Consider the following 72,089-nt stretch of genomic DNA (forward strand, 5'->3'; position numbering starts at 1 on the left):
CAATAGAAGGTTACTGACTCTAAGTCTCTTCGAATATTATCTTTCTCGAGCCATCAACATCAAAATACCCATTCACAACTACCATTACTACACAACCACTTACTCTTCTTGAGTTGAAACTCATTGACAGACATGAGAATTTAATTTGCCCAAAATTTAATAACGTGAAAGATCCTTCAAAACATTCACACTCGAGACCGTACATCACATCAAAACGAAAATGAAGCACCCAACAGCCTTCTTTTACATTTGAAGAAAACACTCCTCGTCACATTCACATCGTCTTAACACCTCCGGCAGTTACGTCATACTCACCACAAAGCCATTCCACTGCTCATCGAGCCGCAAATTCTACCCGTAGGGACATTATCGGACATATGAGTCCAAATATATAGGTTACAACTGAAGCTACCGAGCCTAAGTTGGGGTCTAACCATGGCCTCAAGTCCTCCAGACTAGCCCACCACCACAAACACAGAATACACATCTCAACCTTGTTCATAAAATCACAAGCCGGCGATGCACAACCGATACCGAGCGCGCATACGAATGCATGGAAGGAATACAAGGAGTTATGTTCCAAGCTGAATCAATTTCGCACGATAGAATACAAGAAAGTGAAATTTTCCTAAGGGTTCTGCAGCCTCTCGAAGATAAGTACAGACGTCTCCATACCGATCCGCAAGACTCTACTAAACCCGCTCATGACACGTGAGACCTATGTAACCTAGGCTCTGATACCAATCTGTCACGACCCAAACTAACCCCTTTCGTGATGGCGCCTATCGTGGAACTAGGCAAGCCGACCCATTTCCAACACAAACCGATATTTTCATTTCAAGGATAGTTTCAAGTCCATTTAGCGTAAAAAACTTCATAAAGGAGTTCAAATCAAAAACAAAAATGCGAAAAAGAAAAGTCCGACATCGGGGTGTCACTAGTCATGAGCATGTACTACCATTTGTCTGACAATATCAAGACTAACATAGTCTGAAAAATAGCTAAATACAACTAAAGAAAGATAAGAGGGAGAAGAGTAGGGGCTGCGATCGCCAAGTAGCTACCTTGCTATCCTCGAGAAAATCTGCAACCAGAATAATCAACAACCGCTACCATGTCCAGCTACACCTGGATTTGCACACAAGGTGCAGGGAGTAACATGAGTATGCCAACGCAGTAAGTAACGACAATAAATAAAGACTGAGCAGTAGTGACGAGCAATAGAGTTTAAAAAGTTCATATCATGAAATCTCAATAGAATACCAAATGCTTTTAAAATCAGGATTTGAATCAAAACATCTCGTTTAAACCCAGTTCCAATAAAATCATTTAAAGATGTTTTTCAATGGTTTTCAAAAAGAGGATAAATGCAAAGGTGAGAAAAAAAATGATGAAATCATAAACAACCCCTCGGGCAAAATATCACTCATATATAGTCCCTCGGGCAAACCTCACAGTCACTCATGCCTCTTGGGCATACCTCACAGTCACTCATGCCACTCGGGAATACCTCACAATCACTCATGTCTCCCAGTCACTCAGCACTCGGCACTTGTACTTAGTAGGTACCTGCACTCACTGGGGTGTGTACAGACTCTGGAGGGGCTCCTTCAGCCCAAGCGCTATATAAAGCCAAATCATGGCATAAATCACTTAGGCCCTCGGCCCATATCGAACATGCTGCGGCGTACAACCCGATCACATAAATATCCTCACAAATCAGGCCCTCGGCCTCACTCAGTCATAAACCTCTCAAGCCACTCGGGCATTTCAATAAAAACAGGGCATTCAACACAAAACAACATTTATATGTATCAAAATAGAATAATAAAACTGAGTTATGCAGTAAACAAGTATAACCATGACTGAGTATAGATTTTCAATCGAAAATAGTGAGAGGCTAGTAAGAAAAGGCCCCCAAGGGTCCAAACAGCACTGGCACAAGGCCCAAACATGGCATTCGGCCGAATTTACAGAAACTCTTTCTAAAACACATAAGTATCATATAGTTTCAACAAAATATACAAATTTACACTTGCAACGGGACAGACCAAGTCCCAATCCCCAAAGGTGCATGCCAACACGCTCGTCACCTAGCATGTGCGTCACCTCAAAATTGTAAAATGATACGAATTTCGGGGTTTCATACCCTCAGGACTAGATTTACTATCGTTACTTAACTCAAACCGATCAAGTCCCTACTCCGCGATGCTCTTGCCACTCGATTCGGCCTCCAAATGCTCCGAATCTATTCACAATCAGTACAATACCATCAATATATGCTAATGGAATGAATTCCATAAGAAAACTATCAAATTAGCCAAAACCCGAAATTGGCTTAAAACCCGGCCCCCAGGCCCATGTCTCAAAATCCGACAAAATTTACAAAACTAGGAAGCTCATCCACTCATGAGTCCATACATACGAAATTTATCAAAATCCGACATCGTTTGTTCCCTCAAATCCTTAAATTAAACTCTCCAAATTCCCAAGCCCTAACCCCTCATTTTCACTAATTACATCCGCATGTGCGATTATGACAGCTGAGTTCAAGCTTCAGCAATCCTGCAATATCCAAACTTGTTCCGTTAATCACCCGAAATCACCCCGAGGCCCTTGGGACCTCAACCAAAAATACCAACAAGCCATATATCAACATACAAACTTAGTCGAATCTTTGAATCACTCAAAACAACATCAAAACATCAAATTACTCTCGGATTCAAGCATAAGAACTTCTAAACTTACAAATTCGACAACTGATGCCGAAACCAACCAAACCACGTCCGAATGACCTCACATTTTGTACACACATCACAAATGACACTATGAACCTATTTCACATTCCGAAATTCTATTTCAACCCCGATATCAAATTTTCCACTGCCGACCGAAATCGCAGAAATTCTAACTTTCGCTAAATCAAGCCTAATTCCACTACGGACCTCTAAATCACATTCCGGACGCGCTCCTAAGTCCAAAATCACCTAATAAAGCTAATGGAACCATCAGAAATTCCAATCCGAGGTCAAATGCTAAAAAGTCAAATTTGGTCAACTCTCCCAATTTAAAGCTTCAATAATGAAATTCTTTCTTCCAATTCTATTCCGAAATACCTGCAAACTAAAACCGACGATTCACACAATTCAACGTACATCATGCGCTACTCATGCCCTCAAACATCTGAGCTAAGTGCATATTTTCAAAATGACCGGCCGGGTTGTTATAGTATGGTTGTGTGTGTGTACTATCATAGTCCAATTGAATAAGTAATATCAAGGACATCGAGTAGCTCACTGAATGCAACGCAACAAGTCGCATAAGGTGCATGATGTACCCAAGGAAAATCACACCATCACACGAATATCATCAACATAATGCCCCTAGGCTATCACATATCATCCCTGACATAGCCACCTTTATTTCTCTGTATTGATAACATCATAATAGCCACCCTTATCACTCCGCCCGGACATATAACATAATATCCACTTGTATCACTCTGATAGACACACATATCAATCTGATAGCAACCCGTATCACTCCACTCTGACATAATACAATAGTCACCTGTATCGCTCCGTATAATCATCAATAGTGAGATGCCACCCTTATGCTCTGCATGACCACAATTAGTCCACAGAACAAATTCACATGTGCTAACATCATAAAAACATGACATATCAACTCATACCACTAAGTTCCCATAGGCCACCACCTCTTAACAACAATAATACCAATATCACCATGACCTATAACCCATGTCTCAAAGATGAGGTGTACAAAATCTCTATAGCAACAAAATGAACGGGGAAAGTAAATCAACGAATGAACAATATCCCATTAAACAACAACTTCAACTAAAATAGGTAAATGACTTTCAATAAATTCAGCTTTAATTAATTGCTTACGAATAAACTCAATAATGGAGGTATTTCGATGAAATGACAACTTCGAATCCTAGTATATGACATAGGCTAACAATGAAATAGATCGTATGAACTAGCAACTACGCCTATATGCATGAGAGTAACCCAGCAATGAGAGGATATCATGTAACAACAATTTCAATTAATAATAACTCAGCAATATAGGAAGTCACATAATAATAAAAGAGGTAACAACTTCAAATAAAGCATATAAGAGTAAACTTGACAAGTAAAAGATATGACATGTGTTCACAACTTCAAGTAAAGCATGTTAGAGCAAACTTGACAAATAAAAGATATAACATGTGCTAACAACTTCAAATAAATACGTGGAAGAAGCCTAAGAATCTAAACTGGTCAATTTCCACATATAAGTCTGAGTACGCACTCGTCACCTTGCGTATACGTCTTTCACACAATTCAAGTAATAAAATAAATCCTAAATCCTAGGGGGTAGTTCTCCGACACAATGTTAGGCAAGATACTTACCTTAAAGATGCTAAATCAATACCCTAAAATGACCCTCTAGTGTGGAACAACATCCAAACGGCTCGAATCTAGCCAAAATAACTTAATATCATAAATAAAAGGCATAGGAAATAATTCTCAATAATAAAGGTTCGATCTTTAAAGAAAACCAAAAGTCAACCCTAGGCTCGCACCTCAAAACCCGTCAAAAATCACAAAATCCGAATACCCATTCCGATACAAGTTCAACCATATAAATATTATCCAATTCTGATACCACATCGGCCTCCGCATCATAATATTTCATTTTAGAAAGTTTTTTCAAAAATTATATTTTTTTCCAATTCAAATCACCAATTAAATGATAAAAACAAAGATGAAATCATGAAATATAACAAAATCCGAGTCAAGAAAACTGACCCCAATCCAAATGGTTAAAATCCCCTCCAAAATCACCCTAATCCGAGCTCTTTAACTCAAAAAGTGATAAATAACTAAACCCTCAAAATACAATAGTTTTATATTCGACCCAGGGATTTACGCATCGCAATCGCGGAAAACACTTCGTGATCGTGAAGAACAAAACATGAACTACCAATATTACCTCTATGCTAGCAAGACAATGCGGTCGCAAACACGGTGACCACTTACCCAGCAACATGGCGAACGCAGTCGTGCACACACGAACGCGATGAACAGGCCATTGATGTCCCCCTTCCAGCTTCCCTTATATGCGATCATGAAACCCAAGACGCGAAAGCGAAGAGAAATAGTTTAAAATTCCATGAACGCGTAGCCGCTGTCACGTCCGCATTGACCAAAACACCAAGCTTCAAAAAGAGAACTACAGTCACGGCCCAAACCTGGGGAGGCATAGTCGGTACCCGGAGCCATACTCGGCCCTAGCGTACCACTCTATAACTGTGAACGCTTGAGGGGTAACCCTAAACTTAAGCCGACGAGGCCTACCTGCAAACTGATATTAACAATCAAGGCTGATGAGCCTATATTCTTAATCATCTACAAATAACGTCTCTCTCATTTGAGGGGTAAACATACCCAAAAGCTCCTATACATAAATGTGCAGGCCGACGAGGCTGCCATGAATTTCTCCGATCAGCAATGCCAAATTGAACATACACACAGGGTTTGAAAGGCCAAAATACTGATAAACCAAATACACAAGACTCGTCTACAAGCCTCTAGAGATAACTAAACTGTGTCATGGTCGGGAAAGGGCCTTGACCTACCCATCAAACCTGTATATATAAAATGGACTTCAAAGTCTAGACCTAGTAACTCCGAGAAAGTGGAGCTTACCAACCAAGCTAATATTTGACTCTATCTACTAGGAAGGTCTATCCAGCTGTCTATAAAGACCTGCACGCATGAAATGCAGCATCTCTAACAAAAGGGACGTCAGTACGAAATAATGTACCTCGTATGTAAGGGAATAGAATAACTGAAAGTTGAAACTGAACTGATAATATAATGACTAAAAGTAACTGAGACTTAAAGATGATATGAAGATATGCTTACCTGCTGATACTGACTCAACTCTCTCGATATAGTAAGCAAGATACCTGTCCGGCCCTATAGGCACTTGACTATACTGGGATTTGTATCTCGACTGTTCTGGACTCGCTCATAGGCGCTCGACCATAGTAGGCTCAAGCCTGCCAGTTTATGGCCAATCCCGTCACTGTTCATGATTAGTGTCTTAAACGTACCATCTGATTGGAGGTTTACCAATAGGGTCATGCCTACCTATTATAGCTTGATGGTGGTGAAAATACTGTAATACTGCCCAATAGGGGTCTGCCCAGCGATTATAGCTCGATGGTAGCGAAAATACTGTAATACTACCCAATAGGGGGCAGCCCAGTGATTATAGCTCGATGGTGGTGAAAATACTGTAATACTCGTGCGTGTGTGTGTGTGTGTATATATATATATATATATATATATATATATATATATATATATATATATAGAAGAAGACAATACTTAACTGAATATAAAGTCCCGATAAGGGAGAATACGGTAACTTATGAGACTAGGATAATGCACATAAATTCAGGAGTACGAACTTCTCTTTATGTCTCGTTATTAAACGCATGTAGTTACGATATCATGCCAAAATGAAGGAAGAGTTTATACTTAACGTACCTTATCACAATCTATCCAATAACCATGTTGAACTCATCTCGTTGCACTATAATCTACAACAACGATAATAACGATATCGTTAAGCTACGAAAGATATAACTACCATACATCAAACGACAAGCTTATTTTATATTAAAACGGGCAGCATCTCCCCTATAATCTTTGCTTCCTCTCAATTTGATATAACACCAACAACAAGAACACAACAATGTTAAATAACCCAAAAAGGTAATGACGAATGACCAGCCCACCACCTCATAATTATGTGGTGTTTCTCCACACCCTTCCTCCTCCCAAACTCCATAAAAACAATAGCAAAATGAAAGATCCCACAAAACAGTCCACAACAAGTTGAACAACTCGAACTCTCGGCTTCCAATCACCGTCCTGCGAGTTCCTACTATTATGGAATGAATATCTTTAGCTTTCCATAAGAAAAAGGGATGAAAAAGGGAAGTATACTTACCTTATTTGGTGAAGATATCAGCTCCTAACTTGGTTCTTCAACTCTTAGGTTTTTGTCTAACTAGAACTTGAAAATAAGAGAAAATCATTTAGTGTTTTGTGTTGAATGTTTGGGAGAGGTTTGCTGGGGTGTATCTCTAATTTTTGGCTCTATAATGAGTGGAATATATGAAGGAATTCGGACCTTAAAAGGTCCCTTTGGCAGACAACAACTAGCCCATTTATGTGCACTTATTAGGTCCTTTCATTTAAGCAAGTAGGCGACACACATACTTCTCACCTATGTAGACTGCGCAGTCTCGCGAAAATGCAAATATCTCTCTACTTTGATGTCGTATTGACAAACGGTTTAATGGGTTAGAAAATAAATTTGTATATCCAAAATTTTTTAAGTGGATCATCCTGTAATTCCAAGTATATTGGGAGAAGAGCTCAGCTACATTTGACCTAATTTTCAACACATTTACGAATGTAACTTGTGATGACCTTTACCAACTTTTGTTCCACAACTCGCTTGACTTTAAACATAACACACGACTATCATACGACTAAAATAACTCAAAACATAACCTCATTGCCATGTTAAACACCTTATTCTCACCCCAAAAGTATATGTTATAACATTCCCAACTTGTCGACTTTCGACGAAATTTATTTTTTCAATTAATTTAGCTTCTAAGCCTTCCAACTCTCTTGGTACTTATTATTCATGATCTTAAATATTTGTAACCTCTACGGTATCATGATTAACTTACTTTACATACTTTCAAAGATGATAACATTTTAGAGCTTACATCAATTGACTTATGACGCACTCTCACGTACGAATACATGGGGTGTAACATCATTTACCCCTTTGGAACATTCGTTCTCGAATGTTGGCTGATGCTCTTATCAGTCTCATAACTTATAGCTCTTATGAATACCTTAATACTGTCCTTGCCATCAAGGCAACTGTTCTGTGAATAAATCCAAAGGCCAAGGCATTCCCCCCTTTAGGCCTCTTTCTCACACTGCGACATGTGGTCGAAATTCTTTCAAATCTCGTAACTGTTGCTACCTTCTGTCATGCAGCTTGTACGACTCTATCCTTGTACGTGCGCCTATGTGTCTCTTCTCTCCTATTTCCTGTGGATTTTAGCCAATCTTCAGGCCTCACTCTGTGAATATATACAGAACTATGCATCTATAGATGTACTGATGTTCTGCACTTGGTACTTTGTCGAAGTTACGATTATCGCTATATTTTAATTCATAGCCTCGGTTATTTATCCATATGTATTTACTGCATCTAGGTAGGTCATACTATACTATAACACTTACTTCGATTTTATTATTACCTAGGTCTGCTACCCAACTCCAGGTTACTCTCTCGCTCTTATCTTATATGTATAAATCTAAGTCCTTTAATGCTTCCTCATTACTGTTCATATTAAGAATGACAACCTAATCTCATCTCATACTTTAGAACATATATTCATCTATTGCTGATTCACCTTACTATTGATCTATAATCTATCATTTATAACTTGAAACCTCTAACATAACACATTGTCAGTAGGCTCACGTCTCATCGTGGAACATCTGAAGTGATCTGCCTGATCCACCTAGGGACGATTCTATTATTCAATAACTATATTTGATTCCATCCCAACGTGGTTCATCTTGTAGGGATATTCAAATCACGTGCAATTCATGAAATCACTTTTCTTTAAATCATTACTACATCAAAGGCCTAAATATCATTCTCTTATCAATTGTCACAATTACACTCGCATTCTACTGCCAGGGAAGCATTCCATCTCTTCTAAATGCCCATAGTCTTAATATCCTCTGAGTTCATTCAGGCTATACTGAGCTTTCTATAACTTACGAAAACCATCAAGTCTTTTGTTTTGAGGTGCTTAATCCTAAGGCCTTACCAATTATTGTCACCTTCTCACCCATCTTTTCTTATCGTTACTCCTATCTACCCAAAACCTTGTCGCTCTACCATACTTTAGTTTGCGACCAACACATATCTATTTATACTACTCGCAACCTTCCTTTAATTTGCTAGCACCATAGATTTCCTTATGTTATCCTAGAACCTCAAGCGAGACATCACACTGTCTCTAACTCTTCTTTACTCGCTTAACTAGACCTCTTGGTACCCGGAAACCATAGGGTGGATTATATGCGACTGACGACACCACTATCATTTTTGGATACTGAATTATAGCGCTTCTAGTCCTCTATCTGAAGTATGGACTATTCACAACCTTCTGCCGTTGAGTATCTCGTACCTTCTTCACCTTTACCTTACTTACCATTAAATCTCACATCGTATCTTCAATTTATTTCATAACCTCCCTTCCACATAGGTGGAATTCACATCCACACCTTAAAGCTCTACTATAATACTTGCACCTCAGGTGCATACACAATCCGGCGGGAGCTTCATACTGACTCCTTATGAGGATGGTATTCCTCTAACTAGCTTTATCTTAAAGTTGTTATATAATATGGCTATTGTACTATTTCTCTTGCACCTCTTCTATTAAGAGTTATTCTGTAATGTTCTGAGTCACGATTTATATAATCATTTGGGTCTAATAATCAGACTCCTGATTTACTCAGCTATTGCAATTCTCGAGATTCCTCTTCTCTCCCAGCCTTTATGTAGGCTTATGATATCTTCTAATATGCGGCTGAGGGTATTAGTTATTACTTTAGCATTTCATGGACACTATGGAACATCCATGTTATAATCTTCTAACAATTTAGGTCTCTATCTATCACATGGACTCAATTCTTTCTTTTAACTTATACCAGAGTCTCCTATAACTTTAAGAATTTCAACATATATATTGCATAGATAATACTCTGAAATCTTAAGTTCGGTCATAACTTAACTAACTCTAGGCCATGGATCAATTAATTCCTTACATGCCTTCTCAGTTGTCTTTGAATGTACGCAATTACTTTTCCTGGTCATTCTTCCACTTGTTGCATGAATACTTGGCTTATATCAGTGCCCACACATACTAGAATATCGTGTAACTCATACGATCTCTAATATTACTATTGATTTATTTCCCGTTACTTAGTCACGATAGTTGCCAATTTCTTAAGGAGTGCAAATGATGTTGTACCGAGACTGTTGTTACAAGATCATCTCTTCATTAGGTTACTATGCTTACGTTGAAGCCTTCTTCCTTGTTTCCTCAATGAGTCTTTCAATGTAGTACTTAGTGGAGACCCTCTGATTCCTGTAAAGTTTCGAGCTTATCACATTGTATACCCGACAAAATTTTTGATGTTCTTACTTGCCTATAATTATACTTAGTTACTTACATCTGCGCCCTTGTGCTTGTAGGGTTGCTTCTGAACTGAAATATTTATTGTCTCCCTAGTAGTAGTCTCTTTTATTTCTATAACACTTATATAACCTTTAACTACCCTAACTCCTATATGAATATTTCTCAAGGATCACGATGTAATCATATATGCGATACTGCATTTCCTATATTGGATTTCACTACATTTATCTTACCAGTGTCACGCCCCGAACCTGGGGACAAGACCGGCACTCGGTGCCTCACCTATCCTCGCGTACCAACTTGCGACTAAGGGACTCTGAACATATAATGTCATACTTTGGCCATGGGACACATTGCAAGACAATTGCAAATACTGACTAAATATCAATAAAAAGTTGGGCCGACAAGGCCGTCATAACTATTACAGCTGACAGTCTAATAAAATGTACATAAAAGGTCTACAAGCCCAACATACTGTATTAACTGACAGGATATGTCTACAAACCTCTACTTATGGATATACTGTTATCGGAACAAGGCTCCGACCTACTCATAACATATATATATATATATATACACACACACAAAGATGTACGTAAAGCTCTAGACCCGGCAACTCCGAAGGGTATGGAGCTTACCGATCAAGCTGAACTTGGGGAACGCCTAATAAGGAAGTCTACATGTCTGTCTGTCTGAATCTGCATGCACAACGCCCCCAGAAAAGGGACGTCGGTACGAAATAATGTACCGAGTATGTAAGGCACTATACTGAAAGATGAAACTGAACTGGTAATATAATAACTAAAAGCAATTGGAAGTCTGCACCATACCTGGAGTAGGAAAAAATTTGTATGATGTTCTTGGAAAAGGCTGCACCATACTCCTTTAGAATTGCCAATGTTTATGTTGCTACAGTCCTAAAAATTTTCGTTGGATTGGTTGAAGAATCACGTTGCTTAATGTGTAAAAATTCTCGATGGAATTGTTGAAACTTGTAGGAATTCTTAGCGTTTTGATTGTAAGGATTAGTTGAAGATTTTGTAAGAAATCTCTTTGAGCTAATATCTGATTGTAGTATTTTTGCATTGAAAATGTTAGCATGAGGTGTATTGTAATTAACACCTTAAATTGCCACCTACCCAACATGACTAAGGAGTCATTTGGTTTGGGTGGTGGCTTGCTTCCACTTAGGGTGGGGGAGGGTTTTTTAATCTTATCCTATAATTAATAGTTAATTAGGTATTATCCCGCTATCCGATAATTAATCAATTACCCACATAATTAAGAATTATCCCAAATTACTTAAAATATTGCTTATTTTTAGCATAACTTACACCTCACTATCATGGCCATGTGGTACCTTGTATGGTACTAGTCCATAAATACCGGGTATTTTAGCTCGGGCCATATTTTATCCCAAAATATCAAATTTCAACGAAATTTATTTTCTTCTATTTGCTTACTCTCTCACCTTCACCAATTTACTCATCACTTGTTTAAAATAGCATAATGCTTATAATCACGAAATTATTTCATTCCTGAACTTCCGTCGATTAACTTACGATGAAACTTTATTGTACAAAAATGCGGGATGTAACATCATTCCCCCCTTTAGAACATTCATCCTCGAATGTTGACTGATATACTTATCATTTTCATAACTTATGTCCTCTGAATACTTTAGTACTTTCCTTGCCATCTAAGCAAGTGTTCTGTGAATAATTCTAAGGGCTAGGGCATTCCCCCCTTTAAGCTTCTTTCTCACACCACGACTTGTAGTCGAAATCCTTCTAATCTCGTAACTGTTGCTACCTTCTGTCATAGATCCATTTATCCATCCGTATGACTTTAAAGCCCTAACTCTTACTTTGATTTATCGTTATTGAAGGCTGCTATCGAACTCCAGGTTACTTTCGTTGCTTATCCTATATGCAATAAGCTATGTCCTCTAATGCCCCCCATTACTATTCGTCTTAATAATGACGGCCTAATCTCATCTCATACTTTGTGACCTTTGTCCATCCATTGTTGATTCATCTTAAAATAGATAACTTGGCCTCTTATATAACAATACAGCTAGGGCTCACGTCTCATCGGGGAACATTTGAAGTGACTTTCTTAATCCACTTAGGAGTGATACTCTGTCACGACCCAATTTCCTCTTCGTGTAATGTCGTGACGGCACCTAGTCTCTACAACTAGGTAAGCCTAACATTTTGCGGAATAATGAAATAAAAATATAAATTTAACCAATTATTCAAAAATACACAACAAATCTCAAAACCCGGAACATCGTGAATCACAAACTACAGAAGGAGAATCTAGTGTCTCTATACATCAGAGTCTAACAAGGAAAAATACAGAACGTAATGGGCATGAGAAAGAGTAGAAGGGGACTCCGAGGTCTGCGGATGTGGCAGATATACCTTGAAATCTCCATAGCTGTCCCGGCTCACTGACAGTGTGGCTGATAAGGTACACCTGGATCTGCACAGGACAAACATGTGCAGAGAGTAGCTTGAGTACACCACAATCGGTACCCAGTAAGTGCCAAGCCTAACCTCGGTCGAGTAGTGACGAAGTCAGGTCAAGGCCCTACTGGTAAATATATAATAAAATAATATAAAGTGTAATACCGCAATAAAATAAAGGCTGAAATTTAACAACAATGAAATCATAGAAGGTAACAGCTTAGTACACAGAAACACAACAGGGGATCTCCCGAGATACCGTCTCTTAGTCCCAAACGTAAATGTGCAGAGGGATCTCCTGCAATACAATTCCGTAGTTCCAAAGTAAATGTGCAGGGGTATCTCCGAGAATACCATTCCGTAGTCCCAAAGTAAATGTGCAGGGGCATCTCCCGGAATATCGTTCCGTAGTCCCAAAGTAAATGTGCAGGGTGATCTCCCGGAATACCGTTCCGTAGTCCCAAAGTAAATATACAAGACAGACGGATCTCCTAGAATACCGTTCTATAGTCCCAAAGTAAATATGCAGTACAGGGGGATCTTCCGGAATACCATTCCGTAGTCCCAAAGTAAATATGCAGCGCGAATGATAGAAATACAACTACATCACGAAGTTCTTACAATTTAGACTAAGTACCAGTCAGAGAAGAAGCAGGAAATTCATAAAGCATGCTGCGCATAATTCACATAAACAATTAAGACACGTAAACATGTTATATTAAACAATTAACTCAATTAAGAATGAAAATAGATTAGTACTCATTAAAATTGTATAACTCAAAATAACAGGAAAAACATGTTGTTGCTTAGTAAGAAAATCGGGTTTTCCACAACTAGCCCGTGTACGTACTCATCACCTACCGTACACGGCGCTTACATATCACAATAGTTCCAAATCTTAAGGGGATTTCTCCCACGCAAAGTTAGGCAAGCCATTTACCTCGAGTCAAGCTCAATTAATCGGTCATAATGCCTTTTCCACAAATATCCGTCTCTGAATGGCCCAAATCTAGCCAAAAGAAATTACGTATCATAAATACAACAATAATAGACTCATCTAATTAACGAAATCAACATTTAACAAAAATTTCAAAATTTAATTCAAATATTGCCCGTGGGGCCCACTTCTCAGAATCGGATAAAAGTCATAAAATACGAAAGCTCATTCACTCACGAGTCTAACCATATCAAATTTACTAAAATTCGACACCAATATCTCGATCAAAACCCTAAAATTCGGCCTAAGAACTTTTCTCAATTTTTCACCCCAAATCCGAATTTAAACGATGAATTCAAGCATAGATTAGTGGAATATAACCACAAGGGAGTTAAGAATCATTACCCAAAACTTCCTCCAAAAATCTCTCCAAATTCCGCCTTCTACCGAGCTCTCAATCAAATTTGTGAAGTGAACTTCAAAACATCGAATCTGCCCCTTTTCTGCCCAGTTATTCCGCATCTGCGGACCTTGGGTCGCACCTGCGACGCCGCACATGCGGAATTTCCTTCGCAGGTGCGGAAACGACTTACGAGGGCTGGGTCCACTTCTGTGGAAAATGGGCCGCACCTGCGAGTGCGCGCCTGCGGACTATTGTCCGCTTCTGCGATCTCCTCCGCGCCTGCGGGTCCTTTAGCAGGTGCGAAAATGACAGATGCCTGAAAACTTCAGCAGCAACACAAATCCAACTTTTGATCCGTTAAGCACTCGACACTCACCCGATCCCCCCGGGACCTCAACCAAACATACCAACCAATCCTAAAATACCATACAAACTTAGTCGAGCCCTCATATCGCATCAACTAACGCTAAAATCACGAATCACCCTCCAGTTCAAGCTTAAAGAACTTGAAACTTCAAATTCCTACAACCGATGCCGAAACTATCAAACCACGTCTTAATGACCTCAAATTTTGCACACACGTCATTTTCAACATTACGGACCTACTCCAACATCTGAAATCAGAGTCCGACCCCGATATCAAAATTTTCACTACCGGTCCAAATCTCCAAAAATTTGATTTTCGCCATTTCAACGGGGCCCCAAAACACATTCCGGACACGCTCCTAAGTCCAAAATACCTAACGGAGCTAACGGAACCGACGAAATCCCTTTCCGGAACTGTCTTCACACAGTTCTGACTACGGTCCAAATTCTAAGGCTTAAGCTCTCATTTAGGTACTGAGTGTCCCAAAACACTCTGAAACTCAAAACCAATCATCCCGGCAAGTCACAATAGCAGAAATAGGTATGGGGAAAGCAGTTAATAGGGGTTCGGGGCTCTAACTCTCAAAACGACCGACCGGGTCGTTACATCCTCCCCATATTAAAATAATCGTTCATCCTCGAACGAGCATAGAGACATACCTGAAGTGGTGAAAAGATGAGAATAACGGCTGCGCATATCCTGCTCGGTCTCCCAAGTCGTCTCCTCAACCGGCTATCCCCTCCAGTGAACCTTCATGGAAGCAATGATCTTTGATATTAGCTTTCTGACCTGCCTGTCTAAAATAGCCACTGGCTCCTCAACATAAGATAGATCGTTGTCCAATTGAACTGAGCTGAAATCCAACACATGGGACGAATTGCCGTGATACTTCCGGATCATAGAAACATGGAATACCGGATGACCTCCTGCTAGACTGGGAGGCAGGGCAAGCTCATAAGCAACCTCCCCAACTCAACGCAACACCTCAAATGAACCAATGAACCTTGGGCTCAGCTTGCCCTTCTTTCCAAACCTCATAACGCCTTTCATAGGAGAAACCCGAAGCAAGACTCGCTCTCCAACCATGAATGCCACATCGCGAACCTTCCGATCCGTATAAATCTTCTGCCTGGACTGGGCTATGTGAAGTCTATCCTGAATCACCTTCACTTTTTCCAAGGCATCCTTAACCAAGTCCGTACCCAATAATCTGGCCTCACCGGGTTCGAACCAAACCATTGGGGACTGACACCGCCTACCGTACAAAGCCTCATACGGTGCCATCTCAATGGTGGACTGATAACTGTTATTGTAAGCAAACTCCGCAAGTGGCAAGAACTGGTCCCAAGCACCCCCAAAATCTATCACACACGCACGGAGCATATCCTCAAATATCTGAATAGTGCGCTCGGACTGCCCGTCCGTCTGAGGGTGAAATGCTGTGCTCAACCCAACCCTAGTACCTAACTCATGCTGTACAGCTCTCCAGAACCGTGATGTAAACTGTGTACCCCGGTTAGAGATAATAGATACCGGTGCGCCATGAAGCCTGACGATCTCATAGATGTAGATTCGATCTAGCTGCTCGGAAGAATAGGTAGTCATCATAGGAATGAAATGAGCCGACTTGGTCAACCTATCCACAATCACCCAAACTGCATCAAACCTCCGCTGAGTACGTGGGAGTCCAACAACGAAATCCATAGTGATCCGCTCCCATTTCCACTCCGGAATCTCTAACTTCTGAAGCAATCCACCTAGTCGTTGATGCTCATATTTTACCTGCTGGCAATTTAGACATCGAGCCACATACTCTACTATGTTCTTCTTCATTCTCCTCCACTAGTAATGTTGTTTCAAGTCTTGATACTCTTTGCGATACCCGGATGAATAGAGTACCGCAAACTGTGAGCCTCCTAGAGAATCAACTCATGCAAACCATCCACATTGGGCACACATAGCCTGCCCTGCATTCTCAATGCACCACCATCTCTAATAGTGACCTCCTTAGCATCATCATGTTAGACTGTGCCCTTAAGGACAAGCAAATAGGGGTCATCATATTGATGCTCCCTGATACGATCATAAAGAGAAGACCGAGAGACCACACAAGCCAATACTCGATTCAGCTCAGAAATATCGAATCTCACAAACTGGTTGGCTAAAGCATGAACATTCAACGCCAATGGCCTCTCTACTGCTGGTAGATATGCTAAACTCACCAAACTCTCTGCCCGGCGACTCAAAGCATCGGCCACCATATTGGCCTTCCCAGGGTTGTACAAAATAGTGATATCATAATCCTTAAGTTGCTCCAACCACCTCCACTGACGTAAGTTAAGATCTTTCTGCTTAAACAGATTTTGCAAACTCCGATGATCGTTGTAAATATCACAAGGAACACCGTACAAATAATGCTGCCATATCTTCAAGGCATGAACAATAGATGCTAACTCAAGGTCGTGGACAGGATAGTTCTTTTCTTGCACCTTCAGCTGTCTGGACGCGTAGGCAATCACCCTACCGTCCTGCATCAACACCACATCGAGACCAATCCGCGATGCATCATAATATACAGTATAAGACCCCGAACCTGTAGGTAATACCAATACTGGGGCTGTAGGCAAAGCTGTCTTAAGCTTCTAAAAGCTCTCCTCACATTCCTCTGTCCACATGAACGGAGCACCCTTCTAGGTCGGCCTGGTCATAGGTGCTGCAATAGATGAGAATCCCTCTACAAAGCAACGGTAATACCCCGCCAAACCAAGAAAACTTCGGATCTCTATAGCTGAGGACGGTCTGGGCTAACTCTGCACTGCTTCAATCTTCTTCGGATCCACTTGGATCCCCTCACTAGATACTATATGACCCAAGAATTCCATTGAGTCTAGACAAAACTCACACTTTGAAAATTTTGCATATAACTTCTTTTCTCTCAAGGTCTAAAGTGCAGTTCTCAGGTGCTACTCATGATCTTCACGAGACCGGGAATATACCAAGATGTCATCAATAAATACAATGACGAAGGAATCAAGATAAGGCCGGAACACACTATGCATCAAATGCATAAAGGCTACTGGGGCATTGGTCAGCCCAAATGACATGACAAGAAATTCATAGTGACCAAATCTGGTCCTGAAAGCAGTCTTCGGGATATCCGGCTCCCGAATCTTCAACTGATGATAACCTGAATGTAAGTCAATCTTGGAAAACACTCTGGTACCCTGTAACTGATCAAATAAGTAATCAATACGAGGCAATGGGTACTTGTTCTTCACTGTGACTTTGTTCAACTGGCGGTAACCAATACACATCTGCATAGAACCATCATTCTTCTTCACAAATAAGACAAGAGCACCCCAAGGTGACACTGGGCCTAATGAAGCCTTTATCAAGCAATTCCTGTAACTACTCTTTCAACTTCTTCAATTTAGGAGGAGCCATACAATATGGAGGGGTATTAATACTGACATCTCTCACATAAGCTAGATATGCGTCACACCCCTTCTCAACCATTTGTTGAGCTTTAAGAAAAGAAATAACTCTGCTGGGAGTATACTCTAAGGTACCTCTCCACTCGAATCATGGTACACCTGGCATAGCCAGCGTCATGGTTTTAGCGTGAAAATCAAGAATAGCATAATGGGGTGACAACTAGTATATGCCCAAAATAATATCGAAGTCCACCATGCTGAGCAATAATAAATTGGCTCAGGTCTCAAAACCAATAAGAGCAATCAGACACGACCGATACACGCGGTCTACAACAAGAGAATCTCCCACAGGAGTAGATACATAAATAGGGGAACTCAAAGAATCCCAAGATACACCCAAATACGGGGCAAAATAAGAGGACACATAAGAATATGTAGAGCCTGGGTCAAATAATACCAACGCATCTCTATGACAGACCGGAACAATACCTGTAATGATAGAATCAGAAGCAACTGCCTCTATACGAATAGAAAGTGCATAATATCTGGCCTGGCCTCGCCCTCTAGGGCGACCTCTACCTCCCCGACCTCCACCTCGAGCTGGTTGAGCAGGAGGGGTGGCAGTTGGTGCTGTAATCATAGCCTGAGGACCTGGTGGAGCACGTTGTGGCTAAAAAGTCTATGGAGGTGCACCCTTCTTAATCCCGGGGCAATCCCTCACCATGTGGCGATGGTCGCCATACTCAAAACAAGCTCTAGGAGAGCGTGGTTATTGTGACTGGATCGGGCCAAGTGTGCTGGACTGGCCGCTATGAACACCCTGTGGAAGAGGCACACTAGATACTGGCGGTGCATAATAAGGCTCCTAGGGTCTAGAAGGAGTTGGAACATCGCTGGAGGCTGGAAGAGATGAATGAATGGGGTGGCTCACATAACCCCTACCATGGCGTGCTGCTAGGGCACGAGCTCCCGAATAATAACCAGCCTCTAGAGACCTCTTGGCCTCCCTCTCCTCTCTATCCCGGGCAAGCATGCCCTCGAATCTCTTGGCAATACCCACAACGATAAGAAATATCCATCTCCAATTCCTTGGCCATACTACTCCTGATGCTGGGATGGAGACCCTCAATAAACCGTCAAACCCTCTCTCGAACTGTGGCAACTAAGGCCGGTGCATGTCGGGACAATTCACTGAAGCGAACTGCATACTCTGACACAGTCATACCACTCTGGTGCAGCTGCTCAAACTCCGCGCGCCATGAGTCCCTGAGGCTCTGATGGACATACTCTCTCAAAAACATGTCCGAGAACTGAGTCCATGTAAGTGAAGCTACCTCAGCCGGACTACTCAACTCATACGTATGCCACCACTGATAGGCTGCTCCTCTAAGCTAGAATATTGTAAAAGAAACCCCGCTCGTCTCCGCTACGCCCATAGTACGGAGAATACGATGAAATTCCTCCAGAAAACCCTGAGCATCATCTGTAGCCAATCCGCTAAAAGTAGGTGGGTGGTACTTCTTATACCTCTCAAGTCTGAGCTGCTCCGCCTCAGAAGCTACTACCCTAACCTCGGGCTGAGCTGGAGCTACCGGCTGCATTGGTAGAATCTCTGGATCCTAGTTGACCTAAACCCGCTTCTCTGGAGTACCGGCGATGGGAGTCTATGCTCCTCCTCCGGCCTGGGATGTGGCAGGAGCAAGTGGAATCAATCAAGCCTGAGCTAATGTGCTAAACATGCTCAGAAACTGGGCTAGAGTCTTATGGAGGGGTGGTGCAGCAACATGCATTTCAGGTGTCTGCCCTCCAGCTTGAGCTACTGGGTCTCCTCTTTAGCAGCTTGTGCGGGTGCTCTAGCTACACCACATGGACGTCCTCGACCTCTACCCCGGCCCTGGCCTCTTGCGGCTCTAGCAGGGGTGCGGGAGCCTGTTCATCAGATCCGCTTGTACGTGTCCTCACCATCTGTGAGAGAATAGAATACAAAAATTTAAAATCTTTGAAGTCAACAATTTTTCGCATGACAAGGAATCAAAGTAGTGAAATTTTCCTAACAGTTCAATAGCCTCCCGAAGATAAGTACAAACGTCTCCATATCGATCCGCGAGACTCTAGTAAACCGGTTTGTGACTAATGACACCTACGAGCCTAGAGCTCTGAAACCAACTTGTCACGACCCAATTTCCCCTCAGTGTGACGTCGTGACGACACCTAGTCTCTACAACTAGGTAAGCCTAACATTTTGCTGAATAATGAAATAAAAATATAAATTTAACCAATTATTCAAAAATACACAACAAATCCCGAAACCCGGAACATCGTGAATCACAAACTGCAAAACGAAAATCTAGTGTCTCTATACATCAGAGTATAACAAGGAAAAATACAAAAGATAATGGGCATGAGAAAGAGTAGAAGGGGAATCCGAGGTCTACGGACGTGGCAGATATACCTTGAAGTCTCCAAAGCTGTCCCGGCTCACTGACAGTGCGGCTGATAAGGTACACCTAGATCTGCATACAAAAAACATGTGCAGAGAGTAGCCTGAGTACACCACAATCGGTACCCAGAAAGTGCCAAGCCTAACCTCGGTCGAGTAGTGACGAAGTCAGGTCAAGGCCCTACTGGTAAATATATAATAAACCAATATAGAGTGTAATACCGCAAAATAAAATAAAGGCTGAAATTTAACAACAATGAAATCATAGAAGGTAACAGCTTAGTACACAGAAACACAACAGGGGATCTCCCGAGATACCGTCTCTTAGTCCCAAACGTAAAGGTGCAGGGGGGGTCTCCCGGAATACCGGTCTCGTAGTCCCAAACATAAATGTGCAGGGGGATCTCCCGGAATACCGTTCCATAGTCCCAAAGTAAATATGCAGGGGGATCTCCCAGAATACCGTTCCGTAGTCCCAAAAGTAAATATGCAAGACAGGGGGATCTCCCGGAATACCGTTCCGTAGTCCCAAAGTAAATATACAGTACAGGGGGATCTCCCGGAATACTGTTCCGTAGTCCCAAAGAAAATATGCAGCGCGAATGATAGAAATACAACTACATCATGAAGTTCTTACAATTTAGACTAAGTACCAGTCAGGGAAGAAGCAGGAAATTCATTAAGCATGCTGCACAGAATTCACATAAACAATTAAGACACGTTGACATGTTGTATTAGACTAAACATGATAGCTACACATATTGAAAAAACTCAATTAAGAATGAAAATAGATTTGTACTCATTAAAATGGTATAACTCAAAATAACAGAAAAAACATGTTGCTGCCTAGTAAGAAAATCGGCTTTTCCACAACTAACCCGTCTACGTACTCGTCACCTCACGTACACGGCGCTCACATTTCACAATAGTTCCAAATCTTAAGGGGATTCCCCCCCCCCACAAAGTTAGGCAAGCCATTTACCTCGAGTCAAACTCAATTAATCGGTCACAATGTCTTTCCCATGATTATCCGGCTCTGAATGGCCCAATCTAGCCAAAAGAAATTACGTATCATAAATACAACAATAATAGACTTATCTAATTAACGAAATCAACATTTAACGAAAATTCCAAAATTTAACTCAAAAATGTCCGTAGGGCCCACTTCTCGGAATCGGGTAAAAGTCATAAAATAAAAAAGCTCATTCACTCATGAGTCTAACCATATCAAATTTACCAAAATCCGACACAAAAATCACGATCAAAATCCCAAAATTCGGCCTAAGAACTTTTCTCAAATTTTCACCCTTAAATCCGAATTTAAACGATGAATTCAAGTATATATTAGTGGAATATAACCATAAGGGAGTTAAGAATCATTACCCAAAAACTTCCACCAAAAATCTCTCCAAATTCCGCCTTCTACCGAGGTCTCAATCAAATTTGTGAAGTGAACTTCAAATCCTCGAATCTGCCTCTTTTCTGCCCAGTTATTCCGCATCTGCGGACCTTGGTTCGCACCTGCGACACTGCACCTTCGGAATTTCCTTCGCAGGTGCAGAAATGACTTAAGAGGGATGGGTTTGCTTCTGCGAAAAATGGGCCGCACCTACGAGTGCGCGCCTGCGGACTATTGTCCGCTTCTGCGATCTCCTCCGTGCCTGCGGGACCTTTAGTGCATTTGTGGGCATCGCAGATGCGACATTTCCCTTCGCACCTGCGACCCCTGCCACATATCCCAAATCCACTTTTGCGCTTGCCTATCCGCACGTTCGATCACGCACCTTCGGTCTCTCCACCGCAGGTGCAAAAATGACAGATATGTGAAGACTTCAGCAGCAGCCCAAATCCAACTTTTGATCCGTTAAGCACTCGAAACTCACCCGAGCCCCCAGAAACCTCAACCAAACATACCAACCAATCCTAAAACACCATACAAACTTAGTCGAGCCCTCAAATCACATCAACTAATGCTAAAATCATGAATCACCCTCCAATTCAAACTTAAAGAACTTGAAACTTTAAATTCCTACAACCGATGTCGAAACCTATCAAACCATGTCCGAATGACCTTAAATTTTGCACACAAGTCAAATTCAACATTACAGACCTATTTCAACTTCCGTAATCGGAGTCCGACCCCGATATCAAAATTTCCACTACCGGTCTAAATCTCCAAAAATTCAATTTTCGCCATTTCAAGTCTGATTGAGCTACGGGCCCCCAAAACACATTCCGGACACGCCCCTAAGTCCAAAATCACCTAACGGAGCTAACGGAACCAATAGAATTCCATTTCGGAACCGTCTTCACACAGTTCCAACTACGGTCCAAATTCTAAGGCTTAAGCTCTCATTTAGGGACTAAGTGTCCCAAAACACTCCGAAACTCAAAACCAATCATCTCGGCAAGTCACAATAGCAGACATAGATATGGGGAAAGCAGTTAATAGGGGTTCGGGGCTCTAACTCTCAAAACGACCGGCCGGGTCGTTACATACTGTACTTTAATGATTTTATTTTATAGCATCCCAATGTGATTAACTTACGTGGGTATTTTAATCTCGTACAATCCATGAAATCCTCTTTAAATCGTTAGTTACCCGAAGGCCTAAACGTCATCCATTATCTATCGCAATCACACCCTTATTTCACTACCAGGGCAGCATTCCATCTCTTCTAAATGCTACTAGTCATAGATTCCTTTGAGCTTATTCAAGCACCCATCAGCTCTCTCTCATTTTCGTGGGCTTAATCCCGAGGGCTTATCCATTCTCGTCACCTTCTCACTCGCCCTTTCTTATCCTTACTCCTGTCTTCCTACAATCTTGTCGCTCTACCATACTTTAGCTTGCGACCTATACATATCCATTTATACTACTCCCAGCCTTCCTTCAACTTCCTTGCACCATAGATTTCCTTGTGTTATTCTGGAACATCAAGTGATATATCATATCGTCTCTAACTCATCTTTTACTTTCTTAACTAGACCTATCGATACCTAGAAACCATAGGCTATAAGATATACCTCTAACGATGCCGCTATCATTCCTGGATATTGAATCCCCACGGTTCTAGCCTTCTATCTGAAGTATGGACTATTCCCAACCTTGTGCATCTTAGTATCTCGTATGTTGTTCACTTTTACCTTACATACCTTAAAATCTCGCATCACATCTTCTCTCTCTTTCATGACCTCCTTTCTATATAGGTATAATTCATATTCACAACTTAAAGCTCTATTATAATACTTGCACCTCTGGTGTATACACAATCCGGTGTGAGCTTCATACCGACTTCTTATAAGATTGGTACTTCTTCTAACTGGCTTCCTTATAGAGCCACTATGCTTGGTTAAATCCTTCTTCCTTATTTCCTCCGCTAGTCTTTCATTGTAGTACTTAGGGAGGACCCTCTGATTCTTGCAAGGCTGCGAGCTTATTACATCGTATACTCGACGAAATTTTTGATGTTCATACTCACATATAAAATTCCTTAGTTACTTACCTCCATACTTATATGCCTGTATGGTTGCTCCCGAACTGAAGTTTTGACTGTCTTCCCTTAATACTCATACTGTATGTTTAACTACCCCAACTCTTATCCGAATATTTCTCAAGGTCACGATGTCATATCTGCGAGACTGAATTCCTCATGTTGGGGTTCACTCCGTTTATCTTGTACGATCTATTGATTTGTTTGTATCCTCTTGTCTAGCCATAACTAGGCTCTTCCTGAATCAACTACTAACTACTCATTGGCTCATTCTCATATCAATATTCTGTGTAATCTTTCATGGTTCATTTCCTTTATCTTAACTTACGTCCCGCACTGGCTCCTTATCTATTAATAGCATCTCAGGCAGGAACCCTTACCGCCTCTCCTTGACGTCGTGTTTGCATAATGTTTTGGAATCGTAGCGTATCTTCAAGATATGCTTACCTGCTGATACTGACTCAACTCTCTCAATATAGTAAGTAAAATAGTTGTCCGGCCTTATAAAGCTCGGTATATATATAGAACTGCTCTGCCGTAGTAGGCTCGCTCATAGGCGCTCGGCCATACTACGCTCTGTATCTCAGCCAACTGAGCTCGCTCAAAGGCGCTTGGCCACAGTAGGCTCGGTATATAACTTACCCTCTGATCAAAGATTGCCCAATAGGGGCCTGCCCATCGATTATAGCTCGATGGTAATGAAAATACTGTAATACTGTATATATAGACTCTCTGCTCTCTTGACTGGAAAAAGAAAATACTCAATTGAATATGAAGTCACGATAAGGAGAATATTATAACTTACAAGACTAAGAAAATATACGTAAATTCAAAAATATGAATTTCTCTTTATGCCTCGTTATCAAACTCGTGTAATTATGAGATCATGCAAAATGAAGGAAGAGCTTAGCCTTAACATACCTGGAATAGGGAAAAATTCGTATGATGTTCTTGAAAAAAGTTGCACCGTACTCCTTTAGAATCGCAAATTTTTACGTTGCTATAGTTCTAAAATTTTTTGTTGGATTGGTTGAAGAATCACATTGCTTAATGTGTAAATATTCTCGATGGAATTGTTGAAACTTGTAGGAATTCTTAGCGTTCTGATTGTAAGGATTAGTTGAAGATTTTGTAAGAAATCTCTTTAAGCTAATGTCTGATTGTAGTATTTTTGCATTGAAAATGTTAGCATGAGGTGTATTGTAATTGACGCCTTAAATTGCCACCTATCCAACATGACTAATGAGTCATTTGGTTTGGGTGGTGGCTTGCTGCCAGATAGGGTGGGGGAGGGGTTTTTAATCTTATCCTATAATTAATAATTAATTAGGTATTATCACGCTACCCGATAATTAACCAATTACTCACATAATTAAGAATTATCCCAAATTACTTAAAATATTGCTCATTTTTAGCATACCTTATACACCTCACTATCATGGCCATGTGGTACCTTGTATGGTATTAGCCCATAAATACCGGGTATTTTAGCTCCGGCCATATTTTATCCCAAAATGTCAAACTTCGATGAAATTCATTTTCTTCGATTTGCTTACCCTCTCACCTTCACCAATTTACTCATCACTTATTTAAAATAGCATAATTCTTATAATCACGAAATAATTTTATTACCGAACTTGCGTCGATTAACTTACGATGAAACTTTATCGTACGAAAATGCGGGATGTAACAACAAGATCCGTAGATTTATCTGTATCCACTTATGTAGCCATAACTAGGTTCTTCATAAATCAACTACTAACTACTCATTGGTCCATTCTCACATATATATTTCGATGTCTCTTAAGTTATGTCTTGTGTATTAACTTACCACTCGCACTGGCTCCTTATTTATCGAGGGTCGATTTACACTTATTTATCAATAACATCCCGGCCGAGAGCCCTTACTGCCTTAATATAATATCACACCATCTTCCCCCCTTTAGGGGAGTACTGGCATTTAATTCTCTGATGTTTTACATGCAGGTGTTTTACCTCTTCATCTTTAGCATCTTTCCATATTGTAAATGAGCCTTACTCGCCTTGAAGTAACCCTTCTTTACTAGGATTAACTGAATTTGTTACGCATGAGGGTGACACCTAGTGTATCCGATACACTTAGTCCCTTAAGCTTAACTCTGCTCATAATACTTGCTTTAGGGAAGCATCTTCCTGAATGACCTTTAAAGGTGATTCTTCGGTTTCGGTTGTCCATTCTATTATTTCTGTAATACGATCTCTCAATTCGCACGATGTCGAATATTATTATATCTTTCAGTCCCTAATTCATGATGCGCGTAGTCATTATTACTATATCCTTCAGTCCCTAATTCATGTCGAATATTATTACTATAGACGTAGTCATCTTGTCATATTTTGATTTACCGTTATCACCCATTTATCACACCTTACTCATAATGATTTAGTTACTCTCTCCTTATTCTCCTACTAATATTTCTGTCTATCACTTTATTCTTAAAACTTCAACAAAATATTATTTTTCTTTTAGCTCCATCCACTGTGTATAGCCCCGTAAAATTTTATAAGGCCCCGTAAAGGTTTTTCCTAAAACCCGGGGTTTCATGGCGCTGAGGTAGGCGTATGTGTTAATAATAGTAGAAGGAAAATAATTGGCAAAAAAAGGCATTTCTGCGGCCTACTATGCGGCCGCAGAATCACTATGCGGGCTACAGAATGACTGCAGAGTGAGGAAGGCAACTAGGCAACTTTGGGGTGTCATTTCGCGGCCAATTATGCGACCGCAAAATGATTTCGCGGGCCGCACGCCGATCGTAGATCCATCATAGATTTTTTCGGAGGGAGGTTTTGCGGCATATTATGCAACCGTAGAACAAGTCTGTGGACCGCATAATGGCCGTAGAATGGGGCAGACCTGCACAGTCATGCGGTCGCATATGCGACCGCAGACCTGTGTCGGGGCTCCTACTTTTCTAATTTTTGAACCCGATCTCATTCTAATAAAACACCCTTGGGGATCATTTTAAAAGGGAAAAATATATATTTCTTGAGAGAGGGAGTGGCATAGGGTGAGAAAGGGAGTTCCTAACATGTACTAACATCCCTTTTGCCGGGGGCGCTGCATATTTAATGGATGCAGGTGGTGGTAATCAAATTTCCCAGCAGTAATCAATCTTCCCAGCTGACTTGGTGAGCCCCATCTCATTCTGGGGTTGTGCATCTTTTATTTCTTGTGTATTACTATGTTTTGAGGTATAGCCAGAGCTTTGTTGCTGGCACTATCACCGTACTCTTTTATATCTATTATAGGCTCCGTAGACATAGTGAGAGTGGTGTGTTCGTGTGGGGAAAGTCAAACTAGTAATGTTGTAATTGTATCACACGCTCCACATCAAACTATGAAAGAGTATGTATTTTGAAACTTATAAATGATGTAACTGCTGATAATGAATTGGTGTTGTTGTTTACTTGATCCTCCTCACTACCTAATTAATGAATTGGATTTTATTGTTATTCATGAGTAAGTTTGGGTAGAAGGTATTGTACAAGCTTGCTCGGCTGGGTTATCTCGGTTGAGCGCCGGTCGCGCTCTTCGAATTCGGGGCGTGACAAACTTGGTATCAAAGCCTAAGGTTATAAAGTGTCCTAGGATGTCTTGGAGCCGTGTCTAATAGAGTCCTTCTTATCGGTATGTTTCGACCACATTTGTAATGAGGAGGCTACTTGTACATTTAGGAATAATACCCTTCTTTGATGTTCTTGATCGTGCGATAAAGTTGATTTTAAGATTGTTCACCCTTTAACTCGTGCATTGCTCTAACTTTCAGTAAATGGCACCTAAGAAGATGGCAAGAACTGGCCAAGGAGCCGATGTTACCCCCGGAGTGGCGGGTGATTTTATCATTGATGATGCCGGTGAACACCCGATGGGTGAGGATATTCCCTCAGTTACTACACTGCATGCTTCTACCATTCCTGCTCAGGCTGCGCCAATTCCTACACCTGATGAGGGTGCGACGAATCCTCCAACTGATATTCTGGTTCCACCTCCAGCCCCAGCTTCCAGTCCCGGTGTTTCTGATGAGGATCTTAGGGGAGCCATACTGATATTGGCTCAGATATTGGCTTCCCAAGCCCATAGGTCTAATGTTGTCCCCACTTCTTCTAGCAAGCAAGAGGACTCTAATGGTTCCAGGGTTAACAGGTGTTTTCAGTTAGATCCTCCAGTTTTACTGATCCCGAGAAGGATCCCCAGGATTTCATTGATGAGATGCACAAGACACTAAGAGTTATGCATGCTACCGAGATAGATGGAGTGGATTTGGCCTCCTACCGCCTGAAGGGGGTGGCCTATTCTTGGTTTGAGATGTGGGAGGACTCCCTTGAGGAGGGGAGCCCTACAGTGACGTGGAGTGAGTTTGCTGACGCTTTCATGGATCATTTCTTGCCTGCCGAGACCAAGGCATCCCGTGCCGCTGAGTTTGAAAGCCTGAAGCAGGGTAGCATGAGTGTGTGGGAGTATCACATGGAGTTCGTGCGCTTGTCCAAGTATGCTATTCACGTGTTGCCCATCATAGAAGCCAGGGTGCGCCGGTTTGTACTGTGCCTTATCCCCTTGGTTATTAATGAGGTCCCTATAGCAGCCTTGAATTCTGGTATGAATTATGGGAAGATGGTGACATTTTCTCATGCTACAGAGAATCATAAACTGAAAAAAATAATGGAGCGTGAGGGTAGCAGCAAGGCCCGGTCCGCGGGCAACTTTGGCGGTTCTTCTAGTGGTGGTGGTGGTAGGTCGGCATTTAAATGGGGGTCAGCAGGGCCATCTTAGTATTCCGCCCAGTCTTCGATGAGTGCGCAGCCATCAGGGCCTAGTCAGCAACAATGGAGTCATTTCTGGCCCAGTCAGGGCAACATGGGACCCCACCAACAATGCAGATCAGGAGGGAGATTTCAGCACCAGAGGAGACCCCTATGCCCTAAGTGTGGGAGGATGCACTTTGGGGTATGCTTCATGGACCTACCTATATGCTATGAGTGCGGTATGAGGGGTCATATTCAGAGAGATTGTCGCTCATCTCACCGGACCATGGGTAGGGGTACGGCGCAGCCAGCAAGTTTTGCAGCTACTATATCCACAGCATCTCCTCCATCTCGAGGCACTCCAGTGCTCGCAGGGCGTGGTGTAACTATATCTACTCTAGTTAGTGAGTCTATTATGGCCGCACGGGTTTATTGGGATTGTGTTGTCTCGGTTCATACCATGGCTGATCTCATAGAATTGGGGATGGTTTATTTTGATGTGATCATGGGGATGGACTGACTTTATTCCTATTTTATTAAGCTTGATTTCCGAACCAGAACCGTTAGGTTCGAGTTTCCAAATGAGCCAGTCATTGAATGGAAGGGGATTGAGGTGGTGCTAAAGGATAGGTATATTTCTTTCCTTAAGGCTAGGAAGATGATTAACAAGGGGTGTATCTACCACTTGGTACAGGTTACGTACACCGATGCTGAGGCACCTACACTTGAGTCTGTTCCAGTTGTAATGAATTTTTGAAGGTCTTTCCTGATGAGCTCCCAGGGATACCGCCAGTTAGGGAGATTGATTTTGGGATTGATAAGTTGCCAGGCATGCAGGCTATATCTATTCTGTCCTACAGGATGACACTAGCAGAATTGAAGGAGCCAAAGGAACAATTGAAGGACTTGTTAGAGAAGGGTTTCATCCGACTGAGTGTATCACCTTGGGACACACCAGTTCTCTTTGTAAGAAAGAAAGATGGGTCTCTAAGGATGTATTGACTACCGGTAGCTCAACAAATTCACAATCAATAAAAAGTACCCACTACCAAGGATAGATGATTTGTTTGGTCAATTACAAGGTGCTAAGTACTTCTCCAATATTGATTTAAGATCCGGGTATCACCAATTGAAGATCAAATAACCGGGTAATCCGAAAACAGCTTTTAGGACCCGGTATGGGCACTTTGAATTTCTGGTGATGTCTTTTGGGCTAATTAATGCCCTGGAAGCTTTTATGGATCTTATGAATTGAGTCTTCAAGCCTTTTCTTGACTCCTTTGTGATAGTGTTTATTGATGATATCCTTGTATATCCATGAAGTCAAGAGGACCACGCCGATCACCTCAGGGAAGCTCTACAGACTCTACGTTAGCACCAGTTATATGCGAAGTTTTTGAAATGTGAATTTTGGCTTGACTCTGTCACGTTCTTGGGTCATGTCATCACTAAAGAAGGAATTAAGGTTGATCCTCAGAAGATTGCAGCTGTGAAGAATTGGCCTAGACCTATTACTCCAATAGAGATTCACAGTTTCTTGGGATTAGCTGGATAATACAGGAAGTTTATGGCGGGGTTGTCTACTCTTGCCTCTCCGTTAACTAAATTGATGCAGAAGGCGGTTAAGTTCCAATGGTCAGATGCTTATGAAAGGAGCTTCCAGGAGCTGAAATCAAGATTGACTACGGTGCCGGTGTTAATCCTACTAGAGGGTACATATGGGTTTATGGTGTATTGTGATGCTTCAAGGATCGGGCTTTAGTGTGTATTGATGCAACATGGCAAGGAGATAGATTATGGTGCTAGGTAACTCAAGAATCATGAAAAGAACTATCCAACTCATGACTTTGAACTTGCGGCGGTAGTATTTGCATTGAAGAGTTGGCGTTATTATTTGTATGGGTTCCATATGGATATATTCACGGACCATAAGAGCCTTCAATATATTTTCAAATAGAAGGAATTAAATTTGAGGTAGAGAAGATGGCTTGAGTTACTCAAGGATTACGACATTGATATCCTATATCATCCGGGGGAGGCTAATGTTGTGGCGAATGCTCTTAACCGGAAATCTATGGGTAGCTTGGCTCACTTGGAGGCATACCAAAGGCCGTTAGCCAAGGAGGTTCATCCGTTGGCTTATTTGGGAGTCCGTCTTGCGGACTCTAGTTAAGGAGGGGTAATTGTACAAAATAGGGCTGAATCATCACTTGTTGTGGAAGTCAAAGAGAAGCAATACAATGATCCATTGTTGGTACAATTAAAGGAGGGGATTCATAAACATAAGACTATGGCTTTTTCTCTCGGCATGGATGATGGTACACTAAGGTACCAAGGGCGGCTATGTTTCCGAATGTAGATGGTCTTCGGGAAAGAATCATGACCGAGGCTCACACTTCTAGGTATTTGGTACACCCGGGCTCTACAAAGCTGAATCATGATCTCAAGGAAGTCTATTGGTGGAACGACATGAAAAGGAATGTGGAGGATTTTGTGGAAAGATGTCCAAGTTGTCATCAAGTAAAGGACGAACACCTAAGGCCTGGTGGGTTGGCACATAACATAGAAGTTCCAATATGGAAGTGGTAAATGATTAATATGGACTTTGTGGTTGGACTGTCGCGCACTCCGTGCAGGTTTGACTCAATTTGGGTGATTGTAGATCAACTCATAAAATCAACACACTTTTTTCCAGCTAAATCTACCGACATAACAGAACAATATGCTCAGTTGTATATAAAGGAAATAGTCAGGTTGCATGGCACTCCAGATTCTATCACCTCTGATCGTGGGGCACATTTCACGACTAATATTTGGAAGCAATTTCAGCAAGTTTTGGGTACTCACGTGAATCTTAGTACAACCTTTCACCCGCAGACTTATGGACAGGTAGAGCGGACTATTCAGACGCATAAGTATATGTTGCGCGCTTGTGTTCTTGACTTCAAGGGTAGCTGGGACGATCATTTTCCACTTATAGAATTTGCCTACAGCAACAGTTACCATGCTAGTATTCAGATGGCACCATTCGTCAACACTTCAAGGGTAGGAGATGTAGATCTCTCATTGGGTAGTTCGAGATTGGGGAAGCGGAATTGATAGGACCAGACCTCGTGCATCAGGATATAGAGAAGTTTAAGGTCATTAAAGATCGATTGAAAACTGCACATATTCGTCAAAAGTCCTATTCGAATGTTCGTCGCAGAGATTTAGAGTTCAAAGAAGATGATCGGGAGTTCTTGAATGTTTCCCCCATGAAGGGTATAATGCGGTTTGGAATGAAAGGAAAATTGAGTCCGAGGTATGTCGGGCCGTACATAATCATTTAGAGGATTGGTCAGGTGGCGTACAAGCGTGAGCTACCACCTGAGATGTCATTAGTGCATCCAATATTCCATGTGTCTATGTTGAAGAAGGTAGTTGGAGATCCATTGGTTATTGTGCCATTTGAGACTATTAGGGTTAATGAAGAACTGACCTATGAAGAAATTCCAGTTGCCATTCTTGATAGGCAAGTCCTAAACCAGCAGGTTGAAGAGGCCACCTCGGAGGCCGAGGAAGAAATGAATAAGTACCCTCATTTGTTTGAATAGCAATGTAATAGTTCTATGAAAATTACTTAATATGAACTATGTATCACTTGTACAGTTTATGCTCAGGATGTTTCCTTTCTAGTAATGTATTGCTTACGAGGCCATGGTTGGTGTTGTTTTGTGTTATGTTACATCATTGAATTATGTATATGTTGTTAGGGTTTATTTCTGGGGTTCGCTAGCAGGTGGATAGGCCCATGTACCAAGGAAATTCTGTCGAAATTTTTGGAAATTTGGAGAGTTAGAAAAACTTGGGACTGCTAGTGTGTGAAGTAACAACTGGGTCATGATGAGTTCTAAGGACAGATTTAGACCCTCATTCGAGGATGAATGATCTTAAGTGGGGGGAGGATGTAAGGCCCCGTAAAATATTTACTAAAACCTGGGGTTTCGTGGCGCCGAGGTAGGCGTATGTTTTATTATAGCACAGATTCTTCGCGGCGAGTTTGCTCGCCGCAGTACGGACTTTTTTGGGTTGAACAGTACGCTGGAAAGTTGAAGGAAAATAATTGGCAGAAAAAGGCATTTTTGTGGCCCACTATGCGGCCGGAGAATCACTATGTGGGCCGCAGAATGGCTGTAGAGTGAGGCATGCAATTGGGAAAGTTTTGGGTGTCATTTCATGGCCAATTATGCGACCGCAAAATGATTTCGCGGGCCGCGCACCGATTGCAGATCCAGCATGGAATTTTTCGGAGGCTCTGCGGTGTATTAAGCGACCACAGAACAGGTATACAGACCGCATAATGGCCGCAAAGTGGGGCAGACCTGCCCAGTTTCGGAGGGCCATTTTGCGGCCCATTTGGCGAATCGTAGAAGCATTATGCGGTCACATATGCGACCACAGACCTGTGTTGGGGCTCATATTTTTCTAATTTTTGAACCCGATCCCATTCTAATAAAACACCATTGGGGATCATTTTAAAGGGGTAAAACTTATATTTCTGGAGAGAGTGTGGCATATAGTGAGAAAGGGAGTTCCTAAGCTTCATCCACCAATTTTTACTCAATCTCTTGGAGGATTAACAAGGAAATCACACTAGGTCTTCATCCTAGAGGTAAGATTCTACACCCTATCTCTTAATTTAGAAATTTAACTAGAAATAGGCAATTAGTAAGATAATTCATGGATATGGGAGATGTTTAATTTGCATACATGTGTGTCTATTGAGATTGTTGAGCTAAAATAGTAAAGAATGAGTTGTGGGATGATGGAATCCTCCATAAAAAGGGCCCTGAAACCTTAATTCACGCTTAGTATTTGATAAAATGCTCAAATGAGCTAGAACCATGAGCATCTTCCTATCTTCGGTTAAATTTGTTATATTTCTAAAATAGATTGAAGTTTCTAGGATTACCGCTACATTTTAGAGTTTAAGGGAGCTCAAGAGAGGTATGATGGCTAAACTCTTCTTTAAGAATTGAACCCCACATTACCCTTGTAAATTCCAAGATGTCTATCATAAATCGATTATTCTGAATAAGCTTTGTGACAAAGATATATGTTCAATTCGTGTTTGAATGCTCTTATTATGTTGTATTATTGATTAAGGATGTGTTACAAACTATGGATTGTGTATCTACATGTTATAATTCCAAGTCGTGTTACATATGAAAATTACTATGCCAAATTGCATAGAGATTGTGATTGGGATTACACCTCCACCCGCACATATTGGGGTGAGGTGGTAGGGCCGCTTTGTGTAGGATTTTGGTATTGTTGTTACACCACCACCCACATACACATATTAGGGTGAGGCGGCAGGGCCGCTTTGTGTAGGTATTGGTATCGTTGTTGCACCTCCACCCACATACATTGGGGTGAGGCGGCGGGGCCGCTTTGTGTAAAGATGGTTACAGAGGTTCTGGTCTTAAAATTTATTAATGTTATTGACAACTCTTGATAAATCTTCTTTGGATTTAACAGTTATTTATACTATTATGTTGTCACCCTGATTCATCATATTTATGATGTATTTCCAAGTTCATGATTAGGTGATTGGTTTTCATACTAGTACTATTCGATATGTACTAACGTCCCTTTTGCCGGGGGCGCTGCATCTTTAGTGGATGCAGGTGGTTCCACAGCGGAGGATACTGACCATGATAGCAGTACTCAATCTTTCCAGCTCACTTGGTGAGGCCCATATCATTACGAGGTTGTGCATCTTTTGTTTCGTGTGTATTGCTAATTTTTGAGGTATAGTCAGAGCCTTGTTGCCGGTATTATCACCGTACTCTTTTGTATCTATTATAGGCTCTGTAGACATAGTGTGGGTGATGTGCTGGTGTGGGGAAAGTCAAACTAGTAATGTTGTAATTGTATCACACGTTCCACATCAAATTATGAAAGAGTATGTCTTTTGAAACTTATAAATGACGTAACTGCTGATAATTAATTGGTGTTACTATTTACTTGATCCTCCTCACTATTAGGTTTAGAATTTTAATAATAATCAATAACCCTAAAGAACCTTGACTAATGTTATATTAGTGTATTCAAATTCTGGTAAGCAACAACATTGCTAAAAAGAATGAAGATCCACTCAACGGATATGTATCTTGAACTATTGCCTTACATGGTAAATAAATCAGTCGGCCTAAAAAGAAGGAAATCAATCAACAATGATCAAGATTTTCAAGTGTGCAAAAGTGGAGAAAATCTCGGACTGCAAACAAACCTGCAAGATTCAGCAGAAGCTCAAGCCAAGAAAGTCAAGAAGGAATGACGAAAGCAATCCGCCAAGATTGAAGCAATCAGCCAAGATTATCTCCAATCAAGGAAGCAATTCATAAGGAAAGAAAAATAAATCTAGCTATCGTTTCAAGCTAGATTCATGAAGCAACCCTTGGGTCTTTCTCTTAGAAGTACATGCCTCACAAAGGAAAGGATTCCTAAAATTGTTCAGTACAATCCCAGTAGTCAAGGAAGCAGAAGACTTATGAAGCTATAAAGGAAGAAGCAGAAGGACATTGAAATGCACGCAACTACACAATCTGTCTTCTAAACCTTTCTAGTTCTTAGAACAAATACTGTATTCTTCAGTCTACAAGTGTCATAAAAGATAAGAATAAATAGAACACAAAAAGAGAGTTGTGTCAATCTTACAAAAGTTATTGTCGCTGAATATCGTTTGATCGTGAGCGAACCAAAACCATCACCATTGTAACTTTTTATCAAAGATCTAAGAGAACCCTTGTGATCCAAGGGAAACTGGACGTAAGTATCTCACCGGTACCGAACAAGTATAAAAACTGCTATATCTTGTTATCTTTCAGTTTGCTTGGTTTATTTCTCTTTAACTATTCACTGTGCAGAATCTAGTCGACTAAAGTTATATTTAGTCAACTAAGATTTTAATCGACCACAATTCACTCCCCCCTCCCCCCCTTGTACTTTCAATTGCTATCAGAGCCAGGCTCACAAACTTTTCTTAACAACTAGTGAGGAAAATATCATGGGATCAAACACAGTCGTTGATGCATTATTTCAAGAAGGAACCTCTCAGGTACGACCTCCATATTTCAACGGACAACACTTTTCTCATTGGAAAGTTCGTATGAAAACATACACTATGCCATATGACATCAAAGTTTGGCGTATGATCAAAAAGGGAAATCTTCCAATTCCACCAAAGAAAGATGAGAATGGTCAAGTCACTGTATCAACTAATCCACTTGACTTAGATGATTACACTGATGAATAAGCTATTGTAATAACTGTAAATGCCAAAGCAAAAAATCTACTATAGAATGCTATCAGTGAAGAAGAGTATTAGTAGATTTCAAGCTGTGAAATTGCTAAGGAAATGTGGGATAAATTGAAGTTCACATATGAAGGAACCAACAAGGTGAAAGAAATAAGGATCAATCTTCTAGTTCGTGACTATGAGCTATTTCAAATGAAGGATGGAGAATCAGTGGAGGAAATATTCTTCAGGTTCAGCAAAATCCTTGGACATCTAAAATCATTTGGTAGACCAATAAAGAGCGGAGAACAGGTCAGAAAAATTCATAGAAGTCTACCCATAATTTGGAAGCCTAAGGTTATTGCTCTGGAATGTCAGGACCATGACAAAATGTCTTATGATGAATTTAGAGGTGATCTAATTGCCTTTGAGAAAACTCACTTGGACATGCAAATTCAATAAGAAAAGAAAAAAACAGTTTCTTTTAAAGCAATTATGGTTGAACCAAAAAATGAAGAGGAAGAGGAAAGAGGAGAACAAGATGAAAACATAGCCATGCTCTCCCAAGTTGTAATAAGTATGATGAGGAAAAACAGAAATAGTAGAAGAGGTAAATCAAACTTCAAAAAAGGAAGGATGAATAATGAAAGTGATAACAATGATGGAAGATGCTATGAATGTGGAATATATGGACACATTCAAGCTGATTGTTCCGAATATAAGAAGAAGCTCAGCAGGAACCTTTAAAAGAAGAAGTCTTTTGGAGCCTGGAGTGATAAAGAATAATCTGACCATGAAGAAATTGCGAATATGTGTTTCATGGCCATAAAAGAAGATAGAAATGAGGACTCAGGAGAGCTTGGGATCATGGCAAATGAAGGAGCAGATGAGGAAGAAGACTCAGATATGGCAGACGAGGGAACCAGTGAGGTACGTCTTCCTACATGTCCCAACTGTTCTGAACTTCAAGAATTTGTTGATATTGCTCTTCTAGATATTGAAAGAGTTCTAAATGAAGTCAGAAAAATCCAAAGAGAAAAGAAAGACTGGGCCTTGAAGCTGGAAGTTTGTGAAATTGAGTGTGACATGCTTCAAGATGAAGTTAATGAACTTCAACTTCAACTGAATGGATTACGAAAATTCACAAGTCATAGATCTGTCAAATCAAATCAGACTGTTCCTTATACTTCTTTGATTAGAACTAAAAACTCTTATGCATGCTCTTATTGTGGTAAAAATGGTCACAACACTAACCAATGCAGGAACAGAATCAGAGCAGAAAGGGGCTCTGAAAATCCCAATAATTCGTCGTATTTTTATTGGGTAAAACTTGGTCACAGTTCTAACCGTTACAGGTTCAAGGACAACAAGAGATGGGTATGGCGACCTAAATCCTCTAGTCAAGCTAACACTGAGAAATCTAACCATTCAGGACCCAAGAAGCATGGGTACCTAAAGACAAGTAATTTTGTTTATCAGGAACACCGCAAGAAGAATCAAAAAGGAAAATGGTATCTTGACAGCGCGTGTTCCAAACATATGACTGGTGACAAACAATTATTCAAAATTGTCACCAAACTAGATGGAGGAACAATTACCTTTGGATATAAATCAAAAGAAAATGTAATTGGAGTTGGAAAGGTTCCTCTCAGCTCAACATCTGATATAGATGAAGTGTATCTGGTTGATGAACTTGGTTAGAATCTTCTCAGCATTAGTCAACTATGTGACAATGACTACGGGGTTCGTTTCAAAAAACATGGTCGGTTTATTGAAGATGAATCAGGAAAAGTTATTCTCTTTGGAAATAGGGATAGAAATGTTTATACTATTAGTAACTTCGGTAGTGTTGGTAATCAAATTTATATAGCTTCTATTCTTGATGACACTTGGGTATGGCATAGAAAATATGGTCATGCCAACAAGCATACTATTCATAAACTTTCTAAAAATGGTCTTGTCATTGGTCTTCTAAAACTAGATTTTTCAAAAGATCAAATTTGTGATGCATGTCAACTAGGAAAACAAACCAGGTCCTCTTTTAAAGTCAAAACATTGTTTCTACTACAAAACCTATTCAACTACTGCATATGGATCTTTTTGGACCTACTAGAACTGTTAGCATAGGTGATAGAAAATATGCTTTTGTTATAGTAGATGATTTTTCTAAATTCACCTGGGTTATTTTTCTAAGTCACAAGGATGAAGCATGAAGAAACTTTGAAGTCTTTTGCAAGAAAGTGCAACGTGAAAAAGGTTACTACATGTCCTCCATAAGAAGTGCTCATGGAGAAGAATTTGAAAGCAAAGCATTTGAGATCTTCTACATTGATGAAGGGATCTCTCATAATTTCTTTTCTCCAAGATCACCACAACAAAATGAAGTGGTAGAACGTAAAAACATAACTCTACAAGACATGGCAAGAACCATGATTGTCAAAAATTCTCTCCCACACCACTTTTGGGTAGAAGCTGCAAGTACAACATGTCATATCATCAATAGAAGCCTTATTCGACCAATACTCAAGAAGACTCCATATGAACTATGGAGAGGAAAAAGACCTAACATCAGTTATTTCCATCCTTTCGGCTGTAAGTGCTTTATTCATAACAATGGAAAAGATAATCTTGGTAGGTTTGATCCCAAAAGCGATGAAGGTATTTTTTTTTTGATACTCTCCCTCCAGTAGAGCATATAGAGTTTTAAATAAGTGTACTTTATCCATTGAAGAATCCATACACGTGTTTGTGGATACTAACCCTTATTTGAAGAATGATCGTCTTCCTGAAGATGAAAAAATTTCTATAGTGCCAAAGACTATTGATACAGGTGAAACTGCTTCTGAAGAAATGACTAATCAGTAAGATTTGTCGATTATGCATCTTAGAGAAAATCAGGAGTCCATTTCGATCGATCCAATATATTCTGCTGAAAAAGAGCCAGAATTAGTTGTCCCAAATGAATGGAAAAATGAACCTGAATATCCTCATAAGTATATCATTGGAGACCCTCAGGAAGGAATGAAAACTATAAAATCTCTAAAGCAGATATCAAATATTGCTCTCATATCCCAATTTGAACCAAAAAGGTGGACGAAGCACTTAGATACAAAAGGTGAATTAATTAATATGTGCTCCTATTTGTGGGGTTACGTTCGAACGAGGTGACGAGAGTCTGTACGTAGCTACTAATTATGCTATTGTTCGGGTAGTCTAGGACCCATATCATGCTATAATTGTAATATTTGCACCCTACTTGTTAACTTAATTGCTTAAGTCATATTAAAAATTGATAAAAGAATTGTAAAAGGTTAAATATCACTTACTTGAAGTTGTGAATGGGACACTTGACTGTTATTGAGAATTTGTGTTTCTTTAAACTATTTTCTTTTGTGGAGTGGGCCGAACGCCTCGGTAGCAGATAGATGCATCTATGGTTCTTGCTGTTCGACCCTCGACACTGCACATTTTAAATATTCTTATGTTGGATCGGGTCGTACGACCTCGCCATAATTTGCGCATGAAAAATCTTTGGAACTATTTATAATTGATATTGCTTCATTGGCTGGAGTTATAAATTGTTATATGAAGAAAATAAATTCGGGACTTAATATTTGTGAAAGGATTATTTACTATTTCCTGTTATTGAGTTTTCAGTATTATTCATGTAATACATGCTTAATTATAATTTTGACATATTATTGTTAGCCCATAGTAAGTGTAAAAGTCGACCCCTCGTCACGACTTCTTCGAGGTTAGACTGGATACTTACTGCGTACATGTTGTTTACGTACTCACGCTATACTTCTGCACTTAATGTGCAGGGTCTGAGGGAGGTGCATCTGGGTATTATTTCGGCGCGCTCGCTTGATCCCTATTACGAGACTACACGGTGAGCTGCCTTCCGAGCCGTTCTGCAGCAGCCGGAGTCTTTCTTTTGTTATTGTTATGTCTATTTCATTTCAGACAGGTAGCCCATACTCTTGTGAATCCAGGTCTTGGCACACACTAGTGAACTTCTTATTTTGGTTCATTCTATGGTTACGATTGCACTCAGTTGCTTTCGTTTTATTTATTTCAAATCTGTATTTTTTTCTTAACTCTTTTAAATTAAGGAAAGTCTAATTACTTAAAAATTTATTAAAAAGAAAAATCATGTGGTTAGCTCACTGTTGGCTTGTCTAGCAGCGACGCTGGGCGCCCTCACGTCCTATAATAGAATTGAGTCGTGACAATTAATTCACATGCAAACGCACCAATAATTTTGTTCGTCCACTACTGTATTGCATGTAGGATATTCAACTTATTATATTCATTATTTTACTTTTTAAACATGAGTTCGTCAAGAATTTTGTCCAATTCATTATCAGATAAAATAGGTTTATATTTGAACAATTTCTTAAAACCTTTTTGCTTATAGGTTTATGTTGGTAACAAATTCTTAAAACTTCTTTGCCTATCTAAAATACCATACAATAATTTTGCAGCATAAAGATGTTCATCTTAAGATACAAACCAAAATGACTTTCCTGTGGTTCTTCAAACAAAACTAGCAATACAATTGGAATTTCTCCAAAATTACAAGTCTGAATCCTCCTACAAAACAACCAAATATAATTTGAATAGCATATCTGTCATCTTCGCCAAAAGATATAATTTTCATTTCTATTGATAAAAATTTCAGCGTATTCTGGTGCAACAGATTTTATATTTGCCAACTCTAATTCACTTTCTTGTAATACCTTGCCTACTATCTTTGAATAATGCTTCATTATAAGGGGTAAAAGAAAACTTAGGATAGGCTATAGCAATTGAATTGAGTCTTTGAAATGAGGACGGCCGATGACTTGGTTTCAACCAATTCCATGAACTATTATTGTACGAACAGTCTTCTTCGGCCACACAGAAAATACAACTATTTTTCGCTAAAAAGAGATTTCGAATCAAAGGTACGGACAGTGATTCGTTGGTCCAATTAGTGGGCCACCCATCCAAACAAGATCATATTGAGCATAAACCTTTAGGAATATAACATTGGAGTCCGGAACCATGTGGTTCTTTAGGACTCAAAAAACCGATATGTGTGGAAAGAAAAATTGTTCACCATAATATGTATAGCGCAGTATTTTACCGCGCTATATCTTAACAATCGTTTGTCCGTTAAGGTATAGCGCGGTGAAATACCGCGCTATACTTAATTATTGGGCCCACCAATAATTCTTCTGATATTAACTGACACACCAATAAATCAACAGGATATAAAGCGGTAAAATACCACGCTATATATAAAAGTTGGGCCCACTAATAATTCTTCTGAAGTTAATTAACAGACCAATAATTCAACTGGGTATAGCGCGCATATTTAAGGCGCTATACATCAATTGTTTCCTTATTTAAAGAGTTTCAGGAGGATTTTGTAAAAATTCATTCAGAATCTTTCAAGTCTTCCGAAATATTTGTTTGTTAAGTTATTTTGCATTTTGTCATAATGTCTGAAGAGCGAATAATTAGGGTTTCATTATATTATGGGGGTGAGGCTGTGGTGGAGAATAACTCAGTACACTATAGTTGTTCTCCACAATGTCATATTAAGTTGCCTCTGATAATGGAGTACGATACATTAGTATCGTTGTTATGTAAAAAAAATGAGTATGAGCAAACGTTCGGTGAATATTGAAATAACCGGAAGATATCTGTATTTTGTTACTCCGCAAGTGGTTGCTTGTTATGCTGATTTTAACATCGAAGATGATGGAACTCTAAGAGATTTTTTGAGGACTCTGGATGAACATCGGGAATATCTTGTGATAAAAATGTTAGAAATGTACGTTAAGGCTGAAAACGTTTGCAATAAAGAGGTTCCGCAAAGTAGGGATATCCGTCAATCATCGGGTGATTATTTTGGAGAAGTTTTAACCGAACAGGTTTCGGGTAAAAGAGTTTGGCTCGATCTAAACTTATCTCCACGGGCGAATGACGAGCAAGGAAATAATTTCTCCCCTAGTTTACATAATCCACAAGCCGAGTGGTAAACTTCAATTTTCCTTTGTGTTACGTTATTTATTTTTATGTAATGAATTTGTATTAACACTCATATATTCCACAGGGGATATCGGCCAGATATAAATTTTACAAGTTATGAACTAGCGCCCAGTTGGAATATGCCTAGTTTTGGTGTTTTGGATCACGGTGGTCCATCCGGGAGTCATCATCAACAGGATAATCCCCATCATGGGATATCAATACATTATGATTTGTAAGTGAAGTGATAAATCTATATGTAAAGTTTGGATCAACTTGAGAAACTCATTATTTTATTGGTTGTGTAGTGAAAACGAGCAACTTGAAGTTCCTGTCCTTACTCAATTGCCCGAAGACGATATATTTAATCGGGATCTGGCAGATACGCATAGTCAGAAAGAGAAAAGTGATTATGACAACAATGCTGATGAGTCTGGAGATGACACACCCTTTCATGATGAGGGTGATGATGAGGAGGAAGAGAATGATGAACCTGATTTGACGAGGGAGCATGCTCCACCTCCCGTTAGATCAAGAGTGTACGAGTCCCACGTGCCGTTTTATTAAAAGGAGATTCCCTACCTTGATCATTCAAAGTATGCCGGATGTGGATGCCCTCATAAGGGATCTTGACAAAATTTGGACAGCAATGTGGGATGAATCTAGAGCAACAGTGCTGTCAAAGGGCATGCTTTTTGCTGATAAAGTGTGCCTAAGCAGGGCGGTGCGAATGTACAGCATAAAAGAGTGTTGTGAAATCTTGGTTCATGAGTCATCTCCGGATATATACAAGGTTGTTTGTCGTAGATGGTTTACAGGTTGTAATTGGATGCTGCGTGCGAGGAAGTTGAAAACAAATATGTGGGTTGTGGGTAAATACATTGGCACCCACAACTGTGAAATGGACACATTCAGCGGAATCATTTTAACTTGAATGTTGACTTGATTTCTCTTGTCTTGATTCCATACATTGAAGCGTCCATAAGGTACAAGTTCAAAGAGTATATAACATCTGTCCACCAGGTATATGGGTGTACTATTACCAAAAGAAAGGCATTTCTCGGGCGCAAACGTGCGTTCAAAATTTTTTATGGTAACTGGGATAAGTCCTTTGAATCTCTACCCAGGTACATGGCGGCATTGCAACACCTTAACCCCGGGATTGTTGTTAAATGGAAACTTGAGCGGAGTCCGGGAATACCAGAACACATATTCAGGGCATTTCAACCAGCCATTGATGGTTTTGTGCATTGTCGGCCAGTAATATCCATAGACGAGACTCATGTCTATGGAAGGTATGATATTAAGTTATTGATCGTTGTTGCAGTAGATGCTAATAGAAGTATATTTCCCCTAGCATTTGCTATTTGTGCCAATGAAAGCCAAGAGACGTAGACATTATTTTTGAACCACTTGAAGGAGCACGTTGTTAGACAACGTTCAGGTATTTGTCTAATATCTGATCGTCATGGCGGTATTTTAAGTTCTGTACAGAATTTACGTGCATGGCATGAACTGTATGCCTACCACCATTACTATGTGAGGCACCTGAAGGCCAACTTCCAAAGGGCTCATCTGAACAAGGACTTGCATGATTTAATGTGGATGGCTGCAACAGATTACTAAGAGTGTAAATTCAGGAGGCGAATGGAATTGATCAGGCAGGAAGACCAAGGAGCCTATACTTGATTGATGCGACATTAGCTTGACAAGTAGACTTTGCATGCAAATGGTGGCAGAAGATGGGGAATTCTGACAACAAATATGTCAGAGTCTTTCAACGGGTTATTGAAGTCTGCACGTGGATTGCCTGTCACTGCCATGATACGGATGTCATTCAAGCAGATGACGGAGAGGTTTGTTGAAAGGTCTAGAGGTGCATCCTTATTGATGGAAAGGGTTGTTTAATTCATGCCAATAGCAATGAAAGGATTTTAGAAATACAGGAAGCGAGCACAGTGGCATTCATTTTTGCAGTATTGCAACGAGCGAAATATTTTTGAAGTTCGCACAGCTATCCATCATAACGGTGGGAATGATACACACACCGTCAATGAAACCATAAGGTTATGCTCCTGTGGGAAATGGCCCATCTATCACATGTCGTGCTCACATTCCATGAAGTGCTTTCAACACACAGGTTTTGCGGCAAAGAGGTACGTTGATAAAGAATATAGTATTGTTGTATACTTAAACACCTATAGTGGACAATTGCAACCAGTGGGTGCTGAGCATTATTGGCCGCCGGAACTATTTAAAATGGTGTGTAACAAGGAGATGTGTGTCAATGACAAGTGCAGAAAAGAACGCGTATACGGAACTAAATAGATGTTAGTGATACCGTTTATGCGCGTAAATGTGGCATATGTTCCCAAACAGGACACGACTGCCATAAATGACCTTCAGCTGGTTTGGGTAGTGGTGATAATTCAACTCCCAGTGAAAGTTCATCCAATGTGCCCAATTATCAAGGATACACGTAGTGTTTTATTTCAGTAATTTGTTGTAATAAGCGTATGTACATATTTAACCTGCAGAAATGTATGAAATAAAATTATGTTTCCATTGGTGTTAAGTCTTATTGATATTAAGCATTAATACTTCAGTACAACAATTTAACAAACACCCCGAGAAAAAAAAAACAATAGTCATTCTACATTATCGTCGATGTATAGCACGATTTCAATGTCCCTGTGTTCATCTTCTCTGTCAACATCGTGTACGCAACCTTCGGGACCGAGGGCATCGTAATGTCACGACCTAAAATTTACTAAGGTCGTGATGGCGCCTAACATCGCCGTTAGGCAAGCCAACAGTGAATGTTTAACTTAGTTACTTATTTTAGTGTTTTTGAAACCATAATTTTTCATCATTTAAATAGTAAGAAATAGAATTTACAGGGTTACTGAAAATGGTTTCACAACTGCAATAAAGGAAAAACCCATAAGTACCCCCAAAACCCGATGTCACAAGTGTATGAGCATCAACTAGGAAATAAAATTAAATACAACATCTGTCTGAGATACAATTTAGACAGGGAATAAAAATAACTTTAATGGAGGCTCTGCCGGCTGCGGATCATAACATGAAATACAGGTCAGGGTAAGTCCCCGCAACATCCTTGTTTCTGCGCCCAGAAGACCACCAGACATATATGTACCTGCACAAAAATGTGCAGTAAGTGTAGCATGAGTACGTAAATCAACGCGTACTCAGTAAGTATCTAGCCTAACCCTAGAGAAGTAGTGACGAGGGGTCGACATCGACGCATACTAGTGGTCCAATAAGACAGATACAGTAAGAAGTAAAACAGATATGGGCAGAATAAACACACGAATTAAACAAATATAAATATGTGGTACAATCTTTCTGTCAACAATAAACTCAACTCTCGATTAGCAGTCACCTCCTCCCCCAGAGTGTGTATATATATATATATATATATATAGTGGACCTCACCGGATGGGTCGCCATAATTCAAATCGGGAAAACTCCCAGATACACTGGCCTTTTATACAATTAATACACACGATTCCATAGAATGATATTTTACAGAAATGTCGAGGCGTACGGCCCGATCCAATCATAATCTGGTATATAACCATAGATACATCTATTATATATATTGTCGAGGCGAACGGCCCGCTCCCATAAGAGTGTGGTACATAATCCTGCAGAGACGAACGGCCCGATCCCATAAAGTGTGTGCACTGCCGAGGGTCGAACGGCACAAACCATAGATGTATCTATTCAGCCGAGGCGAACGGCCCGATCTCATTAGAATAAGAAAGTTTTGATGGGTCCTTGACCCCACATACGATGGGACATGTGAGTTTTAGGAAAGCTTTAGGGAAAGCCCTTCGATGAGAACGCATAACACAGTGGAAATTCGTAGGAGGAGTACAATTATTCCGTGGCAATTCATAAAGTTTGTCCGATCTCTATAATAACGAGTCTACCACTCTACACAAGTCTAGTCTCAAGTCATAATAAAAAATAAAGGAATTTAACAGGCAAGAGACTGGTCAAATAGTACAGCTATAGCATGGTGTGAGCCTAAGTCTACCCGAATAATAATATGAATCTAGCTACATACGGACTCTCGTCACCTCGTGCGTACGTAGAACCCACAACTAGTAGCACATAACAATTACATCACCTAGGGGTGGTTCTCACAGGGTTAGACATGAGACTTACCTTGCTCCGAAGTTCCATAACTGGCTCTAACGCCATTCTAACACCTCAAATCGATGCTCGTCGCTCCAAAACTAGTCAAAAAATATGCAAACCAATAAAAATATACTCTAATACTCTTAATAAATCAATTTATAAAAATCCCCAACTCCGCTCAAAAAGTCAATAAAGTCGACTCTCGGGCCCACGTTCCCGGATTCCGAGAATTTTTGAAAATAAATATTACCCCTAACTCATATGGTCTACATACAGAAAATCATCCAATCTCCTCCATGAATCAACCCTCAAATCAAGGATTTACCATTTCTCAACTTTGGAGCTCAAAATCCCAATTTCTACAATCCAGACACGGATAAAAATAATAAAAAAACATAAATAATCATGAAGAAACATCAAAATAAAGGTCATATATTTACCCCCTTGTTGAGACAAGAACAACGCCGGAAATATCACCTCAAACAGAGCTCTAGAACTCAAGAGATACCCAAAATACCAAAATAACACAGTCTGATTTTTATATACTCATGGATTTTCGCTTTTGCGACAAAACATCCGCACCTGCACGTTTCCAGCTGTAATTACCGCACAATAACATGTAGTGCCCGAAGACTCCTCCATGAGAAATGCTATGCTGAATGAACATACCCAGTCTGGTGTAGAGTATACATCCACATTAGGACCCATCAATGGACCACAAGTTGATTCTGATCATACCATGCTTGGGCACATAACCTCTCAAGAACCTACAATGACCTATTCATGACACACAAGAACAGCCGTTAAATCCGGAACAAGCTAACACGGTCCACAGCCCAAGGAATAGAATGCCTCTCAGGCATAAACACTCGCACTTGCGATATTACCCTAACCTCCATATTCGGTTTCAATTTTTAACAATCAAGTGACTGACATATCACACTCATACAAATCTCCCCGCGGGGCACGCTCCCACAACCATTCCACTCAGGTAGCAAAGTCCGCACATCCATACCACCGACTGTTCTAATTCTATAAAGCGAAGCAAATTCGCAAGTCAACACAAAGCCTCTTCCACAAGACACCATCCTCGGGTGACACTAGAGAAAATGCCAGCTTACTCTGAGCATCTAAATTCACTCCTGCTCATCCGAGCTAGTAACACTCTATCAACACCGAACCACAATCTCGACCTTCAATTCCCAGTCCCCATGTTACTCACTGCACCTATCATGCCGCTATGAGATAATACATGCATTCACCATAACCCTTGAACTACTAGTGGGTATAAAACACCTCATTGGATGCAGACCTTTCACTTAACTGATTTCAGAAGAACCATTCCAACACGCAACTGAATTCCGATAACCGCCAAAAATACAATCCTCGAGTCGTGATCTAAACCACCATAACTCTTCCGGAATCCATTCACACAACAAGGCCATTAGAATCAAGTTCTTCCCAAACCAATCAAATTAGGGTGGTTGTCAAGCCTCGCACGTACCGTTACAAATCACACGCATAATTTAACACGCTGAAGGAACTTATTATTGCCACCTTCATGATGATTCAACAGTTGCCAACCGATCCGACTTCTTCTAATTTACTCCTAACTTGCCTTAGAAATAATAATAGCTCCATTCAAAAATACAACGAACTCAATCTGCATTCATCCTAAGTGACCCCATTTCACGAGACCATGCTGCCTCAAAAACCCCACGAACTAACTCATACCCTCCTTGTGCGCACATTCGCATCTTCAACTGGCACACCCATTCTGATAATTTCTCTACGAATTGCGAAGTTATTTTCTCTCATTCCTTCAATACTATACCGCAGACCGATGATAACATAGAACACTCCAAGTTCTTAGGCACTTCACTTAAGTTCTTGAACCCATTGGGACCACTGTTGAGAGCCACCCACTCTGACTTGTCCCCGAATATAAGCCAAACTATAGTGCGCTACTAGCACATGAACACCTTACTAAAGAAGCACCCGACTAAATTATTTTCCTTGTTCTTCACATCCACACGAAGCATGAACCCTGAGTCTTCCCAAAACCTAAACATGAACCGATAAGGCCAAATATAGCACGCATTCCTCAAATCCTTTGCTCAATTTACAACTGAAGTTTTCTTTCCTTAGTAGTAATAACCAACCAATACACCGATAACCAGAAACCGCACAAGTAGACAACCATACAATCCAATCATAGATGGTGGTGCTCTCTCACTTAGCTTTAAGATAACATTACATAACTCTGGAACCCAACAAGATTCCTCCTTCCCCATGGACATCAACTAAAAGCCCAACAATGTATTCCAAGCTCGAAGTCATGTTGCATCTAAATAAATTTTGTAGACCTAGTCACTGTTCGCCATGATTTCTAAATTGCTCTAGATTTTCCTCAAGCGTGTGGCTATTCTACCACAGAACCCTTACGCTACCCTGCCACTCTCCCACTTTGGTTAAACTCTCTCCTTTAAGCAACTTCACGACTTCCGCTTTTTCATACTCCACCTTATAGTAATTCAACCACCGCGAGACACCTACCGCCATGCCCTTCCTCATACTCCGCTGCTCGAATTTTTGTCCCAAATCAAATCCATACCTATATCATTTGTACAAATGAGTCGCTACCAATTCTAATCCTCTTAGAAGATCATATTTCTCGAGTCATCAATACTAGAAACACCAATTTGATTCTTTACTGCGACACACCGCTATCTCTGACAACCGCTCCTCAGGCACCACTTCATAATGCCCAGCCCCGAAGGAAAATTGAAAAAGAACATAACACCAGCAAACATAACACATACAAGGACAATGACACCACATCACAGATGAGAATTCCACCATGCTTGAAAATACCAAGTCTCGTTACTCCATTATCCCAAACATGAACGTCCATAGTCCGATTGCCTTTCCTCCGCTGGAAATAGAATGTCGAACCTCTTACTCATACACTGAGGAAAACCTCTTTTCGAGTCATTCAATGCCCCATCACATAGATAAACACCCCATCATTACACCAACTCTATGCGATAGCAACGCATAAATCATCATAACAATCAGTGCCCAACTTCAAAACCATAGGAAATACTGATACTGAGCTGAAACGACAGAATATCCTTCCGCAAGGCGACAACAATAGTCCAATCAAATATGCAGGGAGAAACATCCTGCACCACATCCACAGTACCATTACAATTACCCGATTCCCAATTGATAACAAGCGCTTCACGTTGCATAAGATCGAGTAGGAAAGAAATACAGGCATAAGCCTCAAAGGAAATCAAACCGCACGAAGAGGAATCAAGAAGGGAAGTGCTCCTAACAACCCTGTAGCCTCTCGAAGATAAGTACAGACGTCTCCGTACCGATCCGCAAGACTCTACTAGACTTTCTCATGACACGTGAGACCTAATGGAACCTAACGCTCTGATACCAAGCTGTCACGACCCAAAATCCACTAAGGTTGTGATAGCACCTAACATCGCTGTCAGGCAATCCAACAGTGAATGTTTAACTTAGTTACTTATTTTAGTGTTTTTGAAACCATACTTTTTCATCATTTAAATAGTAAGGAATAGAATTTACACGGTTACTAATAATGGTTTCTCAACTGCAATAACAGAAAAACCCATAAGTACTCCCAAAACCCGATGTCACAAATGCATGAGCATCAACTAGAAAATAAAATAAAATACAACATCTGTCTGAGATACAATTTAGACATGGAATACAAATAACTCTGCTGGAGACTCTACCGGCTGCGGATCGTAATATAAAATGCATCTCACGGTAAGTCCCCGCAACATCCTTGCTTCTGCGCCCACAAGACCACCAGACATATATGTACCTGCACAGAAATGTGCAGCAAGTGTAGCATGAGTACGTAATTCAACGCGTACCTAGTAAGTATCTAGCCTAACCCCAGAGAAGTAGTGACGAGGAGTCGACATCGACGCTTACTAGTGGTCCAATAAGACAGATACAATAAGAAGTAAAACAGATATGGGGCAAAATAAATACACGAATTAAACAAATATAAATATGTGGTACAATCTTCCTCTCAACAATAAACTCAACTCTCAAATAGCAGTCACCTTCTCCCATAGAGTACACACACACACACACATACACATACACACACACACACACACACACACACATATATATATATATATATATATATATATATATATATATATATATAATGGACTTCACCAGATGGGTCGCCATAATTCAAATCAGGAAAACTCCCAGATACATTGGCCCTTTGGTACAATTAATACGCACTATTCCATAGAAGTATATTTTACAGAAATGCCGAGGCGTACAGCCCTATCCCATCATAATCTGGTATATAACCATAGATAAATCTAATTATATATATTGCTGAGACGAACGGCCTGCTCTCATGAGAGTATGGTGCATAATCCTGCCGAGACGGACGACCTGATCCCATAAAGTGCCATTGCCGAGGGTCGAACGGCACGAACCATAGATGTATCTATCCTGCCGAGATGAATGGCCCAATCCCATTAGAAAAAGAAAGCTTTGATGGATCCTTGACCCCACTCACGAAGGGACAGGTGAGATTTAGGAAATCTTTGGGGAAAGCCCTTTGTTGAGAACACGTAACTCGGGGGAAATTTGTAGGAGGAGTACAATTATTCCGTGGCAATTAATAAAGTTCGCTTGATCTCTAAAATAACGAGTCTACCACTCTACACAAGTATAGTCTCAAGTCATAACAAAAGAATAAAGGAATTTAATAGGCAAGAGACTGGTCAAATAGTACAACTATAGCATGGTGTAAGCCTAAGTCTACCCGAACAATAACATGGATCTAGCTACGTACGGACTTTCGTCACCTCGTGCGTAAGTAGCACCCACAACTAGTAGCACATAACAATTACATCACCTAGGGGTGGTTCTCACAGGGTTAGACAGGAGACTTACCTCGCTCCGAAGTTCCATAACTGGCTCCAACGCCACTCTAACACCTCAAATCGACGCCCGTCGCTCCAAAACTAGTCAAACAATGTGCAAACCAATACAAATATACGCTAATACTCTTAATAAATCAATTTATAACAATCCCAACTCCGCTCAAAAAGTCAATAAAGTCGACCCTCGGGCCCACGTGCCCGTATTTCGAAAATTTTTGAAAATACATATTACCCATAACTCATATGGTCTACATCCAGAAAATCATCCAATCTTCTCCATGAATCGACCCTCAAATCAAGGATTTACTATTTCTCAACTTTGGGGCTCAAATTCTAAATTTTTAAAATCCAGACACGGATAAAAATAATAAAAACAACAATAATCATGAAGAAACATCAAAATGAAGGTCAGATATTTACCCCCTTGTTGAGACGAGAACAATGCCGTGAAAATCACCTCAAACGGAGCTCTAAAACTCAAGATATCCCAAAAATACCAAAATAACGCGGTCTGATTTTTATATACTCAAGGATTTTCGCTTTTGCGACATAACATCCACACCTGCGCGTTTCCATCTGTAATTGCCGCTTTTGCGGACTAATTTCACATCTGCAAAGCACCAGCACCAGCTCTCTTCTCCGACACTAAAATGAGCATAACTTCCTCATACGATATCCAAATTCGACGATTCTTTTTGCTATGGCTCTGTAATTAGGATACGGATCTAATGCTTTAATCAAAACAGAAATTAGAGCTCATTTGCTTATTATGTTACCATTTATACTTGAAGAAACGAAGTGAGAATATCAAAAACGGGCACAACACAACCCAAACCTATTCGAAACTCACCAGAACCCCTCGGGACCACGTGCGAACATACCAATAAGTCCCAAAACATAATGCGGACCTACTCAAGGCCTCAAATCATATCAAACAATATCAAAAATATGAATCGCACCCCAATTCAATCTTAATGAACTTTAGAACTTCAAACTTCTACATTCGACGCCGAAATCTATCAAATCACGTCCGATTGAGCTCGAATTTTGCACACATGTCACATTTGACTTTACGGACCTATTCCAACTTCCGGAATCGAAATCCGTCCCAGATATCAAAAAGTCCACTCCCGATCAAACTTCCTAAAAAAATCTTCAAATACCTAACTTTCGCCAAATGACCCCAAAATGACCTACGGACCTTCAAATCCATATCCGGACGCGCTCATAAAGCCAGAATCACCGTACGAAACTATTCCTAGACTTGGAATCTCAAATGGACATCGATAACATTGAAATACACTTCAACCCAAATTTATGAAATCCTTCCCAAAATGCCAACCTCCACAATAGGCGTCGAAATGCTCTCGGGTCGTCCGAAATCCGATTCGGACATACGCCCAAGTCCGATAATATCATACGAACCTGTTGGAACCTTTAAATCCCGATTCTGAGGTCCTTTACTCAAAAATCAAACCTTAGTCAATTCCTTCAACTTAAAGCTTCCGAAATTAAAATTTTATTTCCAAATCAACTCTGAGATTCCCGAATTTCAATTCCGACCATGCGTACAAGTCATAATACCTAAAGTGAAGCTACTCAAGGCCTCAAATTGCTGAATGAAGCTCTAGGGCTCAAAACGACCGGTTGGGTCGTTACAGTAATCTAGGCCCCAATTGACACACATTTCTTGTATTTCATCGCTATCATCAATAAGATCACTTGCTTGATTTGTACAACAATATGGGACTCCAACGTCCAACGTCTATGGTAGAAACTTAGGTAGTTCCTCCCACTCGACAACTGTTGGGAAAACAAGATAATCATTATCTTTATGCAATTTTTTATTTTGGAATAAATCCCAGTACTCATCCTCCATTCCTCCCAGGTAGTTAACATCATCCATTGCATGATGAACAGCTAGTGCCTTTTCCATCTCTAGAATCTCCTTCATCAAATACCGAATCACTTCTGGTTCATCTTTGTGTGTGTTTGTTAGGAAGGTTGCAGACAGTGCTTATGGCATAATAAGCCCATGCCAGTGACATGGTACTTCATAATCACATTGTTTAGAATAAAGGGGAACTACTGTAGTTTTTCGCCCCAAATTCGCATACCTTCAGGCTTTGTAGAATGGGCTTCACCCTTAATAATGTGCCTTGCAACTTTGAGATCAGTGTGTATATTAATAGGCTTATTTTTCAAGGGACGCAGAATACCATACGACTTGTCATCAACCAAGTCAGTATAGAAACATAGCATTTTGTTTTCAAGATAGGGATCGATAGTGTTAAGACGTGTTCCATAGGGATCTGTTGAACTACCTTCACCCTTCTGCCTCTTTTTGAACCACTTATTAAATGTTAGTGGCATATTTTAAATGGATGTTGTAATATTTTTTCAAATGGTCTTTGAATACAAATGTCTTGGTTCAGTTTAAGAAGCTGTCTTATCCACAAAGAATCATTATCACGTGTAGTATAGCGCGCCACTAATATACGTTATGTGTATTGTCTTGTCGACCTGAAAAAGCTGCCGTTCTGAAAAAACTGTATTGTACCATAAAGAATCATTATCACGCGCAATATAGCGTGCCACCAATATGTGTTATGTGTATTGTCTTGTCGACCTGAAAAAATTGTCATTCTAAAAAGTTGTATTGTACCCTAAAGAATCATTATCACGTGCAGCATAGCGTGCCACCAATATGCGTTATGGGTATTGTCTTGTCGACCTGAAAAAGCTGCCATTCTGAAAAAGTTGTATTGTACCCTAAAGAATTATTATCATGCGCAGCATAGCGCGGTATATATGCGCGCTATACCTTCCCGCCCATGTGAGTTCAAATATAGCGTGGTATTTCACCGCGCTATACCTTAACGGACAAATGGCCATTAAGGTATAGCATTGTGAAATACCGCACTATATATATTATGGTGCCCAAATTGATTGTCCATATATTTTTGTTCTTTGAGTCTAAAATGAATCATATTTTGATTCTGGACCCGATAATATTGGAACATGCTATTACCTTTATAGGCTCAAGCTAAAGCAAGAGAAAGAGAGTGAATTTCTCTTTGACATGGATATTGCTTCTTTGCATCTTTAAGAGTGTCCATAAAGGACCCAATATCTCATCAGATTTATCTGCAACACAAGTCTAGGATTAAAAAGAACTTTTTCATCATATCTTGAGGTAACTTTTTAGTTCATTCCTTTTCTCTCCTTACCTTATTAGCATGTTTTCGATTCACACATGATAGGTTATAAAATATATTCGTACCGTTTGTGCTGCCGGAGACTCACTCCAAAAGCGATAACTTATTTGGATGTCATCATTTAGCTTTCTATTGATATTTTTAGACAAATAGTTCAACGACCAATCCTTGTTCTCCTATATCACAAAATTGAATAATTAGCTATTAAGAGTACATTCAAATGTCCATAAAATGTGAAACCCAACGGATACTTTCCGAACAAGTAGGGAACAAGTAGGATATTTGCATAGTATGAGGTATTAATTTCATATTCTTTGAGGAGAATGTATATTGTTTAGTAAAAATATTGGATCTGCTGAATCATAACTTTTTGCTTGAAAATTACAACGAATAAATAATATTTCTCATGATTATTTCAAAATTTATTCCACATTATTTGAATCAAAATACTTCTGAAATAATATTACTCTCTAATATATTACCGAAAATGTAATTTGTGAATTAAATTGAAATTGTAATTTTGAAATTGAAAATGCTCTCTGGTACATTTTAAATACTACAAATATTTAACAATGTAATTATTAAAAAATCTATACACTCATTGAAATAGGTACACGCGCAACGCTCGTATACTAAGACTAGAAAATCTAGTTTCTCTTTACGTGTGTGTTGCACGTAACTTATTGCGTTAATAAAAAAAATTATATTCTAAGAAAATGAATATGTTTCATATTAAATTAACAAAAATATATATGATAAGAGATAAAGTTCTTTCACTAATTGTATTAATGAGTGACAAATCTTTCAAATGAGAAGACATTTTCTAAAGCATGAAAATCAGCAATTAGTGTAGCAACCCGATCGGTCGTTCTGAGCTCTAGCAGGTTGTTCGGCGGTTTGAGGCCTTGGGTAGCTTCACTTCAGGTGCTACGACTTGTACGCGTGGTCGGAATTGAATTTCGGGAAGTTAGGAGTTGATTCAGAAAGAAATTTCTAATTTCGGAAGCATTAAGTTGGAAGAATTGACTAAATTTTGACTTTTGAGTAAAAGAGTTCAAAATCGGGATTTGAAGTTTCCAACAGATTCATATGATTATTTTGGTCTTAGGAGCATGTTCGGATGTTGATTTGGAGGTACGCAGGTCATTTCGGCATCAATTGGAGAAAATTGGAATTGGATGATTTTTGAGAAGTTTGACTGGGAGTGAACTTTTTGATATCAGGGTCGGATACCGATTCCGCAAGTGGGAGTAGATCCGTAATGTTAATTATGTCTTGTGTGCAAAATATGAGGTCAATTGAACTTGATTTGATAGGTTTCAGCGTCGAATATAAAAGTTTGAAGTTTAAAGTTCATCATGCTTGAATCAATGCACAAATTCGTATTTTTAGCATTGTTTGATGTGATTTAAAGACTCGACTAAGTTCGTATGATGTTTAAGGACTGGCTGGTATATTTGATCGAGGTCTTTGGGGGCCTCGGGTTGATTCCGGATGGTTAACGTATCAAAGGATGAAGTTATGAGATTGCTGAAGACTGAGCTCTGCTGCTGTAATCGCACCTACGGAGCTTTGATCGCAGGTGTGAGATGGGTTGCACAGATGAAGAGGAATGGACTAGGGGACTGTGTAAGCAGATGTGGCAGAATTCCGCGGGTGCGAACTCGCACCTGCGCTTGTAGGTTCGCAGAAGTGGAAGCAGGGGTGATGACGCTGGTCCGCAGTTTCGGGTTCTTTCGCACAGATGCGCGCCCCCAGAAGCGGGGACCTAATCGCAGAAGTGGTTGGGCGGCTTAGTGACCTCCACAGATGCGAAGAGCGAACCGCAAATGCGGTGCCGCAGAAGCGGATCATGTGGCCGCAGAAGCGAAAGGACACTGTGCAGTAAGGTTTTTATAAAAACAGAATTTGGCCCATTGTTTTCCATTTTCACTTGGTTGGGGTGATTTTGGAGAGTTTCAAGGGGAGTTATTCATCAAGCATCATAAGGTAAGTGATTCTCACCTATTACAAGTTAAATAAATGGGTTGTATAGGGATTTAAACATGAAAATTAGTAGAAATTGTGGGGTTTTTGGTAAAAAACCTAGAATTTGGTATTTTTGGAATTTGACCACGAAGTTGGATGTGGAATTAGAAATAAATTATATATTTGAGTTCGTCGTGTTATGGGTAAAGTTTATCTTCAAAAATTTTCGAAATCCGGGCGCGTGGGCCTGAGGGTTGATTTTTATAGACTTTTCGAGCAGAGTTGGGGATTTTTTAAATTTATTAATTATGGGTATTAGAGTATATTTTGACTGCTTTACACGTTGTTTGAATAGTTTTGGATCGACGGGCATGGGTTTGAGGTGTTGGAGTAGCCTTGGAACCAGTTTGGAACTTCAGAGCGAGGTAAGTCTCCTGTCTAACTCTGTGAGGGGAAAATTACCCCTAGGTGTTGTATTGTTATGTGAAACTTGTTGCGGGAGCTATGTACGTGCGAGGTGATGAGAGTCCGTACATAGCTATATTCATGTTATGTCCGAGTAGACTTAGATTCCCGCCATGCTATAACTATACTATTTTAGTTGTCTCTTACCTATAAAATTCCTTTACTTTACGTTGCGACTTGAGACTAGACCTGTGTAGAGTGATAGACTTTTTATTGTAGAGATTCGATAGGTTTCATGATTAGCCGCGAAATAATTGTACTCCTCTTACGAACTTTACCCGCGTTATGCGTTCTCATCGAAAGGTTTCCCTTAAAAAAATTTATAACTCACATGTCTATTCGTGAGTGGGGTCAAGTACCCGTCAAAGCTTCTTATTCTAATGGGACCAGGTCGTTCGCCTCGGTAGGATAAATACATCTATGGTTCCTGTCGTTCGACCCTCGGCAGTTCGCACACTTTGATGGATCAGGTCGTACGCCTCGGCAGGAATATGTACCACACTCTCATGGGAGCGGGCCGTTCGCCTCGGCAATAAAATAGATGCATCTATGATTTGGCAATGCTATGATGGATCGGTCCGTATGCCTCGACATTTTTATAAAATACACATATGAAATCGTGCGTTAATAATTGGCAAGAAGCCATCATATCTATGAGCTTTTCCTGATTGAACTGTAACGACCTATCTGGTGAGGTCCATTATATATATTTTCTGATTGAGGAGGTAACTAGCTGGGAGTTGAGTTATTACTGAGACGAGGATTGTACCATGTATTATACTTGTTACTTCTTTTATTTTTCTCTGATTTGCATCTGTTTACTTTTATTGTATTGTCTTACTGGACCACTAGTAAGTGTTGATGTCGACCTCTCGTCACTACTTCTCTGGGTTAGCCTAGATACTTACTAGGTACGCATTGATTTACGTACTCATACTACACTTGCTGCACTTTTTGTGCATGTACTTATATGTATGGTGGTCTTTTGGGCGTATAGGCGCGACCATTGCGGGGACTTTAATGTGATCTGCATTTCACGCTCCGATCTGCAGCCTGTAGAGTCTCCATCAGAGTTATTTATATATCCTGTCTAATTTGTATTCCAGACAAATGTTGTATTTTATTATATTTCCTAGTTGATTCTTAAGCACTTGTGACACCGGGATTTGGGTGTTTCCTTCAGGTTATTCATTATTGTGGTTCGTGTAAATATTTTATTCACTCTGTAAATTCTACTTTATATTGTTTAGTAAAGGAAAATTATGATTTTAAGGTACAAGAATGGGTAATTAAATTGATCAATCACTGTTGGCTTTCCTTGCGGCGGTGTTAGGCGACATCACGACCACTAGTGGATTTTGGGTCGTGATACCTTGGTATTAGAGCGTTAGGTTCACTTAGGTATCTCGAGTCATGAGCAAGTCTAGTAGAGTCTTGAGGATCGGTACGGAGACGTCTGTACTAATCTTCGAGAGGCTACATGACTGTTAGGATCACTTCCCTTCTTGATTCCTCATCGTGCTATTTGATTCCATTGAGGCTTGTGCCTTTATTTCATTACTACTCAATCTTATGCGACGCGCATCGCTTGTTATCAATTGGCCATCCAGGAATTTGTATTGGTATTGCCGACGTGGTGTATGATGTTTTACCTTGCGAAAGGATGTTCTTTTGTTCCAGCTCAGTATCCGTATTTTCTATGGTGTCGAGACTGTACACGGATTGTTACGATATCTATGCGTTGTTATCGTACAATGTTGGTGTGATGGTAAGGTGATCTATTATGTGTCGGGGCAGTGAATGACTCGAAAGGAGGATTTCTCAGTACATGATTTAGAGGTTTAACATTTAATTCCAGCGGAGGAAAGGCAATCAGACTATAGATGTCCGGGTTTGGTGGATGAAGTGACGAGGCTTGGTATTTTTGAGCGTGGTGGAATTGTCATTTGTGATGTAATGTCATCGTCCTTGTTCGAACGCATTAAGGTTCGCCGTTGTTATAGCCTTCTTTGATTTTAGCCTTTTTGGGGCAGGGTGTTGTGGAATGGTGCCTAAGATGCAGTTGTCAGAAATAGCGGTGTGCAACAGTTCAGAATCAAATTGGTATTTCTAATGTTGATGGCTCGAGGAATATGATCTTCTAGGAGGCTCAGAGTAGGTAACAATTTATTTGTTCAGGTGCTACAGAGATGGAGTTTTAATTTGATGCAACATTTGGGCAACGAAGTATGAGGAAGGACATGGCGGTAAGTGTTTCGCGGTGATTGAAGTACTAGCAGGTCAAGTATGAAAAGCATATGTTGAGAAGTTGCTTAAAGGAGATGGTTTAACTGACGTAAGAGTGGCAGATTAGCATATGGGCTCTGTGGTAGGATATCCACGTACCTTGAGAAAGTATAGATTGGTTTGGGGAGTCATGATGGAAGGTGATTTGGTCTACGGATTTATGATGGTCACTGTACGAAAAATGATTGAGTATAGCAGAAAGGAGTTTGCTTGAAATGAAGAGGGGTGTGAAGATTGATTTATCATTTCAGATGCAATATGACTGGAGTTTGGAAGGAATTGTTAAACTTTCAGTTGTTGTCAATGGGGAAGAAACAGACTTATACAGTTGGTGGGTGGGCGTGTGCTCATGAGGAATCAATGATTACGTGGTGGTTGTACCCAGTGCAGCATCATTGGAAGATGTCGGTAAGGAATTTCACAGGTGGGTTATCTCCTGTGAGCAGGTTAGCGGCTGCGTGATATTGATGAAGCTTCTGTGAAGAATACTACTTGCTACCCAGTAAGAGGTCGAATATGTGATTGTGACTGGTGATTCAAAATGTTCATGAAAAGCTTAACAAAATATTTCGAGAAGTCTGGCGCGTTAACGATGCAAGATCATGGTAATTGAGAAGGAGGAATCGTTGTGGGCTTAGCATCATATGATGGTTGCTTAAAGCTAAGTGAGGGAGCCCGACCATTTACGATTGGATCGCATATTTGTCTGCTTGTGCGGTTTCTGGTTATCGGTGCGTTGGCGGATTGTTTATGACTAAGAAAAAGAAATATCAGGGGTAATTCAGCAAATAACTTGATGGACATGTGCTATATTCAGGTTTCCCGATGCATGTTTTGATTTTTGGGAAGACTCAGAGTTTATGCTTTGGGGATGTGATGTACAAGGAAAAGAATTCAGTCAGTTGCTTCTTCGAGAGGGTGTTCATGTGCTAGCAGAGCATGGGAGTTTGGTTGTGTTCGAGATCGGGTCAAAGTGGGAGACTCTCAACAACTGCCCTAGTGGGTTCAAGAATTAAAGTATAGTGCCTAAGGATTTCGGGTTCGTTGTGGGGTTAAGGACCGAGTTTTCGCAATGGATTGTGAATGGAACTTGGAATGTTCTATGTTATCATCGGGTATGCGGTGCAGTATTGGAGGAAAGGAAGAAATATCTTCGGATACGCAGAAGGTCTTGCAAATGGGTGTACTAGTTGGAGATGCTATTGTGCGCTTGGAAAGAGTATGAGATGATTCATAGATATTGAGATGATACGGTCTCATGATTCGGGTCACTCGGGATGAGTGCAGATTGAGTTCGTTATGTTGTGAATAGAGATATTATTATTTCTAAGACATGTCAAGAGTACATTGAAAGAAGTTGGATCAGTTAGTAATGGTTGAGTAGGCAAGATTGTGGCACTGATCAGTTCCTTCGGTGGGTGAAGTCATACATGTGGTTTGTGGTTGAACATGCGGGTTTGACAACCACCATAACTTGATTTGTTTGGGAGGTATTTGATTCAAATGACTTTGTTGTGTAAATAGACTCGGAAAGTGTTATGACGGTTCATATCACGGCTTGAGGTTGTATTATCTGCGGTTTGGGAATTCAATTGCGTTTTGCATAGGCTCTTCGAAAATGAGCTAAGTGAAAGGTTCCTATCCAATGAAGTGTTATTCTATTGGTAATTGAGGGGTTATGATGAATCCTTGTTGTTACACCCCATATTTTCGTTCATGAAAGTACGCCATAAGTAAATTGATGAAAGCTCGGAAATGAGATGTTACATCCCGCATTTCTGTATGTTAAAGTTTCATCGTAAGTTAATCGACGTAAGCTCGGGAATGAGATTATTTTGAGGTTATAAGTATTATGCTATTCAAACAAGTGATAAGTAAATTCATGAAGGTGAGAGGGTAAGCGAATCAAAGAAAATGAGTTTCGTCGAAATTTGACATTTTGAGATAAAATACGGTCCGAGCTATATGCCCGGTATTTATGGACTTGTGCCATACAAGGTACCACATGACCATGATAGTAAGGTATATAAAGTGCGTTAAAAGTGAGTAGTATTTTAAGTAATTTGAGATAATTCTTAATTATATGGATAATTGATTAATTAGTAATTTTTAGTGTTAGATTAACATGTAATTAGAAGTGGGTGGATAATTTGTTGGAAAGCTCACACTTCAACGTGGCAGCAGAGGGATTAAGTAATAAGTGACTCTTAATTCATGTGAAAGGTGGCATCTTTAGGAGATAATTGTTGGCCAAATCACCACATGAAGTGGGGCCTATACCCACTAGAATAAGACATCTCTAATTCAAAGAGAAATGCATTTACTAAGTAACAGATGATATAATGTTTCCTAAAGCCATTTCTTTGTTCATATTTTCCAAGTGAGAGATTTAGTTTCTATATGAATTGTACCTCTAAAGGTACACTATGTTGAGTGTTCAAACACGGAAAGGAAAAAGAAGCGCGAATCTGGATTGGTCAAGTCAACAATTCATACGAGATTGTGTCATGTAATAGGAGCGCGAGATGCAATTCTTAGAGAGCACGGTACAATATTTACCAAGAATATCATACGGATTTTTCCCTACTTCGATCTATCGTTACATGTTTTGTCGCAATTGACATGTGTTAGAGGAATTTTCAAGAGAATCGACTCAGGTATTTTAAGGCTATCCCTTCTTTACTTTTGGCATGATCCATACGATACAAACGAAATGAGCAAATGCACAACTTTCATAAATGACTCTATTCATAGAAAAGCTAGAGTTGCCTATGTTCTTGATTCCCCATGTGTCCTATTATTCTATCATCTGTTCATGGGTCTCAAAAAAATACGTAGTTGATAAAATTTATTCGAAGGCATATTCATCTTATGACATACCGAGAAATCTTATTAACGCACTTCTTATGCATGACATGCATTTATACATGTACATTGACCCATGACTAGATGGTGTTATATACGCGTACATTATATGTATATTGGATATGAAAAAAGGTTACGGCGTTATATAAGCACCATCACCTGATCAGCGGGTATACGTTGACGATTTGCTCACAGTGGTTGAGATGATATGATGGGATGCCCTCAGAGGCTTGATGATGTTATGAACACATATACCTATGCATGGTATAACATTTATACGCATATGCATGACATTATAAATATAAAATGATTCACAGAGTTATTCAGACTTACATATTGAGTCTTTTATTCCATGTTTCTCTATGTCTTTTATTTACTGATTTTTATTCCTTACATACTCGGTACATTATTTGTACTGATGTCCCTTTTTCCTAGGGATGCTGTGTTTCATGCCCGCAGGTCCCGATAGACAGGTTGAGAGTCCTCCAAGTAGGCTATCAGCTCAACGGAAGGTGTTGGTGCGCTCCATTTGCTCCGGAGTTGCTTATTTGTTCAGTATGATTTGGTCATGTATTAATTAGTATGGCGGGGCCCTGTCCCGACCTTTATGGTGTTTATCTACTCTTAGAGGTTTGTAGACATATGTCATGTACGTGAAAGATTGTATGGTCTTGTCGGCCCATGTTCAATGTACGAGTGATTATTTTGGTCTTATATGCCCGTATGTCATATGCATAAGTTTGTATTATATGTTGGGTCGTCCAATGTTGAGTGTTTCCCCATGTTTTATTCTACTTATCTCACGACAGCCTTTCCGGCTCATTTACCTATAATAGTAAGATACGAAAAGATACGTTACATTGGTACTCGGTTGAGTAAGGTACCGGGTGCCCGAGTGGCGCATCGATTTTGGGTCGTGACAAAAGTGGTATCAGAGCAGTTCCATCATAGAGAGTCTACAAGCTGTGTCTAGTAGAGTCTTGTGTATGGGTGTGTTGTGCACTGCACTTATAAGCAGGAGGCTACAAGTCATTTAGGACTGTCTCTCTTTCTTCTTACTCTTGATCGTGTGGTAGAGCTCACTTGAAAGAATTCAGACTCCTAAATTCTATTTTATTCGTCATAAGACGATACCTACATCCAAAAGACAGCTGGTAAGAGATTGAATGTGGCTGTGGAAGATTTGAGTCAGAGGAACTCGATTTTGCATCATGTTTATGATGAATAAATGTGAGGTCTTCAGCAGAATATGTGTGTACTAAGACGTGTAAGATTCTTAATAAAGAGCCTTAAGGCAAAAATATCTACCCATATGGTGAAAAGCAATGAGAGATTCAGAAGGTAGATACAAGTTTCAATAAGTAAAAGAAGCAAGGTAAAGAAGGATACGAGGCTCCCAGTCAATGAAGATTATCATTATTTACAATTTAGGCAGAGAAATATAAGCCATTTGAGTTACCTTTAACAATAACAGATATATGTACAATCGGCCACACCCATCTCAGTTATGCCCTATAGGAGCTAACAGATATGGTTTAAGAGAAGAACGGGATATCAGGATCCGGCTAGGGTTAAAGTAACCCAAAATGGTGGATGGATTGTTTGCGTTAGTTCACATTCCCGAAGGATATTGCAAATGTGCTAATAGATCTCCTTTTGAGACACCCAGATGGTGCACTATAAAATAGTACAACTAGATATGAGTACTACAAAGATAGGCACTGGAAGCCTGGAAGGGATAAATATTATCCTAGTGTGGCTCCCGTTACTAGTAGAGAGAGAATGCTAGGCAACCTGAAGAGCCAGTGGATGGAGCAAGGGGAGCTAAAAGCAAAAGAATGTCTTGTTGAAATTTTCAGAATAAAGTGATAGATATGAATGTTAGCAGGGAAATAAGAAGAGAGTTAATGAAGCATTATGAGTAAGATATGATACATGGATGACAATGGTAGATAAAAAAAATGACAGTATTACAGAGTCTATAGTCAAGTGAAGAAAAAGATGAGAAGTGACAGGCCTTGAGACAACAAAAGAGTATAGGCCATAAAGTCATATCTTCATTTCGAGAAATAAATTCGTGACTCTAACGTGATTACCAAAAAGAAAAGTTAGACCCCAGAGTAATACAAATCAATATGGGCTGGTGAACAGGGTAAACTAAACATGAATTAGAGATTGAATGATTTGATAATAGTCAGTATCATGAGAATTTCAGATTGCGTTCCAGCGATAATAGAATGGATGATAGAAGAATAACCTTTAAAGGTCATTGAGGAAGACGCTTCCCTAATGCAAGCAATATGAGCAAAGTTAAGCTTAAGGGACTATGTGTGCCAGACCCTTGTGAGTAAGGAATTTTGTTATCCTTGTTACAGAAGGATTACCACAATGTGAGTAAGGATCATCGATGATATGAAAAGATGCCAAGGATGAATATATAAAACATCAATAGGTAGATCCTTGCAGCTCTAAATCTTAGTATTTCCCTAAATATGGAGTGATGCGACATTAAGTCAGAATTAAGTGGTTCTAGTAAATATGGAATGGTAAAGGAAGAATGCAATAAAAATGAGAAAAGGGATGAGATTGCACTGATTCAAATCCTACAGATATGCTATGATTCTAGAACATTATGCAAACACAATGTAAAGGAGAGGAAGTAAGGGTTTCCTGCCCGAGATGTTTTTGATAGATAAGTAGCCAGTGCGAGACGTAAGTTAAGACAAAGGAAATAACCCAAGAAAGATTACGCGAAATATTGATATGAGAATGGGCCAACAAATAGTTAGTAGTTAATTTAGGAAGAACCTAGTTATGGCTGGACAAGAGGATACAGACAAATCAACAGATCGTGCAAGATAAACATAGTGAACCCCAGTATGGGGAATTCAGTCTCGCAGAAATGATATCGTGATCCTTGAGAAATATTCGGATAGGAGTTGGGGTAGTTAAAAGTACCGTATGAGTGTTACAAAATAAAATAGAGTGCCACTGGGAAGTCAGACAAAATATTAGTTCAGAAGCAACCCTATAAGCATAAGGGCGTGGAGATAAGTAACTACAGATAATTATATGCAGGAAGAACATCAAAAATTATGTCAAGTATACGATGTGATAAGCTCGCAACTTTACAAGAGTCAGAGGATCCTCCCTATATACTACAATGAGAGACTAGCTGAGGAAATAAGGAAGAAGGCTTCAACCTAAGCATAGTAACTTGAAGAAGAAATGGTCATATAAAAACAATCTCACTATAACATTGTATCCACTCCATAAGAAAGTGGCACCTACTGTGGCTAATGAACGGGAAGTAAAATCAAAAGTAATATTCGAGATCATATGAGTTGCACGAAAATTCTGGCATGCGTGGGAACTAAGATAAGCTAAGTATGCACGCAACAAGGGGGCAGAAATACCATGAAAAGTAATAGCTTACGTTTAAAGAAAGCTGAGAAGGAACGAAAGGAATTATTTGATCAATGATCCAGAGTTAGTTATGTTATGCACGCACTTAAGATTTCAGAGTATTATCCATGCAGCATATACGTTGATAATCATACGGCCGTAGAAGACTCCAGTATAAGTTAAAAGAAAGAATTGAGTCCAGGTTATAGACAAAGGATTGAATTGTTAGAAGATTGTATCATGGATATTGCATAGCGCCCATGAAAGGCTAAAGTAATAACTAATACCAGGAGCCGCAGATCAGAAGATAGCTTAAGCCTACATAAAGGTTGGTCAGAGGCAAGAGGAAATTAAAGAGTTACATCAACTAAGTAAATCAGGAGTATAATTATTGGACCCAGAAAATTTTAGACATCATGATTGAGAACATTGCAGGATCACCCTTAATATCAGAGGTATAAGAGAGATAGTACAACAAATATATTCTATAACGGCCCTACGAAAATGACAGTTAGAAGAGCACCAGCCTCATGAGCAGGGTTGAGTCCGTATATGCGTGTCCGCATAAGTGAGTCTTCAGTCGCAGATGCGACTTCGCTTGCAGGTTATATTTAGTCTGAGGGTCTTTCATTTTATCACATTTGGAGAGTTGGAGCTTGGTTTTGGCTAATTTTTGAGAGGATTATCACCACTTGGATTGGGGTAAGTGTTTTTAACGTGGTTTTGATTATATTACAAGATTCTATCTTTGATTTTGGCATTTGATTGAGATTTTGAAAGTGAAACAGGGGGTTTTTGCCTAAACTTTATCAAAGTGAATTATTTTATTTTGAGCATCGATTCAGAGTCGGATTTGAGTGAAAGTAGTACGGTTGGACTCGTACTCGAATGGGTTAAGTCAGTATGAAGCTCCCACCTGATCATGTATGCACCAGAGGTGCAAGTATTATCATAGAGCTTTTCAAGTTGTGGATGTGAATTATACCTATGTGGAAGGGAGGTCATGAAAGAGATAGAAGATGTGATGTAAGATTTTAAGGTAAGTAAGGTAAAGGTGAACCACGTACGAGATACTCACATGCAGAAGGTTGTGTATAGTCCATACTTCGAATAGAAGGCTAGAAGCGTGGGGATTCAATATCCAAGAATAATAGCAGCGTCGTCAGTGGAATATTTTCCAACCTATGGTTTCTAGGTATCGAGAGGTCTAATTAAGAGAGTAAAGAAGAGTTAGAGACGATGTGATATCTCGCTTGATGCTCCAGAATAACATAAGAAAATCTATGGTGCAAGCAAGTTGAAGGAAGATTGTGAGTTGTATAAATAGATATGTGTAGGTCGTAAGCTAAAATATGGTAGAGCGACAAGGTTTTAGGAAGACATTGGTAAGGATAAGGAAAGGCGAGTGAGAAGGTGACGAGAATGGATAAGTCCTCAGGGTTATGCCCAGGAAAATAAGAGAGCTAATGGTTTCTCTAAGTTATAGAAAGTTCAGTATAGCCTGAGTGAACTCAAAGGAGTCTAAGACTATTAGCTTTTAGAAGAGATGGAATGCTACCCTGGTAGTAGAATAAGGGTGTAATTGTGATAGATAAAGGATGACATTTGGGCCTTCGATTGAGTAATGATTTGAAGAAAAAAAAAGATTTCACGGATGGCACGGGATTATTGGGATGCTATGAAAAACGGTTATGGGAGTATGGTATCGCCCCCAGGTGGATCAGGAAAATCACTTCAAATGTTCCTCGATGCAACGTGAGCCCTAGTGATTATGTAAGAGGTTTCAAGTTATCAGTGGTAAATTATAGATCAATATTGAGGTGAATCAACAATGAATGGATAGAAGTTACAAAGCATGAGATGAGATTAGGCCGTCATTCTTAAGAAGAACAGTAATGAGGAAGTATTAAAAGACTTAGATTTATACATATGGGATAAGTAACGGGAGTAACCTGGAGTTTGGTAGCAAACCTCAGTAACAATAAACAGAAGTAAGAGTTATGGTATAGTATGACCTATTTAAATGTAGTAAAGCCATAGACGCTTAAAGGTATAACTTGGCATAGTTATGCGTATTTCACAAAGTGAAGCCTAGAGATTGGCTAAAGTCTGGAGGGAAGAGTAGCATAGGTGCACATACAAGGAAAAAAGTTACAGGCTGCATGACAGAAGGTAGCAAGAGTTACGAGATTGGATTTATTCACAGAACTGTTGCTTAGGTGGCAAGGAGAGTACTAAAGTATTCGCAACAGCTATAGGTTATGATAATGATAAGTGCATAAGTCAATATTTGAGGACGAATGTTCCAAGGGGGGAATGATGTTACACCCCATATTTTTGTACGTGAAAGTACGCCATAAGTAAATTGATGAAAGCTCGGAAATGAGATGTTACATCCCGCATTTTATTAAGTTAAAGTTTCATCGTAAGTTAATAGACGTAAGATCGGGAATGAGATTATTTTGAGGTTATAAGTATTATGCTATTTCAAACAAGTGATAAGCAAATTCGTGAAGGTGAGAGGCTAAGCGAATCAAAGAAAATGAGTTTCGTCGAAATTTGACATTTTGAGATAAAATACGGTCCGAGCTATATGCCCTGTGTTTATGGACTTGTGCCATACAAGATACCACATGACCATGATAGTAAGGTACATAAAGTGTGTTAAAAGTGAGTAGTATTTTAAGTAATTTGAGATAATTTTTAATTATATGGATAATTGATTAATTAGTGATTTTTAGTGGGAGATTAACATGTAATTAGAAATGGGTGGATAATTTGTTGGAAAGCTCACACCTCAACGTGGCAGCAGAGGGATTAAGTAATAAGTGACTCTTAATTCATGTGAAAGGTGGCATCTTTAGGAGATAATTATTGGCAAAATTACCACATGAAGTGGGCCCCACACCTACTAGAATAAGACATCTCTAATTCAAAGAGAAATGCATTTACTAAGTAACGGATGATATAACTTTTTCTAAAGCCATATCTTTGTTCATCTTTTCCAAGTGAGAGAATTAGTTTCTATATGAATAGTACCTCTAAAAGTACACTATGTTGAGTGTATAAACACAGAAAGGAAAAAGAAGCGCCAATCTGGATTGGTCTAAGTCAGCAATTCATACGAGATTGTGTCATGTAATAGCAGCGCGAGACAATTCTAAGAGAGCACGGTACAATATTTTTCAAGAATATCATACGGATTTTTCCCTACTTCGATCTGTCATTACGTGTTTTATCGCAATTGACGTGTGTTAGAGGGATTGTCAAGAGAATCGACTTAGGTATCTTAAGGCTATCCCTTCTTTTCTTTTGGCATGATCCATACGATACAAACGAAACGAGCAAATGCACAACTTTTATAAATGACTCTATTCATAGAAATGCTAGAGGTGTCTATGTTCTTGATTCCCCATGTGTCTTATTATTCTATCATCTATTCATGGGTCTCAAAAAAATATATAGTTGATAAAATTTATCCGAAGACAAATTCATCTTATGACATACCGAGAAATCTTATCAACGCACTTCTTATGCATGTCATGTATTTATACATGTACATTGACCCATGACCAGATGGCGTTATATACACGTACATTATATGTATATTGGATATGGGAAAAGGTTACGGCGTTATATATGCACCACCACCTGATCAGCTGGTATACGTTGACGATTTGCTCACAGTGGCTGAGATGATATGATGGGATGCCTTCAGAGGCTTGATGATGTTATGAACGCATATACCTATGCATGGTATGACATTTATACGCATATGCATGACATTATAAATATGAAATGATTCACAGAGTTATTCAGACTTATATGTTAAGTCCTTTACTCCATGTTTCTCTATATCTTTTATTTACTGATTTTCATTCCTTACATACTGGGTACATTATTTGTACTGACGTCCCTTTTGCCTGGGGATGCTGCATTGCATGCCTGCAGGTCCCGATTGACAGGTTGAGAGTCCTCCAAGTAGGCTATTAGCTCAGCGGAAGCTGTTGGTGCGCTCTATTTGCTCCGGAGTTACTTATTTGTTCAGTATAATTTGGTCATGTATTAATTAGTATGGCGGGGCCCTGTCCCGACCTTTATGGTGTTTATCTACTCTTAGAGGTTTGTAGACATATGTCATGTACGTGAAATATTGTATGGTCTTGTCGGCCCATGTTCAATATACTAGTGATCATTTTGGTCTTATAGGCCCGTATGTCATATGTATAAGTTTGTATTATATGTTGGGTCGTCCAATTTTGAGTGTTTCCCCATGTTTTATTCTACTTATCTTACGACAGCCTTTTCGGCTCATTTACCTATAATAGTAAGATACGAAAAGATACGTTACATTGGTACTCAGTTGAGTAAGGTATCGGATGCCCGTGCGGCGCATCGATTTGGGTCGTGACACTGGTATTCTCGTGTAGCGGCATGATAGGTGTAGTAAGCGGTATGGGAATTGGAAAGTTGAGAATCGGGGTTGCGGTTCGGTGTTGACATGGATGTTACGAGCTCGGATGAGCCGGAAAAGAATTTAGATATTCATAGTAGGCTGACATTATCCTAGTGTCGCCTGGGAATGGTGTTCTCTAGAAAGAGAATTATGCATTGAATTGTGGGTTCTTGAATTGCTTTAAAGATTAGTACGGTTGGTGGTATGGAGGTGCAGACTTTGCTACCTGGGCGGAAGGTCGTGGGAGCGTACCCCACGGGGAAATTGTATAAGTGTGTCATGCTAGTCGCCTGACTGTTAAAGATCGAAATCAAGTACGGAGATTTTGGTACTATCGTTAATGTGAGAGTTTATGCTTGGAACGCACTCTATTCCTTTGGTTGTGAACTGTGGGGTGGTTGTGCCAGATTGAGATGGCTTGATTATTCGCGCATGTATTGAGGTCCCGTGTAGCTTGTGGTGTCATATGAGTAGGATGGCTCTCGAGATGCAGGTCATTTATCGAACCTTAGTCGTGCTTGGGTTTGTGGCGTATTGCGCTATCCGTCTCCCCAGAGTTGTATTTTTGCATTTGGCATACTTGTGGCCGATATTCGGTATTTCATAGGTAGAAGCATTATGGCTTGATGGGTATGTCCTTACTTTCTATGAGAATGTTTTGTAACATCGGTTCGACCGTTTTATTCGTTACGCGGGCTAGATAATTCTTTTTCGGAGTTCGTTCCTCCTTATGTGTCATATTCGAGTTGTAGCTTGTCGGTGCATTGATGGCATCATAGGAGATCTGAGTCAGTGTTTAAGGTGTCTCATTGCTTGAGCAGTTTATACTGTGTGAGACGAGATTGTTGGACCTGAAATTTGTGCAATCAGGTTTATACAAGGTATATTAAAGGGAAAATATCGTTATTCAGTTTAGAATGAGGTAACGGTTATTGTCAGGAGGAGAGACTCCATGCATTATTGATTTGGCAGGTGGTTATAAGTTTCTGCATGTCTCTTTCGTCATGGCAGTATTGCGAGAGTTGGAACAGGATTTTTATACGTCATGAGATGTATTGTGGGCATCAGATTTGTGAAATTTTAGCTATTGTGGTCGGAGGATGTTATTATGGGCATTTGAATGTTGCGGTGCATGGTGTGAATTCAGGAAAAGGTGTACAATCATGTTTTGGTGCAATGTGCGGTGATGGGTACGGTGTTCGTATGTTAGAATCACGACCTGTAGAGAAATTCGGAAGTTGGAATTTGGTCATAGGGTCTATTGGCTAAATAAAAGGGAGGATCTTCAGTTTGACTTGAGCTAATGTGTTCAACTAGATTGTGGTGGAACGGGCAGGCACACATGGTGTTAAACAGGGATTTTGGACAACTCCGGAGCAGTCCTTAGCACGTTTAAGGACGAACGTACGTTTAAATGGGGGAGAATGTAACGACCTCACCGGTCACTTTGAGCTCTAGTGCATCGTTCGACAGTTTGAGGCCTTGAGTAGCTTCACTTCAGGTGCTACGACTTGTACGCGTGGTTGGAATTGAATTTCGGGAAGTTCAAAGTTGATTTGGAAAGAAAATTTTAATTTCAGAAGCTTTAAGTTGGAAGAATTGACTAAGGTTTGACTTTTGGGTAAATGACTTCGAAATAGGGATTTGAAGGTTCCAACAGGTTCGTATGATTATTTTGATCTTAGGAGCGTGTCTGGATGTTGATTTGGAGGTCCGTAGGTCATTTCGACGTCAATTGGCGAAAGTTGGAATTGGATGGTTTTTGGAAAGTTTGACCAGGATAGACTTCTTGATATCGAGGCCAGAATCCAATTCTGAAAATGGGAGTAGGTTTGTAATGTCAATTATGACTTGTGTGCAAAATTTGAGGTCAAACGGACTTGATGCGTTAGGTTTCAGCGTCGAATGTAGAAGTTTGAAGTTTAAATTTTATCAGACTAAGTTCGTATGATGTTTTAGGACTGGTTAGTATATTTGATCAAGGTCCCGGGGGGCCTCGGGTTGATTATGTGTAAGGCCCCATAAAAGTTTTCCTAAAAATCGGGGTTTCGTGGTGCCGAGGTAGGCGTAGGTATTGGGTTGAACAGTGCACTGGCGAGTTGAAGGAAAATGTTTGGCAGAAAAGGGCATTTCTGCGGCCCATTATGTGGCTGCATAATCACTTTGCGAGCAGCAGAATAGCCGCAGAGTGAGGCAGTCATTTGGGCCATTTTTGGATATCCTTTTCGCGGCTCATTATGAGACCGCAAAATAATTTCGCGGGCCGCACCCTGATCGCATATCTAGCTTTGAAATTTTGCGAAGGGGGCTTCTGCGGCACATTATGCAACT

General features: G+C 40.0%; 1 protein-coding gene across 1 annotated transcript; it reads left to right on the top strand.

The window, feature by feature from the left end:
• Positions 1-36,063: 36,063 nt before the first annotated feature.
• Positions 36,064-36,405, top strand: LOC138905660 (uncharacterized). Its single transcript, XM_070194183.1, has one exon. The coding sequence runs from the start codon at positions 36,064-36,066 to the stop codon at positions 36,403-36,405; it is 342 nt and encodes a 113-aa protein (XP_070050284.1).
• The last annotated feature ends 35,684 nt before the right edge of the window (positions 36,406-72,089 follow it).

This window comes from Nicotiana tomentosiformis, chromosome 2, assembly GCF_000390325.3.
Source record: "Nicotiana tomentosiformis chromosome 2, ASM39032v3, whole genome shotgun sequence".
NCBI lineage: Eukaryota > Viridiplantae > Streptophyta > Magnoliopsida > Solanales > Solanaceae > Nicotiana > Nicotiana tomentosiformis.

Coding starts and splice junctions, on each gene's coding strand:
- LOC138905660 (XM_070194183.1), top strand. CDS start 36,064: ATGTGGGATAAATTGAAGTTCACATATGAAGGAACCAACAAGGTGAAA.